Source organism: Vigna angularis, chromosome 9 (assembly GCF_016808095.1).
Source record: "Vigna angularis cultivar LongXiaoDou No.4 chromosome 9, ASM1680809v1, whole genome shotgun sequence".
NCBI lineage: Eukaryota > Viridiplantae > Streptophyta > Magnoliopsida > Fabales > Fabaceae > Vigna > Vigna angularis.
In genome coordinates, this window is record NC_068978.1 from 25,349,089 (window position 1) to 25,415,531 (window position 66,443).

A 66,443-nucleotide genomic window follows, 5' to 3' on the forward strand; every position below is an offset into this window, starting at 1 on the left:
GAGCAGAAATTAGAATTTACAAAAGTTAATAACTTGTAACTTACGTAATAAATATTTTGCCTAATAATATTGTATAAATTACCAGGAATTTAGATGAGCCCAAAGTTTTACATTGGATAGGTAAAAAATGAAGGCTACTTTTCTTTTGTTTTAAGTTTTGTTCGAATTATATAACGTGATTTTTTTATTAATTAAGTTTTATTTTTTTTAACACAATTCAATTATATATTTTTGTTAAATTTATACAAATGGTATTAAAAAGATATCACGTTTATAATATTTTTATTTTTTTACTTACTTTTATATGTTTTAGACTTTTTTAGTTTTTCGTTCATATAATGTTCTAAGTGGCACTTCGGTGCTTAGGACCAAATATTAGTGGCCGTACTAAATATTATTATATTATATTTAATTCAATTCTTATATTTATTTATTTTAATTTGATTTAACATTTAAAAAAATAAGAAAAATATTAGTTTTTTAAAATCAAATTTATTTTATATAAATGTTATTATATTTTTATGTTTTAAAATGAATGACGTGTGTTTTGACGTTATAGTTATAAAAGATAAAGGTTTAATACCTATTTTGGTCCCTCTTTTCGTAGGGTCGGTTCAAAGTGGTCTTCTTTTTTTTAAAAAGTTCATTAACATCCTACTTTTCGCAAAAATGATGCACGTTAGTCCTTTTTGGTTACGGCGTTAAAAAGACTAACGGCACAGGTGCCCAGCTGGCACAAAACTGCTGAGTTGTACAGTTTTGGTTGAGGTGGCACTGTGAATTGCTGATTCATCCTGAAAGCAAAGGGATTCATGGTTGGTTGTTCCCAAATTATAAAGCAAAGTTAGGGTTGTTGGTGATTGGTGCTACATTTGTTCTCAAATCTAAAAGCAAAGGTTAAGGTTGTTGGAGATTCGTGCTACTGTTCTGAAATTTAAAAGCAAAGGGTTAGGGTTAGGGATGACTTCATCACAAAGTTGTTCTTCCTGTTCATTAGCCGGTTTTGGTCTGATTTATTCAAGTTCAGTGGAACGCTCCTTCGGATGAGTTCCTCATATCATCCTCAAACGGATGGGCAAACGGAGGTTATGAATCGTACTATTGAGCAATATCTGCGTGCCTTTGTTCATCAAAAGCCAAGTCTTTGGTTCAAGTATCTTCCATGGGCAGAGTACCATTACAACACTTCTTGGCATTTTGGGTCAGGAGTGACTCCGTTTGAAGTGGTCTATGGAAAGCCACCCCCATCCTTGCCATCATATGTGACATCCGGGCACTGACGAGGGCGGGGAGTGACGCTGGTGCAAGAGGCATGGTGCAAGGGGCACAGACAAGGAGCGGCTCCTGGAAGCTTCGGGTGGAAGGGGTACATGGACGAATCGAACATACACCGGAATGAGAGGGATCTGGAGACTGTGTAGGTATGGGACTATACAGTTGAAGGATAGCTTAAAGGAATTGATTTGACTACTCATATCACCAAATGCATTTGCTTTTCGGTAGCCTGACTCATAAGAACTCCATGGTTAAGCGTGCTTAGCCTGGAGTAATTCTGGGATGGGTGACCTTCTGGGAAGTTTTCCCGGAAAGTGTGCGAGTGAGGACAAAGCACACTGGAAAGCCATCGTGGTGATCTGTGGGGGCAGTCGATGGTCCCTGTGAGTTGCCGGGGCGTTACATCATACAGAAGAGATTTTGTCATGAAGGGCCAATTCCTACTCAGTTTGACCTCCTTCCGCCTGACTCAGTGGATAACAGTCCCTTGATCACCCCTCTAGTAGTTCTGGATTTGAAAATAGTGCCCATAGATGGCACCCCTACGCGTATGGCCTTGGTTCAATGGCACGGGCTGTCTCCGGATGATACTTCGTGGGAGAAGTGGGACGAACTCAAACTGATTTATGACCTTGAGGACAAGGTCCTTGTCGAAGGGGAAGGTATTGATACACAAGTTGGTAAGGGAGCTAATTCTAGGCCCAAGAGGGTGTCTAAGAAACCGTTGGGTTGGGATGATTTCATTCATCATTAGTGGATTACGTCTGTTTGACGTTTTTGTCCAATATTGTTGGTTTTCCATTGTTCTAGAAAGAGTTGGTTAGGATTTGTTATTATGTTATTTGGCCTGCGTGCCACCTGTCCGAGAGAATATTTTGAGTCATCAGCTTATATGTTTGTACTGTGCATTGGAGAAAGGAAACGAAAAAGTATTTCATTTCTTACCTTGCCTTTTCTGAGGAGGCAGCTTGACCTCGAATTAAGTGCTTTATATTTTTAAGTATCAGATGAACATTGAAGGTAACAAAAATAATGGAGGTTTATGGTGAAAGGTGTGGTATGAAGTGCTTAAAGGAGTATGACTCTAGCTCAGGCGGCTATCTGTCATTGGAGCGAAGCTAGATGAACATTGAAGGTAACAAAAATAATGGAGGTTTATGGTGAAAGGTGTGGTATGAAGTGCTTAAAGGAGTATGACTCTAGCTCAGGCGGCTATCTGTCATTGGAACGAAGCTAGATGGGGTATAAGGGAGAAGAAGCAAGGCAGAAGACTCTCAGGTTTAGAGGTTGGAAGAAGTTCAACAACAATTTCTTTAATGTCCAAAAGTGATGATCATCCAAAGAATGTACAGTTTTCATAATAATGAATTAAGCAAATGCAATGTACACGCATTTAATTATACATTTAATCAATTATGCGCTATCAAGAATTAAACTTGTGATTCTAATCAACTAAGCGAAAACTAAACACAATTTAGAAAACTAAACATATCCTAACTGCAAGCACATATGATGATCAATAATCTCATGGAAAGTTTGCAACATCACTAATCACCAACCCAGCATAATTAAGCTGCCATTAAAATGAAAATTGTCACACCAAAACATAATATAAACATTAAAATGAAACTGCAATCAACTCAAGAACGAAACAAAATAGTAAAACGCTTTAGGAAACCAAATTCAAATATGCAAATAAAACAAATTTAGGAGACCATATTGTAGAACGAAATCATCAAACTGAAATGGAAATAGGGAACAAAACAGAAATGAAATTCTAGTAGCACAGAGAATAACAAAAGAGAAAAATGAAAATGAACAACAATATCAAAACATAAACCAATTTCAGTGCAGACTTCATTGAAAACAAAATTCAATACACAAAAAGGGAGAAGTTAAAACGAAAAATGAAACCTCAATGAGAGCTCTGGTCTAGAAGCTAAAAACGAAAATAAGTTAGAATGAGAGTGTGCTAAAGGTGGCAAAGGTGGCTGCTGCATAGGCACCAAAACCTAGGTCAGTCCCTCTTTTGGACCTTTTCTAAATTGATCAAAATTGGGCCCAACATGCAAAAGTCTGCCCAAAATTACAAAAAAAAATTAAAAATCAAAAGTACAAACTAAATAAACATAAAATCTGAGGTGGAAAATGCTTCTTGACATGGCAACCCTCTTAGAGTCCCAAAATATAATCATAAAATTGCCTTTAAAATAATAACATGAATAATTAAGATCAGATAATTCAAATTAATTAAAATAAAAATTACTAGTCAAATTAAGGCAAAATAGCAAAACTGATGAAATATTGGACAAGTAAGCATAATTCGCTAATTAAATTTGGTGTGAAAAACTAACTGAATATGATAAAATAATGATTCATGAACAGGGTCTCTCAAGAACGGTTCTTGGAGGAATTCAAGCATCATTGGTGATGAAACATTCAAGATTCCATTGAAGACCAAGTGAACTCTATTGTAACTGATATATTTGCACTTGAAGAGTGTATTTTTATTAGTGTATAATTGTTATAATTTGGTTTATTGAGCATGAGATACAAACACATGATAAAAATAACTTTTTAATTGTATAAATGTTTTTTTGGATATTTTAGGGTGTGCTAGTATAGTTATCACTAGTACAAAAATCGCGTATAACGTCAAATATTTTGGGCTTTTAACGGTGAATTCGTGAACGACGTCATATCAGGAGACATTAAATTGACGCCGAATTTTGTGAATATACAACGTTAATCAACTTTTTTTGTTTGTTTTAATTAATTGTGATCTTTTTTACAACTCTACAAGACCTAAAACGCAGAAAAATAACAAATTTTTGTTTTTGGTATTTTATAAAGCAAGAACTATAAACATGTAGTGTAGTATCAACAACAAACAACAATAACTAATAACAAACAAGTTCAATCAAAACAACAACAACAACAAATAAGTTCAACCAAACAACAACAAACAAGTTCAATACAAAAACATCAAACAAGTTCAACAAATAATTTTTTCAAAAGAAAAACGAAAATTAACCTTCAAAAGGTGCGTTCGTCAGAATAAAGTGTCGTCACCAATGACAGACAAAGCAAAATGCGCCTATGAAGGACACGAGCACGAAAATAATCGGTCAAAATAAACGAAAATCATACATAAAGTAGTTAATTAACATGCATTTGTATCAAATGAAAGAAAGATTACATGTGATGGTCATCAAACTTCGTTTGAGAAAAGTTTGAGAAGAGAAGAAGGTCTCGCGTACTAAGATAAAGTAAATGAATTTTCAATCTCCCACTTAATTTTTTATTTAATTCACTAACTTTTGATGTCTAATGTTGGGGCATTCGACGTTTTATATCCTTTTAGATCGAACTACATTTCTAAACGACGTTTAATAATTGCATTTATTTACAAAAATGCCACAAATCATTTTTAATGTTGGTTATTCTGTGGTTGGACATTGAACGTGTAACGTTATACACTATTTTTGTATTAATGTGTACTTAAGTTAAGCTCATGTAAAAATAAATGGGTTAAAATATCTTATTATATATTAGAGTAGAGGAACCATTTATATATAAAAAAACCTTATAAAAATACATTAGTAGAATTAGTAGAGTAGAGGAACCAGTGATCTCCTATCCCACGTCCAAAACAATTTATAATGTCATTAAAAAGTATTGAATTTGACTTTTTTTTGAGTAATTATTTAAGGTCTTTCCCTTAAATTTAAAACTGAAAACTCTATTAAAATGTTTTGGGTTCATATATTATTATGTTTTATTACATATAAGTTATAAAATGTGTCTTTTACGGAAACTATCAAATTAAGTATTAATTTATTTGATTAGTTTATACACGTTATAGTTTGACCAAAATATAAATATTTGATAAAAAGAATTAAAATAATTGTATGCATACAATTAATTAAATAAAAATTACACGCAATACAAATTGGAAAAAAATCCATTATAACAATATTTTAAATTGAAAATAAAATTTTACCTTTCAAAAACATAGTTATAATATATAAACTCATTTAAATAAAATAACTTCTTAAAATAAAAACTAAAAGTATACACAGCTTTTAAAAAATAAATAAAAATATTAAAAATTTTAATAAAAATTTAATTATTTTAAAAAACGTGAAATTATTATTGTAACATCCCAAAATACAGTAATACCATAATTGAGAATTAATTACAATTAACAGTATAATTAACAGTCTTTAATATTAACAGCACACAAGGGTTCAAAGCCGAACGGCGTCAGTACAAAATAACGAGCGTATCAAAGTAACAGGGAATAAAGCGGAACGAACGGTTTTACAAAAGGATTAACCGAACATCCAAAACGAGCTAACATTTACAGTCTAACATCTACTAGCGCTCTAAGGCTCGGCCTTTACTTCAACTTCGACCAGATTTGCATCTTCCAAATTTTCTTCTTCCAGCATTTCTTCAAGAGATGCACCACCATCTGCTCACATCCACACGGATGATCATTGTAAGACAAGACGAACGTACATAGACAGGAGACAACACAATGGAAACGCAAGGGTAAGCTTATAATATTTAATTCATACAATTAACACATACATTTTAACAATTCAATTCACACATACAATATGTAACTTAACATAGAATAACATAGAAATATGTATATATAAGACAGACCGTCCGGACTGTATGAACCATGTAGTTACAAGCATCCTTGCACCCGAGTGGTGTAGTAGCCGGGATATACCTAAACAGCTGCCACTCGAGGTTAGTCCGTCGCCCATACTAAGCGATGAACGAAGAACCTCCTACCATTCCCACACATGACTACCCCCTTCTACGTGAAGATGAGTATCACGGAATATCAGGATGGACAGCGATTCCTAACTTATCCATGTTCATACTTTACCAAATTTAATAGTTAGCACATCTGAAACGTTCCTCCTTAGAACGCTCGTTCAAATTCCATAATCGTAAAATCACTTAATATAGTGTTCGCGCTGTAATTCCTTATAATTTATCATCATTCTCGTCTTTAACTTTAAGAGTACAAAAGGACGAACGTTCAGTCCTTTGAAGAATTAGGACGAACGTCCAAATAAAGTACTGGATTTGGACGAACGTGACACTCTGTTTGGTCAATTAAATGAACGGACTCTTATTGAAGGTGTAAGGATACTTAGAAAAATTTCAGAATATAGATCTTGGACCAGATTTAATGTACAAAGGATGGTCAATAATACTTTGAATTTTCTTTGAAGAATTTTACATATGAAAGACTGATGCCAGTATTTGAACGAACGTAAGAGGATGAATATTGAAAGGTTGGAACGAACGCTATTTTATCCAAGTGGTTATTCAATATAACGAGCGCTTGGTATGTGACCGAGCACTCTTTGGACGAACGCTTGGTATAAGACCGAGCGCTATTTAGAACGAACGTTCGGTATAAGACCGAATGCTACTTAGGATGAACGTCCGGTATAAGACCGAACGATATTCAGGACGAACGTTCGGTACAAGACCGAGCGCTCTTTAGGACGAACACTTGGTATAAGACCGAGCGCTACGTATTTTAAAGTTCAAGGTATTTATATACAGCTGAGCTGAACCGAACGCTCAGACATTCAAATGGGGACGCTCGTTCTCGAGCGGAGTTCTTTCCAATTGAAAGAATTCTATTCTAAGTTATTTCTAGGAAAACCGAACGGTATAAGACCGTACGGTGACGAGCGTCATTTATCAAAAGGGGAATGATTTAAGTTTTCAGATTCTTCAACCAGAACAGATCTCAGATTTCAACCTTTAAACTTATACTTTATAATTCATAGGATTTTCAATTTATAAACTTTATAACATTCATTCCAGTAAATTCATGTTCAACATTATCACATTAATAACTCATATATTACAATCTTCATCCATCATTCATACATATCAAACCAACATGCAGTTCAAACAAACCAGAAATCATATCTGATATCAGTGAACGTTCATAATAACTCAAACATCATACTTTTCATACAGGCAACTCAGATCATACAACATACAGGTATAAATTAAACATATAAGCTTCCCTTACCCGGATTGGCAACCAAACTTGTCCTAGATGCAAAAGTGGCTTCGTCCAACTACGTTTTTCTTATGTTCCTGACTCTTCCAAAACAAACTCTAACCAAGGAATACAAAAACACTTAGAATACATGCTTGCATGCAACTACAAATCCTAGTTTTCCAGAAACCTAAGGACGAACTACGGAAAGGGACTTACCAGTTTCAGTCCTTGAAGCTGTTCGGTCCAGTGGATAGCTCTCAGTGCAACGGACGTTCCTACGGTGCTGGAAATGGGATCGGAGGAGAAACGTGAGGATTACAGTAGAGAGAAGTTTAGGGTTTCTAGAGAGAAGTTGGAGAATACGAAAGGTTGGGTTCTGAGGAAGAAGATGAATGGTGCAGGTGAGTGGAAGGGTTTTTCAAAAAAATCACTTTTGTTCCTTCCAATTCCAGACGAACGAGCGTCTCGTTTTCGGACACCTGCACTCCCATTCTGACCTCAGAACCTTCCAACGTGACAAGTGGCATGCGTGCATGCAGAGTTTAGTGCGCTTTTAATTCCTGCGTGTGTGAGGTGATGCTTTTTCAGTGCACAGCAGAGATCAAATCAGAGTTGGGAGTGGGTTTTAATGGAATTAACATTGATTGTGGTGCGTGCTAAGTGGTGAGGTGTCAGAATTTTCTTTGCTTAATTATCCAGGGTTTCACATTCTCCCAAACTACAAAAATTTTCGACCTCGAAAATTAAAACTTACCCGTAAACAAGTGTGGATACAAGTCCCTCATTGCACTCTCTACCTCCCACGTTGAGTCACCAGTCTTAGCGTCCCACACTACCTTCACTAAGCGAACGTCCTTCCTTTTGTGTAGCTTAGTGCGAACGTCTTCAAGACGGACTGGTTGCAACTCCAGCGTTCGGTCTGGGCGCAATTGGATGTCCTCCAACTCCAAAACATGAGAAGGATTGGCTATGTACTTCCGGAGTTGAGAGACGTGGAATACCGGATGAAGATTTGATAACTGAGGAGGCAACGCAAGTTCATAGGCTACTGGTCCAATCTTCTTCAAAATCTGGTACGGTCCTATGAACTTGGGAGATAGCTTCTTTGGACGAACGACTCTGCCTACTCCAGTGATTGGATTCAGTCTCAAGAATACATGGTCTCCTGCAGCAAACTCCAAGGGTCTTCTTCTCCTATCCGCATATGATTTCTGTCTGCTCAGGGACGTCTTCAATCTCTCCTGGATCAACTTAACTTTGTCAGTCGTTTGCTGGATGAGCTCAGGTCCAGTTAGCACGTTCTCTCCTTCCTAGAACCAGCAAAGTGGCGTTCGACACTTCCTTCCATAGAGAGCTTCAAACGGCGCCATTCCAATGCTAGTTTGAAAGCTGTTGTTGTACGTGAATTCCACTAGCGGCAGTACTTCATCCCATGCTCCTAAGTGATCTAGGACGCACGTCCTCAGTAAATCTTCCAGCGTCTGGATGGTGCGTTCAGACTGGCCGTCCGTTTGTGGATGATATGCTGAACTCATCTGCAGTCTGCTTCCTAATTCACCTTGTAACGATTGCCAAAACCGAGATGTGAATCTCGTGTCTCGATCAGAAATGATACTTGAAGGCACTCCATGAAGACGAACGATCTCATTAATGTACAACTTAGCCAAATTTGTCATTGACATCTTCAAATTTACCGCTAGGAAGTGGGCGCTCTTCGTTAGTCTATCCACGATCAACCAGATAGAGTCATGATTCCTAACCGTTCGTGGTAGATGAGTCACAAAGTCCATAGAGATGCTGTCCCACTTCCATTCGGGAATCTCCAACTGTTGAAGTAATCCACCTGGTCTCTGGTGTTCGGCCTTCGCCCGTTGGCACGTCAAGCAGGATGCCACAAAACGAGCGACATCACTCTTCATTCCAGGCCACCAGAACGAACGTCTAAGATCTTGATACATCTTAGTCATACCAGGATGTATGCTAAGACGACTATGATGTGCTTCCTCCAATATGATCCGCTTTAGCTCGCCGTCATTAGGAACGCACGTCCTATCCATGTACCGTAATAGGCCGTCCGTCCCCGTATTGAATTCTTTGGCTTGATCCGAACCGAGCGTACTTAAAATCTTCACCAGGTCCTCGTCCTCGCGTTGCTTCATCCTGATACGATCGAATACATTGCTGGATATTCTAAGGTTACAGAACTTGATGCTATTCGGTTCTAATTCGAACTGTAACCTTAGATCTCTGAAACTCTCCACTAAACTTAACTCTTTCACCATCATAACCGAGACATGCACTGCCTTCCTGCTTAGAGCGTCCGCCACTACATTGGCTTTTCCAGGGTGATAAAGCAACTCAAATTCATAGTCTTTCAAAAATTCTAACCAACGTCTTTTCCTCATATTCAGCTCCTTCTGATCAAACAAATATTTGAGGCTCTTGTGGTCACTGAAAACTTGGAATGTAGATCCGTACAAATAATGCCTCCAAATCTTCAGTGCAAAGACGACCGCTGCCAATTCCAGGTCGTGCGTTGGATAGTTGCGTTCGTGAATCTTCAACTGACGAGACGCGTACGCTACCGCTCGTCTCTCTTGCATAAGCACACAACCCAGCCCTTGATGAGACGCGTCACAGTATACTTCAAAGGGCTTGGACGTGTTTGGGATGATCAACACTGGAGCGCTCGTCAACTTATCCTTCAACTCTTGAAAGCGCTCCTCACACAAGTCAGTCCACGCGAACGGTTGATCTTTCCTTGTAAGCTGCGTCAGTGGTGCTACTATCTTAGAAAACCCTTCAATGAAACGCCTATAGTAGCCCGCGAGACCAACGAAACTCCTTACTTCAGTGACCGAACGCGGACGTTCCCATTCCATAATCGCTCGCACCTTTGCTGGATCTACCGAGATTCCTCCAGCGGACACAATATGACCCAAGAATTGCACCTCTTTCATCCAGAATTCACACTTGGACAGTTTTGCATATAACTCCTTTTCCCTCAACACGGTTAGTACTGTCCTCAAGTGTTCTTCATGTTCTTCCTTGGTCTTAGAGTAGATGAGAATATCATCTATAAAAACGACCACGAACTTGTCCAGGTACGGCCTGAAGATGCGATTCATATAATCCATGAATACTGCAGGAGCGTTCGTCACTCCAAAAGGCATCACTACATACTCGTAGTGTCCATAACGAGACCTGAACGCTGTCTTCTGGATGTCGTCCTCCTTTACCCTGATTTGGTGATATCCCGAACGCAAATCAATCTTAGAAAACACCGTCGCCCCATGCAGTTGATCCAACAAGTCATCAATCCTTGGCAACGGGTATTTGTTCTTGATGGTCAGCTTGTTCAATTGCTTGTAGTCTATACATAACCGAGAGCTGCCATCCTTCTTCTTCACTAAGAGCACAGGCGCTCCCCAAGGTGATACGCTCGGTCTAATAAATTTCTTCTCCATTAGTTCTTCAATCTGCTTTTTGAGTTCAACCAACTCTGCAGGCGCCATCCGATATGGCTAAACTGAGATAGGGGCTGCCGTAGTCACCAAGTCTATAGTGAACTCAATTTCACGAACAGGAGGCAGTCCAGGCACTTCATCCGGAAAAACGTCAGGAAATTCGTCCACGACCGTTCGTCCTTCAGTGTAATTATTTGACGAACGTTCAACATTCTTATCCGTAACCTCCCTGTCCTCATGTGTCATGATCAAGAAGCAAGCCGCGCCCTCCATAATGTCCTCTTTTAATTGACCGAGCGTCACACCCAAACATTTTTCATCTTCTTCAGGAAATACTAACTCTTTCTCACCACAATCTATGATAATATGGTTGGTGGCCAACCAATCCATTCCTAGAATCACTTCCAAGTCCTTCAAAGGTAAACAGATTAAGTTCACCTTGTAACTATGCCCCTCAACCACGATAGGACACCTAATGCATACGGTAGATGTCCTAAGCTCTCTAGCCGCTGGGGTTGATACCACCAAGTCGAACTGCATCTCTCTCTCCACTATTCCCAGTTTTTCAACACACGCCTTCGAGATGAAGGAGTGAGTCGCCCCCGAATCATATAGTACATTACATGGCATTCCATACAGCAAGAATTCACCAGTTATAAGATTACCTGCGCTTGCTGCCTCTGCTCCAGTGATAGCATACACTCGCCCTACTGCTTGTGCCCGTCCACCTCTTGGATGATTTCTTCCAGCATTTGGTGGTCTCGTCACTGCACGTCCGCTCATGTTGCACTCGTTATCAGAGTGCCCGTTCCTTCCACACAGATTGCAGTGCTTTCCTCCAGCTAGTTGAGGGCATGCATTCCTATAATGTGGCCCTCCACACTGGTAACAAGTAACGTTCCCTTGTCCAGACTGCCCGACAGGAATGATCGCTTGTGATCCGCTTGCATGAGATGGTTGACTAGGACGAGCGTAAGGAGTCCTCCTCTGAACCACACCTCCCCTGGACACTACCGGTCCCCTACTCACTTGTTGCTGTTTCTTGTGTCGTTCAGCTTCCGCCATGTTCTTCTCCAACACCTTGGCCCTCTCAACCATGGCAGGAAACATTCTTATGCATAAATTGGAGATCAAAACCTTCAAGTCACTCCGCAGTCCGTTCTCAAACTTACGGCACTGCCATTCTTCATTTGTGGCCGTTGTATTGAATCTGACAAGGTGTTTGAATTTGTTGGTGTATTCTGAAACCGACATACCCCCCTGAACCAGTTGTAGAAATTCAACCTCCTTTGCAAAACGGACGCTGTCAGGGAAGTACTCTTCATAAAATTTGTTTCTGAACACTTCCCAAGTGATAGGACGTCGAGCGTCGGCCAGAATAGCCCTTGCGCTCGCCCACCAGTGGCTCGCTTCTCCAGACAACAAGTATTCAGTGTACGCCAAGCGGTTCTCATCCGGACACCTCTTGGCATTGAAGATCCTCTCCATGTCCCTTAGCCACTGGTCCGCCTCATCAGGGAGGCCCTTACCATTGAATTTAGCCGGGTGATGCTGAAGGAAACTCTCCAAACTCCACTCAGCAGTAGGTTGGGCAGTGTTTGAAGAGTACGCTACAGGCGTACCTCTAGTGGCAGCAAGGATCTCCATCAACTGCCTCTGTGTGGTTTCAGAGTTGGCACGAGAGGCCTCCAAACTCTGCATAGCGGTCTGATTTTGCTGCATCAGAGTGGTGTTCTGTTCCATGAGGGTTGAATTTTGTTGTTGAAGTCTGTCGATTACCGTCTCCAGCAACCTAGCGTTGTTGGACGTGTCAGGCTCATTCGGTTGGGGAGGAGGAGGTAGTCTAGGTGCCATTTGTTCTCTGGACACAGAGAAAAACGAGCGTTAGTTATGTTCAAGAGTTAAAATAATAATAACTCATTAAACATACAACAAGCACACAGCAAAAACGCAATGTACTCATAACCGACAGCGTCCTTAAGAGAACAAAACTGCTCTGATACCACTAATGTAACATCCCAAAATACAGTAATACCATAATTGAGAATTAATTACAATTAACAGTATAATTAACAGTCTTTAATATTAACAGCACACAAGGGTTCAAAGCCGAACGGCGTCAGTACAAAATAACGAGCGTATCAAAGTAACAGGGAATAAAGCGGAACGAACGGTTTTACAAAAGGATTAACCGAACATCCAAAACGAGCTAACATTTACAGTCTAACATCTACTAGCGCTCTAAGGCTCGGCCTTTACTTCAACTTCGACCAGATTTGCATCTTCCAAATTTTCTTCTTCCAGCATTTCTTCAAGAGATGCACCACCATCTGCTCACATCCACACGGATGATCATTGCAAGACAAGACGAACGTACATAGACAGGAGACAACACAATGGAAACGCAAGGGTAAGCTTATAATATTTAATTCATACAATTAACACATACATTTTAACAATTCAATTCACACATACAATATGTAACTTAACATAGAATAACATAGAAATATGTATATATAAGACAGACCGTCCGGACTGTATGAACCATGTAGTTACAAGCATCCTTGCACCCGAGTGGTGTAGTAGCCGGGATATACCTAAACAGCTGCCACTCGAGGTTAGTCTGTCGCCCATACTAAGCGATGAACGAAGAACCTCCTGCCATTCCCACACATGACTACCCCCTTCTACGTGAAGATGAGTATCACGGAATATCAGGATGGACAGCGATTCCTAACTTATCCATGTTCATACTTTACCAAATTTAATAGTTAGCACATCTGAAACGTTCCTCCTTAGAACGCTAGTTCAAATTCCATAATCGTAAAATCACTTAATATAGTGTTCGCGCTGTAATTCCTTATAATTTATCATCATTCTCGTCTTTAACTTTAAGAGTACAAAAGGACGAACGTTCAGTCCTTTGAAGAATTAGGACGAACGTCCAAATAAAGTACTGGATTTGGACAAACGTGACACTCTGTTTGGTCAATTAAATGAACGGACTCTTATTGAAGGTGTAAGGATACTTAGAAAAATTTCAGAATATAGATCTTGTACCAGATTTAATGTACAAAGGATGGTCAATAATACTTTGAATTTTCTTTGAAGAATTTTACATATGAAAGACTGATGCCAGTATTTGAACGAACGTAAGAGGATGAATATTGAAAGGTTGGAACGAACGCTATTTTATCCAAGTGGTTATTCAATATAACGAGCGCTTGGTATGTGACCGAGCACTCTTTGGACGAACGCTTGGTATAAGACCGAGCGCTATTTAGAACGAACGTTCGGTATAAGACCGAATGCTACTTAGGACGAACGTCCGGTATAAGACCGAACGATATTCAGGACGAACGTTCGGTACAAGACCGAGCGCTCTTTAGGACGAACGCTTGGTATAAGACCGAGCGCTACGTATTTTAAAGTTCAAGGTATTTATATACAGCTGAGCTGAACCGAACGCTCAGACATTCAAATGGGGACACTCGTTCTCGAGCGGAGTTCTTTCCAATTGAAAGAATTCTATTCTAAGTTATTTCTAGGAAAACCGAACGGTATAAGACCGTACGGTGACGAGCGTCATTTATCAAAAGGGGAATGATTTAAGTTTTCAGATTCTTCAACCAGAACAGATCTCAGATTTCAACCTTTAAACTTATACTTTATAATTCATAGGATTTTCAATTTATAAACTTTATAACATTCATTCCAGTAAATTCATGTTCAACATTATCACATTAATAACTCATATATTACAATCTTCATCCATCATTCATACATATCAAACCAACATGCAGTTCAAACAAACCAGAAATCATATCTGATATCAGTGAACGTTCATAATAACTCAAACATCATACTTTTCATACAGGCAACTCAGATCATACAACATACAGGTATAAATTAAACATATAAGCTTCCCTTACCCGGATTGGCAACCAAACTTGTCCTAGATGCAAAAGTGGCTTCGTCCAACTACGTTTTTCTTATGTTCTTGACTCTTCCAAAACAAACTCTAACCAAGGAATACGAAAACACTTAGAATACATGCTTGCATGCAACTACAAATCCTAGTTTTCCAGAAACCTAAGGACGAACTACGGAAAGGGACTTACCAGTTTCAGTCCTTGAAGCTGTTCGGTCCAGTGGATAGCTCTCAGTGCAACGGACGTTCCTACGGTGCTGGAAATGGGATCGGAGGAGAAACGTGAGGATTACAGTAGAGAGAAGTTTAGGGTTTCTAGAGAGAAGTTGGAGAATACGAAAGGTTGGGTTCTGAGGAAGAAGATGAATGGTGCAGGTGAGTGGAAGGGTTTTTCAAAAAAATCACTTTTGTTCCTTCCAATTCCAGACGAACGAGCGTCTCGTTTTCGGACACCTGCACTCCCATTCTGACCTCAGAACCTTCCAACGTGACAAGTGGCATGCGTGCATGCAGAGTTTAGTGCGCTTTTAATTCCTGCGTGTGTGAGGTGGTGCTTTTTCAGTGCACAGCAGAGATCAAATCAGAGTTGGGAGTGGGTTTTAATGGAATTAACATTGATTGTGGTGCGTGCTAAGTGGTGAGGTGTCAAAATTTTCTTTGCTTAATTATCCAGGGTTTCACAATTATGGTATAATAATATATTGTTTCTTAAAAATACAAATTTTATTCATAGAATAAAATTTATATAAATACATTTTTTGTTCTTTATATTTATCAAATACTTTTTTAATTCATTAATATCAATTAATGAATTTATCAGTATTTAAAATATAAAAGTTAAGACAACAATAACGTATCTGATTACCTTAATTGGCAGATTTATTGCAACACATTCAATTAGTTTTACTATTCGTCTTTAAATACCCTTGCCCATGTTCTGATCCATCATCTCTCGATAAAAACAAAGACACAAGAAGATCTTTGCACAATGGCTTTTAAGATGATCAATCAAAACATTCTTTTGGGAATGATATGCATTCTTTTCGTTTTAGCTTCGGTTGCTTCAGGTAAAAAAATTAACAACAACCACATAAAATCAGTTCGAAAATTGTCTAATTCCTTGGTGTTTTTTCAAATTCCCAATATTTGCATTGCCACTTTCTCCGATAATTAGAAATTTCCTCACTGATCCGACATTTCATTTTGTGAAATTGTTTCACACAATTTACTTATTATGTTTTTGATTTAATATTAATTTTGATCCTTATATTTATAATAATTATTCAACGTTATTGTAAATACATTTTTAATTCAATGTGGTTTTGACACATTTTAAAAAATTCAATGGAATTTTTCCATTTAGAAACGGAAGAGAGAACGGTTATTCAGAAGTTCAACTTCATTTTCACAAACAATATTGTCTCCTTATACGAACAGAAATCACATTGAATTTCTTTTTTAAAAAGTGTAGCAATCATATTGAATTAAAAATAAATTGAGAAAACAACAAATAATTATTATAAATATACGAAAGAATCAAAAGGAATATTATAAACCTATTTACATATAATGTATTATTTAAAATTATTATAAATATATGGTTTTTTTTTTTTTTTTATTGTAGGGCGAGCAACAAGTGATGGAACTGGTTGGAAGTATTGCTTAATCCCTGGTGAGGGGAATTGTCCAGACAACGCTGCTTGTAACAAATATTGCTTAAGCCGTCCCTTCCCCGGCGGCGGTTCCTGTTTAGGATTCCAATGTTGCTGCAGAGCCTAAGAATTTATTTTTGTTTTTCTTCTTTAATAAGAGAAATATAATAAAATTCTTTTAAACAAACACCATTCAGTGCATTCTATACCATGTGCTGCACCAATTTAATGTATCCATAATTATTTAAAGAAAACGTAAAACCACAAAGAGCATTAAATTTTAAAACATTAACAGAACAGAACAGAGCAGAAATTAGAATTTACCAAAGTTAATAACCTGTAACTTACGTAATAAATATTTTGCCTAATAATATTGTATAAATTACCAGGAATTTAGATGAGCCCAAAGTTTTACATTGGATAGGTACAAAATGAAGGCTACTTTTCTTTTGTTTTAAGTTTTGGTCGAATTATATAACGTGATTTTTTTATTAATTAAGTTTTATTTTTTTTAACACAATTCAATTATATATTTTTGTTAAATTTATACAAACGGTATTAAAAAGATATCACATTTATAATGTTTTTATTTTTTTACTTACTTTTATATGTTTTAGACTTTTGTAGTTTTTCGTTCATATATTGTTCTAAGTGACACTTCGGTGCTTAGGACCAAATATTAGTGGCCGTACTAAATATTATTATATTATATTTAATTCAATTCTTATATTTATTTATTTTAATTTGATTTAACATTTAAAAAAATAAGAAAAATATTATTTTTTTAAAATCAAATTTATTTTATATAAATGTTATTATATTTTTATGTTTTAAAATGAATGACGGGTGTTTTGACGTTATAGTTATAAAAGATAAAATATCCGTGCTTTGTATGACGTAATGAAAAAATTTGTCATAGTATGTCAAGTCTACTATTGTGTATTTTGTGTTACCTGTTATAGTAGATCTAGTTTATTATGATATGATTTCTATTACTTATCATAATATATCAAGAATACTATGATGTATTTATGTTTATTTACCATATAATTAATCCTCTTTGACGTGTTTATCTCTATTTATCATAATATGTCACATTTTTTATCATAATATGTTACATTTTTTTATGACAGACATTCATTCACTTATCATAACACGTGTTATTTATAATTAACCTACTATAATAGACAATGTCGTGTACATTATAGAAAGCTATTTTTTTAATATTTTTTTTTGTTTTACCATTTATCGATTCAATTTACTTGGAAAGCAACAAATTTACAACAACAAATAATTTATTGAAATAATTTCATACACTAATTAAATTTTACAATAATATTTAAAATATGGCTTAATACCTCTTTTTGTCCTTCTTTATAAGGGAAATGTTCAATTCCGTCCTACCTTTTTCAAAAAGTTCAATATCGTCCCACGTTGTGAAAAAAGTGTCCAATTTAATCATTTTTGGTCACGCGTTAAATATTTAACGATCCTGCTGACAGCGTGGACTGTTGTGTGCAACGTGGCTTTTTACCTTCGTAACGTGGCAGTGACAATGTTTTTCATTAACTGAGAACGTGGCAGTGAGCAGTGATTAAAATTCTAAGTGTTAGGGTTTGGTTTGGGTATTTCGAAATCGCGATTTGGGGATAAGCATTTTGGAGGACCTGCAAATCCAAATTGGGTGATCTTGAAGGTGAAATCTGCAGAGGAAATCCAATTCCGCAAATCAAATCAGGTTAGAGGTTTTTCGAAAATGTTTTCATTGTTGTCACGTTTGAGGGGGTTTAACTATGGGTGAAATTGTTTTCTGTGAAAAGTTGTCTTCTTTTGATGCATGATAGTGGTCCCATAGGTCTTACTTTAACTGAAATTAGTGGTCCCCCGTTTGCATTTGCAGGGTTCGGGTAGGGATGTCTGATGACATGTTTCGGGTAGTGGTCCACCATGGTGGGACCTTGATCAAAGAAGTCCCCTTTAATTATATAGGCGGAGAGATAGTTAATTGGGACGTAGACCCCGATAAATGGTGTTATTTTGGAGTATTATGTTCACTTAACCATATGGGATACATGCAAGTAGAAGAATTATATTACAGTGTCCAACATGTTCTACATAAGGTTGATGATGATAAAGGAGCTATGAACATGATGAATGTGGCTAAGTATTTGGGGGAAGTGAACCTGTATGTTGTGCATGGGGTGGACGAAGCAACTATCTTAGAAAATGATGAGAATGAGATTATTTTGCTATGTGAAGGTCATACAGAGAGTGGTGAGGATAGTGGCGTAGGAGGAGAAGCACATGTTGAGGGTGGTGAAGAAGGAATGGAAGACGCAGTGGAGGGTGCAGTGGAGGTTGAGAATGAGTATGCAGTGGATGTTGAGAATGATGATGCACGGGATGTTGAGAATGTAAGTGAAGGATTGGAGGTTCACAATGAGGATTTACTGGATGTTGACAATGAGGATTGGTTGGATGTTGAGCATGACGATGCGTTGGAGGTTGAGAAGGAGGATTCAGTGTATAATGAGGATGTTCAACATGAGGATGTAGAAGATGATGAGGTTGCAGTGGAGGTTGAGAATGAGGATGAAGTTGAGGATGTAAGTGAAGAAGCATTAGAAGTGGATAATGAAGCTGAAATTGAGGTCGAAAGTGAAGAAGAAGTGGAAGTGAACAGTGATGATGCAGCAGGAATGGATGATCTGAGTGGTGATGAATACGTGGATGATGAAGACAGTGAAAAAGAAACCCAACAATGTAGGGGTTTGTCAGATGATGATTGGGAGTCTGATAAGCTTTTAACTCCTGAAAATAGTGCAAGTGAGGAGGATGACAATGATGATACAATAGATGTAGGTCCTTTCTCAAAATATGCAAAGCAGAAGTCCATGGCAGATTACAAGTGGGAAGTGGGCACTATTTTTACTAACAGGGAAGAGTTTAAGGATGCTATTAGAATGTATGCTGTTCATGCTGGGAGGGATCTAAAATTTATCAAAAATGATAACCGTAGGGTGAGGGTGACTTGCATGGGTGGCCAAGGTAAGTGCCCATGGCTAGCTTATTGTGGTTATTTGCCATCACGAAAAATTTGGCAATTGAGGAAGATAATTGATACTCATTCTTGTAGTAGACAACTTAATATTAAACTGATGAATGCTAAGTGGTTAAGTCAGGAAATAGATGGATCTTTAGTTGAGAATCCTAATTTAAAGGTGAATGATATTCGTACTAAAGCATTAAGAAAATGGAATACAAATGTTTCAATATCCAAGGCAAGAAGGGTAAAGTTAATTGCCACAAGACAGGTTGAAGGAGATTTCATAAAACAATATAAAAGGGTGTACGACTATGGACATGAGCTGTTGAGGTGTAATCCAGGGTCAACAGTGCAAATTAAAGTTGACTCTCATAATGGTGACCCAATCTTTCAAAGAATGTATGTTTGTTTCAAAGCTTGTAAAGATAGTTTCATAAGTTGTAGGCCCATTATATGTTTAGACGGATGTTTTTTGAAAGGTATTTACAAGGGGGAGCTGCTGACTGCTGTTGGTAGGGACCCAAACGACCAAATGCTACCCCTTGCCTATGCAGTAGTAGAAGTGGAGAACAAAGACAGTTGGACATGGTTTTTACAATTGCTAATTGAAGACCTCGGGGTCAATGAAGTATGTGGAGGGTGCACATGGATGTCAGACCAGCAGAAGGTATAATGTGCAGCTTATTTTCATTTTTAGTTAATGATTTTGTATAGGATATGGTTTTATTACTAAATTTAATTGTGCAGGGGTTAGTCTTAGCTATCCAAGAGCTTTTGCCTTGGGCAGAACAAAGATACTGTTTAAGGCACCTCTATGCAAACTTTAGGAAAAGGTTTGGTGGGCAGGTATTAAAAAATCTGATGTGGAGTGCTGCAACCACCACATATCCCCAGGCTTGGGAGAGAGAAATGCTGAAAATTAAAGAAGTCAATGTTGAAGCATATAAATACCTCATAGCCATTCCCCCAAGGTAACCCATTAGCCATTATATACACATTACTGTCACAGATGCATTGTAACCCATTTGAGAATTCTTTTTTTCAACAGGTTTTGGTCAAGGTCTCGCTTCACAACTCAACCAATGTGTGATACCCTTGATAACAACATCACTGAAGCTTTCAACAGTGTCCTCATTCATGCAAGAGGAAAACCAATCATCACAATGATGGAGGATATCAGAGTGTATCTCATGAAAAGGTGGGCCACCAACAGAAGCAAGGTGGCATCTATGGACTTCACAATATGCCCAAAGATAAAGACGAGGCTTCAAAAAGAATGTAATTTGTCTAGATTTTGGCTGCCAAGGTAATGTTATCACCACAATTTATATACATTTTGTTATTTACGTTCATTGATGTACTTTATTTCTTTCAGCTGGGCTGCACGAAAGATTTTTGAGGTTAGGCACACTTCATTTATTGGGAACAAGTTCACAGTGGATCTGGACACTAAAGAGTGTAGCTGCAGAAAGTGGATGATCAGTGGCATCCCATGCTGTCATGCAATTGCAGCAATGAATTACTGTAATGTTCATCCAGAAAATTTTATACCCACTTGCTTCAGAAGATCCACATATGAAGAGGTGTATGCGTCCATAATTTTTCCACTCAATGGTCCCCAACTATGGCAAACCACAAATTTCAATGATGTACTACCACCATTGATAAGGAAGTTGCCTGGGAGGCCAAAGAAAAAACGCAAGTTGGAGGCATGAGAGTTAACTAAGGACGACACTCAAATGCGTGTTGGAGGGCATAGGAAAAAATGTACCATTTGCCGTCATACAAAGCACAACAGGAATAACTGCCCTTTACGGCCCCAACTAGTAGAAGCAAACCACCCACCAGAAGCAACCCAGCCACCAGAACCAACCCAGCCAACACAAACAACCCAGTCACCAGAAACAACACAACCAACCCAGCCACCTCCAACTTCCCAATCATCCCGTCCACCAAAATTCAGAGTCAGAAGAAAAGATAGATAGATAGATGAATTGGTTTATTATGTATTGTACTGTCTTTATTTTGGTAACAGACATGTATTGTCTTTTTAGATGAACTGGAGGTTATATGTATTCAATATCATGTACTTTGGTGACAAACCTGTACTGCCTTTATTTAATGAATCAAAGTGCTTTCATCATGTTTTGGTCAAAGCTTGTATTTAGATTTGTAATATGTGCCATTAGTCCTCAGTCATATGCATTATTGGGTTGACCTGTTTCAACATTTTTAAACCAAATGGGGGACTGATTCGAACATTTTCTACATTGCATTGCATAACTGATGTTACACCAACCAAAACACCTTCGCATTGTCAACGTACTTTTTTCAAGCATCCAAATACATAACAGGTATTAAGCCAACTTATAACAAACACCCAAATTCACGATCTAACTAAATCAACCTAACCACAACTTCAAAATTACAAGGTCAACCACAATACACACACACAAAGCTACAACTAACAACTTCATCATTTTCTGGATTTTCTGCAAATCCTTCACTGCATTTTCCAGCTCACTTATTCTCTTCAGAATTGTGCAATCTTTTTTATCCACATTGTCTTCACAACACCACTTGAAAAAGTTACAGCAGCTCCCAATTGAAGATCCGCCCTGTTATTCACCATGTTAGGGAATCTATGAACAAATGCATCAAATCAACTTAAGAAAACATTAACTGAGAAGGGTATACTTCAAACCTTGTAATGAGGACAACCCCAAAAATTTCTCCCAGCATTCTTCGTAGTTCTGGCCACTTTCATTACTGCAATATCACCACAGTAACAAGTAGGGATTAACCCACCTCCCCTACAACCACCACCATGGGACGAACGAGAAGATCCTTTGGCCCAGCTTTTCGAAAACGAAGAACACCCTTGGGAACCCATTCTCAATCCTCAAAGACCAATTCGAATACCCAAACCAAACCCTAACACTCAGAATTTTAATCACTGCCCACTGCCACGTTCTCAGTTAATGAAAAACACTGTCATTGCCATGTTACGAAGGTAAAAAGCCACGTTGCACACAGCAGTCCACGCTGTTAGCAGGATCGTTAAATATTTAACACCGTGACCAAAAAGGATTAAATTGGACACTTTTTTCACAACATGGGACCACATTGAACTTTTTGAAAAAGGTAGGACGAAATTGAATATTTCTCTTATAAAGAGGGACAAAAGGAGGTATTAAGCCTTAAAATATTAATTGTAAATAAACCTACATATGTACAATACAAATATTGTCCAAAAGATTGTAAAATGACATTACATTGTAGACAAACCTATATATATACTACTAAATTGTCGTCAAGTTTCTATAAGTCATTAACACTTAAAAGAAAAGAAGTTCACTTGGTTTTAATTTCTTTCATGTTTGTACCTTCCAATGGGGATGAATCACTAAATATCTATAAATAAAATAATATTGTAATTCACAATTAAATAAGTATTTAGTCAGTTTTTTTATTACCTTATTCCATGAATCAATAATGTTTGTATATATAATCATGTGCAAGTGTTTCATGACGTAATATCCACACTCATAGTTCCTTAATTGACGTTGCCACTGCAAATTAAATACAAAGAATTACAACATGTTTATATTAAAACTTAAATTGTAAAAAGACATATAAATTACGTTAGGTGTCATTATTTGCATCTTCTTCCTAGATACTAGAACCTTGAATGAGCTTCCAAAGACCTCATTCAACTTAAGATCAACATAACTAAAGTGATTCTTAAGTAAATGTGGAGAGAAGACAAATATAACAAAAACATATAATCTGGCATACATCTAAGTTCGTTTGGGTCTCCGCATTAGCTTTTTGGACGCTGGAGATAGTGAGGGAGGTGAGGTTCTGGAGCACAAATTCCTTGGTTTGATTACGAATAAATTTTTCTACGTCAAAAACTCTTAATTTTAAAAAAAAATCCACATAATAAAATATTTTTACATCAGCGTGCACCATGTCAACAACTGTAAACGGCTTTAGTGAAAACTTAACGGACAGAACTTAATTGACTCAATTTTATGGATCCAATTGAGACCGAAAAAAAAAGCAATGACTCACTTGAGATTGACCAACAAATATGAAGATCAAATGAAGATTTAAACCTTATTATTATTATTATTATAAAAAATAAAAGAATAAATTAAATTGCAAAAATTTATAAATAAAATAAAGAAGCTTAACAGATTTTTTTCAATTTTTTTATTTTAATTTACTTTTTTATTTTTTATTTAATAATAATTATTATTATATTGTTATTATTAATATTATTCTAGGGACAAATCGACCTATCCTACTTAATCCTCGTAAACACATTATATTAGTAAAAATAATAATAAATTAATTACTTATTCACATTTTAAAGTATTGAAATTCAAAAAGAATACTTTGACACGGCCAAAGTTTTTGACATTCATATGACACGCGGTGGGGCCCAAATTTTGTGAATGTACAGAAGGGTGATATTGTCATTTACCCTCTAAATTAAACGTTGCGTTTTATTTAGGGTGCTCTCTGTATTCAGTTTTCCAGTTTGTCTGATTTCACATTTTGGAAGAGCTCTTCGTGCTTTGCTAGGGTTGGGGGTGATAGAGAAGCGGAGAAGTGGAAGAGCGTGCTGTGGTAGGGTTCGGTTGATAGAGAAGGCGAGAACTCCACGAGTGCCACTTAATCAGAGGGTGTATGGTTCTTCTTTAGCGTGCTGTGGTAGGGTTCGGTTGATAGAGAAGGTGAGAACTCCATGGGTGCCACTTAATCGGAGGGTGTATGGTTCTTCTTTCTTTCTTCTTTTGTCATGATTTTTGTATTTTTCCATTTGTATTTGCTTCATTTTGGTGAACCGTAGACTAAAGGGGGCAAGGTGGTCTGAGGGAGAGTTGCGGTAGGGATAACACTAAATTCTCAATCCGTGACGAGCATTGAGAGAAGACGGTTTGGGGAGTTATCTCTGTCTAATTTGAAAACTGTGTTTGAATGTCTAATTTGGCATATTATTTTGGTTAGTTTCCCTGTTTGACAAATTTGATTGTCCTGTATTGTAAACTAATATTGATTTATGACAAATCTGGTTTGCTTGATTTGTAACTTGTGTCGTGCCTGATGCGTGCGAAATGCAATGCTGGTTTTCGGAGGGATGCATTTTATTAGAGGTGGTTGTCAATGTCTGAAAAAGGGATACCTATTAAGGATTGTAACCAACGAGGGAGTTGATTGAAGTGGAATATTTACATTTGGTTTCTCCCCTGAATAGGTAGCTGTTGAGAGTGAATTTCTGTAGTGCTTGAGTATTTCTCACATTGAATCATCCAATATTTATAAGCTTTTGAGTAAAATTAGTTTGAATTTTTGGATTTTATCATCTGAAAACCCTTATTTGTATACCTGTTTAGTTTGGTTTTCAGATGGTAACAATGAAAGCAATTTTAGTGTTCCTCTTTGAACATTGTATGCATTTCTCCCTTTTGTTTTATTTTTTCTTCTGTATGGTTTATACAATGTCATCAACATCTTCTTGAATTAGTTCAAATGCACGTCCACTGGCAACTAACTTTTTGCATTCTCTTCATGATAGGTGGCTGCACTTGTTCCTAAAGGTGATGTTGATGGTGAAATGGGTGATGCTCACATGAATTGATGAGTCAGGCACTTAGAAAATTGAGGCATGCCTTATCATAGACATAACATATCTCTTTTCCATCCTTTTTTTCAAGGTAGTAACTATCATAATTATTGAGCCTCGTTAGATAGAATGTGCAGACTTGGATTTTTTGCTATGTAGAAAAAGAATATGGGAATTATTTCCATTAATTGAAATTTGTAATTATGCATTGGCCATGCGTTTGTAATTATTTGTATAAAATTTGTTGTAATCAAGTTTTCTCTCATTTAATATAAACAAACGAAATTTATTGTTTGATAATGCTTTAAAATATGTATATTTGTAATATAAAAAAACACTCTGTAATATTGTGAAATTTATTTAATTAATTTTAATAATGTTGGATGTATTTTCTATGCACAACCACCATGGTTCTTATAAGTTGGATGTATTTTTGGTATATGAGTGGCAGATGAAATTGAGTAGGTTGAAAATATAATTATTATATAAGGTTTACGAATGTGATTTTGTTGTGAGAGATGTGTCTATATATGTCTTCCAGTTAAATATTTTATGGCTTGAAGTCTAAGTTTTTTATTTTATGGACATGCAGTCAAAGCATAGAGATAGTTGGAACAGTCATTATGGAAGAACAGGTTTGAATGCACATGATGATTTTTTGTGTTTAAAATTGATTTCCTGAAGTGGTCTATTTGACTTTTTGAATTGTTTACTTTGATATATAGGTTTATGCACGACATTCATGCAGGACAAAATACTTGGCACATGTGAATACATTATTAACGGATGTGCAGAAGACGTTTATACAAAGAACTCCTTTTGGATGGCTACTGTCCATTGATGTGGAAGCCAAAATGAGTAGGACACTACTTATAGAATTGTGTAGTAGATGGTCAGAGAGGAGGGGTGGGTTTGAAGTTAGGTCTGTCTTTATTCCATTCACCAAGTTAGACGTTTGCTTAGGTTTAGGTGTTAGGGTTAATGGAGACATGTTTAAGTTGTTTAAAGAGGAAGTTGATTGTTATAGTAGAAGATTGTTTGATACAAATGATGTAACTATACATCATGTTTATGAAGAGCTTCAAAAGCATATAAAAGGGGATGAAGTGGCTGATGTTTGTAGATTGTATTTGTTGCTAGGGTTGACTGAGTTTTTGTTTCCAAATAGAGGTGGAAAAGTTCATTTTGGTTGATTTGAATTATTAGATGATTTTTCATGTATGGGAAAGTATAACGGGGGGGGGGGGTGTTATTTATGAGTATTTGGTTTCTAGTTTGTGTGATGCTGCATTGTGTGTAAGGAAGAGACAAAAAAGATCACACTTTCATGTGGTTGGTTGTGTATTTGCATTACAGGTATATTTTGGTTGTAGTAAGAAAATTTTTTGTGTTACAATTTATAATTGTTAGTTAATGGAAATTGAATTTTGTATGTAACAGATGTGGGCAATGGAACATGTTTTATTCGGTCAGAAGAAGTTGGCTAAAAGAAAAAGTTGTTTACCTAGAATTCTTCATTGGATTCATGTTAAGGTTGGTGAAGCAGAAGTTGAAAAAGCCTTTTTGTGTAATGAAGTGAGTTGAAAATAGCTTCTAGTAATTACTTGTTATGTAATTTGTATTCATTTTAATATGATTTGTTTGTTTTTTTTTTATAGATGATTATTGAGGTATATGTAACCAAGGAAGAGATGGCTACTGAAATTGTTAAAGAAACCTTAGATGGTCATCATAATGCTAGAGTGAAGCAGAACTACGGAAGGAAATCTTTAGCTGATATTGTTGCTGAAAATGAAGCTCTGCGTGCTATCATTGGTGACCAAGAGGCATCCATTGCCGAGCTTGAGAAATTAGTAGAGAAGCTACAAATGTTTGCTGCACAAAAGAGGCAACAGTCTGCTGATGTTGGGAACTGTTATTCAAATAAAGATTATGACATGGTAGTTGATGGTTTTGGGACCACTAATTCAGAGGAAGATTATGAGGTATTACTTTCATCTGTTGGGAAGTCAAATTCTAAGAAAGAATTACAAATGCAAGGTGATGATGTTGAGAAGTCGAATTTTGAGAAGGTTTTTGACATTACACCTGATGCTGATGGAAAAAGTGTCCATGAAGAGAGTGGTGATGTTTTAGGTAATGAATAGATGGATATTGAAAAATCTAACATGTACACGCGTTTAAAAGCTCAACCTAGGAAGCGTGTGAAAAGTCTAGCTTTGAAAACCCCTTGGACAAGGTTAGATAGGAAAAATGCCAGGCACTAATCAAATAAAGGGTAAGGATTCATTCTTTAAATAATTTGAAGTATTTAGTGGTTATGTCATTCCTGCAATAGTATCGCTTATCAGCCTTGTATGTCAGTTGTACATTCTATTGTTGATACATGTTCTTTTATGTCCTTCTTCTTTAGGTAGGTGCGTTTCATGGTTAAGCACTCACATCTATCCATGGTTTCAGATGAAGTCAGTAGTACATCCTTACTTTTACTCTTTAAATTTTTGTTCAATCGTACAAGAACATATGTTTAAGAAAGGGATTGCATTTGTTTGTCTTTCTAATTATTTTCTTTTACTTGGTTGGGCGGATGGGTTTTCAAATAGATTATATCAGTGACTTTAGATAATTAGTATAAAAGATATCGTTGAAGATTGGATATTGTCTTTTTAGGTACAATATCTGTCACTTTAATTTTCTTGTATGTGCCAAAATGAGTTCATACTTGATGGCTATTTCGGATTTAGGTGAGCAGGAGTGAGGCTTAACAGTGGGAGGAAAACAGGGAGGGGGGAGGTGTCATTCCATTTCTTATGTCTAGGTTTTGTTTTCTCAAACTCAAATCATTCATCCAGTGGATCTGCTTTTGAATTTGGAATATTGTTCCAGTATGATGTCAAGTTTATTCGTTATATGGACAAGATGCCTCAGTTAAAATCACTTAAAAATGTATTAATCTGTGAAAGGAAATACTGCCATGCATTTGAGCTGTTGATTGATTCTAGGTGTTGGCGTACATGTTTGACGTGAACATGTCTCCTCTGTTGATTTGTTGCTGCTTGTTTCATAAGCCATTCATATTGACTTATATTTTCTTTGATACTTTGCTATCAGGGGATTTAAACATTCTGATTTTATTTTTGCTATGAGTTCTCACTTTAGCTGATATACAGGTATGCCTTAGGATGGAGGGGTGGAAGCTGGTATGCAACTAAGAAGTTCAGAAAGGAGCAAATGAAAATGCTAGGACAGATTACACCTAGAAGATGGCAATTTCTTGGGAAGATAAAACCTAAAGGGTTGCAATTCCAATTCCTTAGAAGGAACCTTACAAAACTCAAATTATCTGATAGTGCCATGAAAACATCTAAGTCAAGTATAAAGGATGCAGCTACTACACATGTTACTGGAAAATCCAATTAGTATACTACTATAAAATGGTTCTTAAAGCAACAATATTTATTCAGATGGCTGGAAAATCCAATTAGTATACTACTATAAAACAATTTCTGAAGTACTAATGTTAGTTCAATCAATGTGTTGCTGCATTAAGTGTTGATGTAATATATGCAATGTTCGAAGATTGATATCATGTTCCTTTATTATGCATCCTGACAATGTAGAAATGATGGAAGTGTAATGTGATATAATTATGTTCAATTGTTTTAAGACATGTCCTTTAATTAAATAAGTTTCAAGTCTTGGTACACACCTTACAATTTCAAAACAAATATTGAATAATCCGTGTTGTTCTTTGAGAGACTGACGTGTTATACAGTTCCACTATTCCCTTCTATTCCCTTGTTGCAGTAAGTGGTTGCTCACTAAGTCCTATGTGGTGGTTTGTGAAATAGTTTTTGTACAAGAATAAAAGTTGTTTAATTCATTATGAATAATCACATTTCTTAGGTGCAGTAAGCGTTATCTACTAAGTTCTCTGTGCTTATTTATGAAGGAGGTTTTGTAGAACAATAGAAGTGGTTTAATTGGATATGAATCATTCATTTGTTAGGTGCAGTAAGTGGTTATATACTAAGTCGTATGTGGTTATTTATGAACGACGTTATGAACAAGAATATAATTCGTTTAATTGAATATCAATCATTAATTTCTTATGTGCAGTAAGTGGATATGTACTATATTATATGTGCTTATTTGTGAAAGAGGTTTAGAACAAGAATAGAAGTGGTCTATTTCAATATGAATAATCCCTTTTTTTAGGTACAGTAGGTGGTTATTTAGTAAGTTGTATGTGGTTATATTTGAAAGATGTTCTGAACACGAATACAATTGATTTAATTGGATATCAATCATTCATTTCTTAGGTGCAGTAAGTGGTTATATGCTGAGTTGTATGTGGTTATTTATGAAAGAGCTTCTAAACAAGCATATAATTGGTTTAATTGAATATCAATCATTCATTTCTTAGGTGCAGTAAGTGGTTATGTACTATGTTATATGTGGATATTTGTGAAAGAGGTTCTGAACAAAATAAGAAGTGGTTCAATTGGATATCAATCATTCATTTCTTAGCTGCAGTAAGTGGTTATCTACTAAGTTGTGTGTGGTTATTTATGAAAGAGCTTACGAACCAGAATATAATTGGTTTAATTGAATATCAATCAATCATTTCTTAGGTGCAGTAAGTGGTTATGTACTATGTTATATGTGGATATTTCTAAGAGATGTTCTGAACACGAATACAATTGATTTAATTGGATATCAATCATTCATTTCTTACGTGCAGTAAGTGGTTATATACTAAGTTCTATGTGGTTATTTATGAAAGAGCTTCTGAACAAGAATATAATTGGTTTAATTGAATATCAATCATTCATTTCTTAGGTGCAGTAAGTGGTTATGTAGTATGTTATATGTGATTATTTGTGAAAGAGGTTATGAACAAGAATACAAGTGGTTTAATTGGATATCAATCATTCATTTCTTAGTTGCAGTAAGTGGTTATCTACTAAGTTGTGTGTGGTTATTTATGAAAGAGGTTACGAACCAGAATATAATTGGTTTAATTGAATATCAATCATTCATTTCTTAGGTGTAGTAAGTGGTTATGTACTATGTTATATGTGGATATTTGTGAAAGAGGTTTTGAACAAGAAAAGAAGTGGTTCAATTGGATATCAATCATTCATTTCTTAGTTGTAGTAAGTGGTTATCTACTAAGTTGTGTGTGGTTATTTATGAAAGAGGTTACGAACCAGAATATAATTGGTTTAATTGAATATCAATCATTCATTTCTTAGGTGCAGTAAGTGGTTATGTACTATGTTATATGTTGATATTTCTAAGAGATGTTCTGAACACGAATACAATTGATTTAATTGGATATCAATCATTCATTTCTTACGTGCAGTAAGTGGTTATATGCTAAGTTCTTTGTGGTTATTTATGAAAGAGCTTCTGAACAAGAATATAATTGGTTTAATTGAATATCAATCATTCATTTCTTAGGTGCAGTAAGTGGTTATGTAGTATGTTATATGTGGTTATTTGTGAAAGAGGTTCTGAACAAGAGTACAAGTGGTTTAATTGGATATCAATCATTCATTTCTTAGTTGCAGTAAGTGGTTATCTACTAAGTTGTATGTGGTTATTTATGAAAGAGGTTACGAACCAGATATAATTGGTTTAATTGAATATCAATAATTGATTTCTTAGGTCCAATAAGTGCTTATGTACTATGTTGTATATGGTTATTTTTTAAAGAGTTTCTCAACACCAATAAAAGTGGTTTATTTTAATATCAATCATCACATTTCTTAGGACAAATTTCATTAATATGGTTGGTAGCCAAACTTGTATGAATAAACAAACTTAATTTTCATCAAAATACCATTTTATAAGCAATAATAAAATTCATCAACATTAAATAGTACAACATATTCTTCATTACATAAACTAAACAACTTTAAAACTAGTAACGTTAATTGAATCCTAATCAATCATATTTTGTGGACATTCTATTGAAAATGTACATTAATTGTTCCCCTACTTCAATGTATTGAAGTTGCTGATGTTGTCCTACTTCATGCCTTAATCAATGCCTAAAGGATCCCATCCCACATTTCTGCAATACCCTTGTACGATGAACATTATCTTCGTGTAATACCCACTGACAAACCATTTGTTCTCGCAGAACTTGTAATTGTTCCTACAATAACAATACTCTTGTTAAATTTTACACTAAAAAACGTTTTATCATAAATCATATTTAAACATATACATAAATCATACTAACCATTGTGTAATCGGACATTTTTTTCCCATCAAATTTAGGTCTATGATCCCATAACTCAATATACCTTATGACCAATATACCACAATCATACCTACAAATTAAACAAATATTATAAAGTGATCATATGACACAACTTAATAAATTGTCAACACCAGCAAGTTCACTAACGTATTTGGTTGCACAAGCAAATCTTCTTCGATCACTTTCAATTCCTGCTCCTTACAGTTTGAGTCTATGTCAATCATATTGAATAATTCTTGCAAAGTGGCAACCTTACAAATTGATATTGAACACATTCAATACTCTTGTAAATCTTCTATTGTAACAGTAAAGTGCACTTAAAACAATAACAATACAACAAAATATGTCTTACCATAACCTTGTCAATACTTTTTCTACGCCGCCTTTTGTGATCAAGAGAATCCAAAATAAACATTTCTCTTGATTGACAGTTTACAGCATAGCACCACCAATGGTCATCACCAACAGTGGGCACAAATAACTAAAGAACCACAACCACAAACATCAATACATTGAAGAACACATGGTATGATAAACCTATAACAAAACACATATACTTATAAATTCAGATGTTAACAACACATTTAATGGAAATGATTGAGGTTGGAAGAAATGATGATAATCTGTTGCTGGCAATGCTTCTCGCTTTTTTTTGGGAATCTTCATTCTCTCCATAACCATTGTCTAAAAAATTTCATCCATAAAATTGGTTCAAACAATTCAATCCTTAAATACGCCAATAAGTAATATCAACAACTACAAAGCTTTATCATTCAACAATTTAATCCTTACATATCGCAAAAAATGGATTTAAACAACACCGTTTAATCGTTCCAGATATTTGCAATTGATTATACACAATCATCCCAGCGGCAGACAACATAACCTACACCAAAAGTTCATCAAAGTTATACACTCACATAATTGGTTGTTATACAACAAGTTTTGGTTCATTACACAACTTACCATGTTATCAATTTTTCCACGTGGTCGTAAGCATTTGAAGTCTGCTATGGTCAACATGTTGTTTGACACCTCCAAAAGTACTCTACATACAACACAATTTCATGATAATGTTCATTTCAAACACAATTATAAATCATAAAATATATATATATATATATATATATATATATATAAACATTGTTTTGTGTATAACTTACTCAGCACCATCATTACAAAGCCCTGAAGTGCAAGTTCTGTAAACATTTGAAAAAACAATGTTCTCATTTATGGAGGGTCCCTCCACACCCCCATCCACAAAATTGACAACAGCCAAATCTCTTGCTTTGTCATCTGTCGAAGGCCCTTCCATACCATCATTAAAAGATGGCATCTCATTCAAAACCTCTTCTTCCAACCGTCTTATACTTCTTTGTAACTCCAGAAGGCGTTCTGCATGCTTATCAACCCTTGTCCTCAAGAGCCTTTGCTCTTCGACAACTCTAGCAAAGTCAAAGTTGTCATTGTAGGACTTACTATTAGTCTCCCCAATAGAACCAAGTGATTCCTTGATTTCCTCATTCTGAAATTGTTCTTCACTCAAATGGAAATCCCATAATATCTTCAAAAACAAATACAATTTTACATAAAGAACAAATAATATCAAGGCAATAACACGACAAATGTAACCAAAATATCAAACAAATGGAATTACCTCAGTGCGTTCAGAAGTTGATATTATTTTTCTCCTTTTATCTTTAATTACAATCCAATGAAGAATTCGAGGATAAATACTCCTACCTCTAATATCATACAAACTTATGTGTTCCACAACCCATAACTACAAAGTTCATCAAAATAGTTCAAATTTTTTCGACAAAAAATACACATTTATTTTGTAACAATTAAATAAATAATTGTTAAAACACACCTGTAATACTGTTGCACAACCAGTTATGTGTATAGCATCATGGTATGTTTTGCGATTGTATTTATCCGCTGCCCGATTCAAACTACTTTTTATCAAACTATATACAGCATCACCCCAGTTGTATATATTTAGTTCATCAATGTTATCTAATTTACTAAAAGGGACACTGTTTATCACATTACTATTCCTAGGAAAATAAAATATTCCAAATGTTAACAATATATACAACCTACAATAATTGTCAACATTTTTTTTTGTTTTAAATTTCTTATCCCTCAACTTTTCCATTATAGTCAAACTTGTTATGTCCTCATCCCTAAAAAAGTTATTAACAATGCCACCGACATCATTTTCTAGATTAAAAGTTTGACCAGAATTTGACAAACCTAAAAAAACACACACATCCTCAACTGTAAAAGGGACTAAATTCTCCCTAATCCTAAAAGCCTTATGTACGACATCCCACCTACTAATTAATTCTACAAGAATGGGGCTAGAAATAACGATATTGTCCACCAAATCGACTAAAAATTTAAAAGGTGTCGACTTTATTCTTTCCTTATGAAAGGATGACAGGGAAGCATTTAATTCAACTATAGGTTGGGTTTGCACTCGGTGCCTAACTCTAACTGTACCCTGCAAGTATAAACCAAACCATATCTTAGTATAATAAATGCAACAATCTACCTAATAAATATTAAATTGAAACAATTACAGCATACTTACAGGTTCATTAACTTCTCTGTCCATATCACTATATCCTGCACATTTTACCAAACACAATCAACATCATTGTATAATGAGAGTGACAAGTTCAATTTAATATATTGGTAAAATAATATGTATTTAACTCATTCATATCATCAGATTTTTCACTCAATTATCCAAAACAACACATTATTCACATTGCAATCACCTAAGGACAACATTACACACCAAACAATATAAAGGCAGTACCAATGCATAAAACATATCCCTTTCATTTTCATACATCTGTGCATGTTCAAACATATTTTACAGACATCCCCAATTCAACCTTTCATCCCATGCACCATAACATAGAGTCATATAATGTACAAAGCATATTTTATCATGCACTCTACTTTATACAATATCTAATATGTCTTAACAAAACATAATCATGGAATCAGGTTCATGTATAAGTCTACTTATCTCATTTAAGCAGTCATTTTATTAAAACATGTTTTTGTATAAGGGTACAACAAAGCATAATTAAGGTCAACACAATCACTCCATCCAACATTAGAGTCTTAAAGTTAGATTAACAACACCCAACCCTTTAACACCCATCATAATAACACAAGTAATATTAGCATTACTATACATCTTTAAAACACCATTTCGAAGTAATATTAAAATTTGAACATTGACCACTTACTGTACCAAAAAATACAATGTATCTAACTAATGCATGCATAACTAACCATATCACCACTTACTGCACCAAAAAATGTGAACATTGATATTGAATATAAAAACTTCTACAGTTGTACAAAACCTGATTTACAAATAACCACATCCGACTAACAAGATAACCAGTTAATGCAGCTCACTACTCAACTAATGCATGCATATAGTGGAACTGTAATATTAAAATACTACCAACTACATACGCGACTTATGGTACAGATCAAACTACCATACCACGAACAATACGGAACGTGTAATAATAAAGTGGTTGGTCAGACTAGAGAGGTTTCTTAATGAAGAGGGAAGTGGTAAGAGCCCGTTAGATGTGAGGGGAGAATATTTTCATCTGATTCTGTTTGGGAGTGGAAGAAGAGGTTGTCCTAGAACCTCACTGGCTTAGCAAGTTGTACAGACCAACCATGCTCCTATGATTCAGTGCTTTGAATGAAAGGTTAAAGGACAAAATGAGACTGTTGACATGGAAGACAAACCTGGGTTAACTCAATCAAGGGCTCATCCATTGCTTTCTGTTCCCTTGCCTAGGCTTAATCCTTTTCCTCCCCTGTCATATACTCTTCACCATAAATTTCACATATCCCATCTATGCTTTTCAAAATGAAAAGGTTTATTCCAAAGTTAACTTTGTTATTCAATTAGAACTAAGATTCCGTTCTTGTTATACAAACCTTTTTTATGTATTGAAGGGTCTCATTGTTTCTAAGGGTCACATTGTCTCATTGAGTATAAAAAACTTCTACTGTTGTACAAAACCCGATTTCCAAATAACCACATAGGACTAACAACATAACCACTTACTGTAGCTCATTACTCAACTAATGCATGCATAAAGTTTGTTTTAGGAAAATGCTTCGTGGACATGCATTGGGCTATACACATGATTTTGATATGTTAATGTCTCTTTTTTGCAAAGTTAACACATGATTCTGTTCTTAAAATTTTGACTGTAAACCATATGTTGTTGTCTTTTTACTGGGGGACAACAAAGGCAAGAGGATGGGCAATTTATCTGAGAATGAGGCACAATTAAGAGGGAAACACACCAACACAAATTACATTCAACTTCTCTAAACTTCACACTACCACTGAAATATAATCCAATGGAATCATGGTTGCTCATAATGTTCATCAATAATACCTAAACATAAATTATGAAATTAACTTCTCTAAATGAAATTTAAAATTTTAACTATATATATTATAACTATTTCCAATTTATTTTGGGTGAATCTAAATTTTGCATCACCCAAGGTTCCATTGTAAAGCAACCCAAACCCACCTCAGTCAATGAAGTTCTTAGATGAAAAAATATCACTCACTTTATGAAGCTCCCCAATTTTTAACCAAATGGACCCCGTATTACACCTACACCCTTATTCCTTAGGGTCAAAATCAAACTCAAAAGTCTCAACCTTTTTACTAGTGTGCTTCCTGTCACACTACACATAAAGCTCCTACAAAAAAGTCTCAAAGAGTACTAATAAAACACGTTACCAGCAAAGCAACGCCACCTCCAACATAGAACACATCACCAACAAAGCAACCCCACCTCCCGTCAACCCAAAAATAAGAGCTTGGTCCCCCACAACCCCACATCAATAAACCGAGATAGCAAAAAATGACATAGCGACAAAAACTACACAGGCTAAGACAGAAAAAAAAAATCAAAAACCCGTACCTCAAACCCGAAGACGACAGACGCGACACAAATCGATACACCAAGCGGAAGCCTCCACAATAAACCACTGAAGCGCCTGAATAACGTTCACAACAAACCACTAAAGTGCCTCAAACATGAAAATGGGAAGCATATAAGAGTGATGGAAATCAAGTTTTGAAAGAAAACTTAAATGGGGATTTCGATTCTGAACCCAAACAAGAAACAAACCCCAATAGGTGTTTTTCCACTTTTACCCTCTATTACTTTGCAATTTTTTTTAAGAAAAGCTGACCTGGACCGTGTCAAATGAGTGTAACTGACACATAAGCGTGTCATTGTATTACTACTCATTGAAATTATGTTAAAATGATGAGAGATAATTTTTTAATTGCTTACTATCCTAAGTGATGAAATAAATTTTTATTTTTCATTTTTGAAAGTGAAAACATTAGAAAAGACAGAAAATGAGGCATGGAATCCGTTGACCGTTTCTTTGCCCCCAAAAATCCATAACGGTAATCAACCTGTCTTTCTTTCCTTCTTTTTCTCTCTTCACTTCCTCTGCCCCCAAACACCGACACTCAACCACAAACAAAAAATTCAACACCAAACCAAAAAAAACAAAAAGATTTCACTCCAGAGATACCACATCCATCCCCAACCCCTGTTTTCGCGCCAATGCACCGCCATGGGACGCCGGAAAACGATGACGATGGACTGGGACGGCCTTGGCGATGTTGACGACGATGATGCCTTCTTCGAGTCATACAGCCGCCTCTCCACCGCCGCCCCCCTCGACCTGGCCTCCTCCGACGACGATGACGACGACGATTTCGACGACCCCCGCCTTTCCTTCGCCTCAGCCATCTCCTCCGCTCCCTCGCGTCGAAACAGCCTTTCTCCCACGATGGATGCTGCTCAAGATTACGGCGTATGGATGGCGGCCCCCGTCTCAATTGACGAGCGCCGAAAGCGTTTGCTCCACGGCATGGGTCTGGACGACGACAAAGAATTCTCGAAAACCACGCCCGTGGAACTCGGTCAATCAGTTTCAAAGCCCACCAACTCCATTTCCTCCGAAAAATCAACACTTCCGTCTACTTGCGCTAATCCCGTTACCGTTACACCTGTCGTGTCAACGACGCCGATTACTGATTCAACGACGCCGGTTTCTGAGACAACGACAGCCGTTGCCGTTTCGACAGAGAAGATGTTTTCAGAGAACTCCTCTCATCAATTAGTTCTTGTTCGTTCGCGATCCGAGGGAGACATCGAGTTGTTCTCGTTGGAGAGGTCGAGAAGAGAACATTTCATCGGAAAGTGTTCGAAGCAGAGGTTGACGAGAACCGCGACGGAGGTGTTCGTCCACCGCACTCCGCCGGGAACGAGAAACAGAGCGGTGTTGAGGGATTCCGACGAAGCACCGCAGTCCAAGCCGAAAAGCGCGAAAGTTGAGGATTCGGGAGTGCGAGCGTTTTTCCTGATAAAGAACTTGGACACGGGGAAGGAGTTTATTGTGAACGAATGCACCGAAACCGGTGCGTGGAACAGGCTGAGTGATTTACAGACGGGGAGGCAGTTAACTATGGATGAGTTTGAAAAGACGGTGGGGAAATCGCGCGTGGTTAACGAGCTTATGCGACGCAGTACGAGGAACGAGAATTTGTCGCGGAAGCTGACTTCGAGTTCGTACATTTCGAGAAGTTTGAGGATGAGCAAGAGAAGAGGGGTTGCATTTCTGAAGAACATAAAGGGCGTGGCGAGTGGGTTCATTGGGGAGAGAGAGGCTGTTGGTAACGCAGCCGCCGCAACGGCGGCGGCGGAGAAGAGTCAGTGGGTGCGAGTGCGGCAGAGCGGGAAGTCGCACAAGGAGGTTTCGGCGTTGCATCTGTGTCAGGAGCTTCAGGGGCACGACGGGTCGATTTGGACGATTAGGTTTAGTTTGGATGGGAGGTTTCTGGCGAGTGCAGGTGAGGACAAGGTGATACACGTGTGGGAAGTGCAGGAGTGTGAGGTTATGTCGTTGAGGATCGACGAGGGGAGTTTCACACCTATTCACCCTTCCTTGCTTGCCTCCAACGACGGTTCGCCTTTCTCTCCGGCGGCGGCTGACAAGAAGAAGAAGGGCAAATTCGGAACCAAAAAGGGCCCCGCCATTCCTGACTATGTTCATGTTCCTGAAACTGTCTTCTCACTCTCCGACAAACCCTTCTGCACTTTCCAAGGACATTTGGATGATGTTTTAGATTTGTCATGGTCGCGATCTAAGGTACTCCTTGCACCTTCATGCTTCCTGCTAGACAGATGACCAAAACAACAAAATGGGTACAGTTTTCTAAAATTAATTAAAAAATAACTAACAAAACAACTGTTTAGTTTTAAAATAATCAGAAACTTACTTTTTTCAAAAAAATAATAAACCTTAGCCAACCCTACAGAATTAAAAAAAAATCCGTTTACTTTATTATAAATAATATTGAACAACGTTGAAAAATAATCAAATACGAATAAATTCATTTTGAAAATAACTTAAAAAACTAAATAAATAAAAGAAAATGATATGTTACAACATTTTTGCAACACACATTTGTAATTTTTGTCATTGAGTTTACAACAAATAAATAATAAACTAGTAAAACAATTACAAAATTTTGACATAAATCTTTTTATAACATTTTGATGTAATAATATGTCCTTTTTTTTCACTAGTTTATTATTTATTTATTATTATAATAACATACTCTAATGACAAAGTATATATGTATTATGTCAAAATGTTATATAAAAAATATATCATTACCCTTCTATTTATCCTATCCTATATGTTTATTATAAGGATGGTAAATATTACATCCATTTAATAAAATACTTCTATTTGATAATTTAAAATGTTAAATAATTTAGAAATAAAACATAAAATAATAAATTTGATAACTTTATTATTATTAATAGAAAGAATATTTTACTAACCTAGTTTTTATTTCTTTTGAAAGGTCTTACAAGTGGTAAAAAAATAGTAAAAAGAATTTATCATCATCATCGTCTAAAATTCATGTGAAATATCTTTTAGGATACAAAATTCATGGTGTATTATTGCATGCAAGAAGATAATTAGAACCTCAAATTTTGATGGGTTATAATCTTGAACTGTAGCTACTTCTCTCATCTTCAATGGATAAAACGGTCAGATTATGGAACTTGGAGACTAGGACTTGCTTGTACAGGTTTCCCCACAGTGACTATGGTGAGAGTGAGATGTTTGAGCCTCTGGAGCACGATTTTAATATTCTTTATGATTTTTATGCATATTTAGTTATATATGGATATTGCAGTAACCTGCATACAATTCAATCCTCTCAAAGATGATGTTTTCATAAGTGGTTCGCTGGACGCTAGGGTCAGAATATGGAGCATTCCTGAACGCCATGTTGTGGATTGGATTGATATCAATGACATGGTTACTGCATTGTCGTTTACACCTGATGGTCAGGTATTGTTTTCTTCTTAGAATTTCTTATTGGTTGTAATCAGATTTATCTAAATATAGTAATAGCTTTTCCATAATTTCTTAAAGAATGATAACAGATATACCGTTCAGTTCGGTTATACTACTGCTCGACAGCACCGTTCGGTATAATACTGTCGAACAATAGTATAACCGAACGGTATATCAGAGAATTCTCAGTTAACATATCTTAAATACTTGGAACGGGATAAAATTCTCTTGTATAAAAATAAAGCAAGGATATATGTAAAAGAGGGTATCAAAATTAGATTGAGACAGGAAGAACACAATAGATAAAAGCAGAATTCATTCAGGTTTTCTCAAGTTTAACTCATCAGCTTTAGCTTAAATTATTTTATCGTTGTTTTAATAGCTAGTTCCATTAACTTGATGATAACAATGAACAAAAGAAATCTACTCTGTTGATTTTAATGTTCCAGAAGATTTCATTAAAAAAATAAAAAGAACAGAAAAAAAAACATTGGAGAATTGTTGGGAAATTGAACAAAATATGTGAAAAGATTTCTCTGTATAATTTAAAATAAGCTTAAGAAAAAAATAAATAAAAGAAGATAATAACTGATAATATTTTTAATATGAAAAACTCATTTAAAATGTGAGAAGGAAAAACAACATGATCAAGTAATAATAAGACCTCAACTATATGAAAATAGGATTACAAAAAGATCTCTCTTATCAAGAAGATAACATACAAACTCATTCTTTAGATGACTTACAACAATCATACTAATAAATTATAGAAACTCTCTTTTCTTTCTCAATTAATTCTTAACTTACTATCATTCTTCAACTTATTAGTTAGACTACTCAACTACTTCCAAATCTCTCAAAACCACAATTTATAGTGAAAGTTTGAAGTTCTAGATAAAGAATGATAGTGAATATTATATGTGCTTCACCTTTACAAAAATGAATATACATCCCTTAAGAGTAAAAAAATAATAATTTCAAGACCTTAGAATAAACCATTTATTAGTTTCAATGGAATTGTATCCGTTAATCAAGAAGAGATGTATTTCCAACAAGGATCTAACCAAACCTATCATAAAAATATATCTATATTGCACGTATAGGTAAAAATACCTATTATAAGAAAAACTATGTAAGTAGTGATAGGAGAAAAAAATTAAACCAATGCACCACTAAGAAATTAAAGCTCAATAATCAAATTCTTCAACATATTAAGAGATATAATTTGCAAAAGGTTTTAAAATTCATTAGTGCTTTTTACAAAGTTTGGAAGATTTAGTATTAGTTTTTTTTAGTCTATTCTGACCAAGTTTTCTTAAACTTGAACGGATTTATCGTCAGAATTACAATCTTTCCTCTTATAAAACATATTAAACCATTTAAAGACTATTTTTAATTCTTCTGCAGAACAAACTTCTTTAGACGTCAAAAAATTAGAAACTGTATCATAATTATAATAAGGTGAATCTAAATTATAAACCCTATAAACTGGTGAAATCCTCATAACTATTGATTTAGAATGTTAACATCTCAGCAATTTTCAAAATATTAACATTAAAAGCTCCAAAATAAATAAAAAACAGACAGTTTTTTAAATATTAAAGATTAGCTACGCATATGCAAAAGATGAGAAAGGAATCCATAAAACAAGATGAAACTAACTCTTTTTGGGTGCACATAATAATCATATTTAAACCTAGATAATAACGTGATAAACCAAATCAAATACTAATAATGCATTAATTTGATCTTTGTTGATATTTTCTCATTATTTCAGGGTGCTATTGTTGGTACCCACAAGGGCGGTTGTCGTACATATAGCACAAAAGGTATTAACTACTTGACTTCTATTCTTTATATCTTTATCTCTATTGAAACTATCTTGTAATCTAAATAAAAATTTAACACATCTTATAAATCATTTAAACTGAATATATCAAGCTGTTAATTCCCATTTCCTTATGGTAAACCAGATTGCAAACTAACTCAAACAGGAACAATTGAGATTTCACAAAAGAAATCCCAACTAAGAAAAGTCACTGGTTTTCAGGTAATTCTTATTTTCATGTGCCACAAGCCAGAATGGATTTGATGTAGGGAAAACAAATTTACTGGCCTTTTGTCTGTACAATTGTTTTCTTTTTTATTTTTTTAATAAATTTTCATCTTTGAGAGTCTTGCTCAAGAGATGGTTAGATATAATAAAAGAGAGAAAACAAGTACATTATGGGAAGATTAAGTTAAGGCTCGTATAGTTACAAAGTAAACAATATTCTAAACAAATATAAATTTTAGCATTTTTCTTTAAAAAAGTTAAATATGCTTTTAATTTTTAAATTTAAATACAAAATTAATTTTCGTCAATCATAAAAAAAAATTATACGTAAAATTACATTTGAAGTTACGCCTGAACTGTTTATACTTGTTAGTATTTTGAGGTTGTGAAAGGAATAGTTGATGATAGAGAAAATGTAGAGATAGTTGAATGTAGAGAAAATGTGGAGATAGTGGAATGTGGAAGTAGTAGTTGGAAGAAGTGTTGCAGTTGTCTTTAGTTGTAGTAGATGTTAGCTTCTTACAAATGGTAATGTTGGCTACATCTTGCATCAAATGGTAGAATTCATGGGTATTTATAGACCCATAGATTATTCTAGAACATACTAATCACAACTTATGTGGAATGTTCTAGATTTTTACCTATGTAGAATATTCTTGATTTTTCTTCCTATCTTAGGCTTTTCTACAATATTCTAGAACTTGTATTACATTTCAATTCTTCTATCTAAGGAGCTTCTACATTCTTCTAGAATTTGCATTACACTTTAATACTCCTCCTTAATGCAAATTCGATAACTCCAAGCATTATGCACAGTAGTTCAAATCTTGGCTTTGGTAACATATCTTCAATTTGATCTTCTTCCTCCATTGCCTTGACCATAGTTCTTGCTTTAAGGCTTCTTCATAACAGTTAGGCTCAATCATGGCCATATTGCAAGTTTCATATATGTCTACCAAAGATCTTACTCTTCTTAGACTAGATTCAGGTGAAGAATCTTGTTGTGGAGGTGGAGAAAGTGTACCTGAATTTTCTGCCTCTTCTTGAGTTTCTTCTTGAGATTGTTGCACTGGAAGTAGAATGTTGCTTTTAACAACTTTTTCTTCTTCCCAATTCCAAGAAGCATTTTCATCAACTTCAACATCTCGACTGATGATGAGCTTTTTTGTTTGTAGGCTGTAAACTCGATAGCCTTTTGACTGTGTGCTATATCCCAAAAATATTCCTTGTATAGTCTTGTCTTCAAGCTTGTGCCTCTTTTGATCAGGAACATGTATGTAGCAGATAGATCCAAATACTTGTAGGTGTTTAGCTGATGGCTTCTTCCACTCCAAACTTCAATAGGAGTCTTGTCTTGGACTGCCTTAATTGGACATCTGTTTAGAATACAAACTGCAGTGTAGACTACTTCAGCCCAAAAAATGTTAGCATACTTTTCTCTTTCAGCATTGATCTTGTCATCTCCATAACTGTGCGATTCTTTCTCTCTGACACGCTATTTTGTTGTGGAGTATATCCAACTGTAAGTTGTTGCTCTATGCCTTCATCTTCACAGAATTTGTCAAACTCGCGATATGTGTACTCCTTGCCATGATCACTTCTAAGTACTTTTATCTGTTTTCCACTTTGCTTCTCGACAAGGGCCTTGAATTTCTTGAATACTCCAAAAACTTCTGACTTTGCCTTTAAGAAATAGACCCATGTCATTCTAAAGAAGTCATTAATGAAGAGGATGAAATACCTGTTGTTATGATGTGAAGGTATTCTCATCGGTCTGCAAACATCGGTATGAATCAACTCCAATAAGTCTTTTGCTCTCCATGCTTTGTCTATCGAGAATGGTAATCGGTGTTTTTTTCGAGGAGACATCCTTCGCATGATTCATTATTCTCTTTCAAGCATGGAAGATCTCTCATCATGTTTTTCTGATATAAAAGCTTTAAGGCATGTGTGTTGAAGTGGCCAAATCTCCTATGCCAAAGCCATGAGTCATCAACTTCTACCTTCATGGCAATATTAGTTCCAGGTTTGAAGCTTATAGAAAAGCTTCTATTTCTATTCTCCATTTTTACTTGGCCAATTTCTATCATTTTACCATCATAAATTTTACATGTATCTTTCTCAAAATGAAGAGAATATCCATTCTCCATCATTTGACCAATACTTAAAAGATTCTCTTTAAGATTGGGAACTAGTAAAACATCCTTGATGAATTTCGTACCTTTCTTTGTCTCCACCGTTCCTTTGCCTTGAGACTCCACTGTGGTTCCATTTCCTAGTTGAACTTTGACATTGACAGATTTATCAATGTCTTTGAAGATACTTTGATCTTTTGCCATGTGATTACTGCATTAACTATCCAAGTACCAACTCCCTTTTCCACTAGGAGATTCTTGATTGGCATAGAATAAGAGTTTCTCCTGATTATCTTCTTCTGCAATGTTTGCTTGATGTCTATTTTTATTACGACAATACTTCTCCATGTGACCAAACTTCTTGCAATACTTGCATTGAGGTTTTCCATGATGCCAACAATCTTTTTCCAAGTGACTTGTCTTTTTACAGATGCCACATGGAGGATATTTTCCTTGATGAGTAATAGAGAAGTTTCTAGAATTTTCTTTATTTCTAGAAATTTCTCCTGTACTTTTATTTCCTTCATATTCTTTTTTCTGAGACCGTAATTTTCGTTTTGATTGAAAGACATTTTCAACCGAGTCTTCTTCATGCCTTTTCAATCTTTGTTCATAAGCTTCAAGAGAGCCCATTAGTTGTGTTACTGACAATGTAGTCAAATCTTTTGTTTGTTCAATCGCAATTGCGATTACATCATATTTTTGGGGAATAGAAATTAAAATTTTCTCAACGATATTTTTGTCAAGAATATTTTCCCCATAGGCTCTCATCTGACTAACTATTTCTTTTATTCTAGAATAGTAGTCTTTAATGGTCTCAGATTCTTTCATTCTTAATAATTCAAACCCTCGTCTTAGAGAATGAAGTTTAACATTGTGTACCTCGTCACTTCCTTGAAACTCCTCTTGTATTGTGTTCCAAGCTTGTTTTGCACTTGTGGCACCAATTATCCTTGGAAAAATTGTATCATCAACTGCTTATTGAAGAACAAATAAAGCCCTTGAATCTTTCTGCTTGTTTTCTTTCAACTCCTTCTTTTGAGCTGCAGTAAGAGTAGAGGTGTCTTCTAGAATAGTGAATCCCTCTTCTATCATATCCCATAAATCTTGAGAGCGGAAGAATGTCTTAATTTTGACACTCCAAAAATCATAATTTTCTCCTTTGAAAATAGGTACTGGAATTGATGATGTTTGATTAGTAGTAGCTATGTGTTGAGAATATATTTGGAAGTCGTAGAATGAGTTATAGTTTTGTTTGAGGTAGTTGAAAATTTTATCTACGCCCAATAGATGATCGAACGTAGCTCTGATACCACTGTTAGTATTTTGAGGTTGTGAAAGGAATAGTTGATGATAGAGAAAATGTAGAGATAGTTGAATGTAGAGAAAATGTGGAGATAGTGGAATGTGGAAGTAGTAGTTGAAAGAAGTGTTGTAGTTGTCTTTACTTGTAATAGATGTTAGCTTCTTACAAATGGTAGATGTTGGCTACATCTTGCATCAAATGGTAGAGTTCATGGGTATTTATAGACCCATAGATTATTCTAGAACATACTAGCCACAACTTACATGGAATGTTCTAGATTTTTACCTATGTAGAATATTCTTGATTTTTCTTCCTATCTTAGGCTTTTCTACAATATTCTAGAACTTATATTACATTTCAATTCTTTTATCTAAGGAGTTTCTAGATTCTTCTAGAATTTGCATTATACTTTCATAACACTATTTCATATATTACATCTCACATGTTAGTTTAGAATATTATTTAATATGTAAAAACATTAATGTTGTTTTATTAAAAAAATTATATTAATTTATTTTTAAAGTTTAATGACCAAAATATATTAAAATTTGGAATAAAAATAAATTTTAATTTTAATTCTAATTTTTAAAAACTAAAAACATATTTAACTTTTGAAAAATTAATACACCAGACTCGAATGTAAAAATAACTCCTCCTGTGAGTTAATATCCATATATTGGTCATACTTGTTTCGTTCTGAGTTATCCTAAAAGTATATGTATCTAATTATTGGCGTTTTGTCATTTCAGTTTGTTCCAGGCAAACCATCAGAAATTCTTGTAACTTCGGCAGATTCAAGAATAAGAATATTGGAAGGTTCAGAAGTAGTTCAAAAGTACAAAGGTGCTGCAAAACATTATCCGAAGTTACCTTTTCACTGATATGATCAATTCTTGCATGAGAACTATTTCCACAGCCCCAGCAACATAAAAAGGTTGATTTAAAATATTGGTGTTGAACATGAACAGGTTTTCGTAATGCAAACAGTCAAATTGCAGCTTCATTTAGTCCAGATGGAAGATATATTATAAGTGCTAGCGAAGATTCTGAAGTATATGTGTGGAAGCGTGAAGATCATAGAAGTGCAGGCAGTGGAAAATTCAAAAGTATGCTAGTTACTCGTGCTCACGAGCACTTCAACTGCAAAGATGTTTCAGTAGCAATACCATGGAATTGTACCGTCAAAGGTGATCCTCCGCTAGTACCAGTGCCTTTTAAAAAGCATTCAAAACGTTCTCTGGGAGGTTCTATTGGTGGGGAAGAAACACCATCGCCATCTTCTGCAAATGGTAGTAAGAAAACTCTTCCACCACTTCCCAGGAAAAGTATTAGCCTTAACTCAGAAGGAGCTTCAAATTCCCCTAGGGAAGAACTTGCGGCAAATTTCCATGCAGAATCAGGACTTGGAGATTCATTTGGTAACAGTAAAAGAACGATACCTCAGTCTCCAATGAAAGATAATTGCCACACCGCAGAGGAAGATGACCTTGAAGCATTTTCTCGCACAGATTCAGGATTTAGTGCTTCTTTTAGAACTGCATCATCCTCATCTAGGTTTAGTGATGCACTTTCTTCAAGTGGATCATTTTCTTCATCTTATTCATTATTGGACAGTGGCCACATTTCCTCCACGGTTGTTCCTACGGCATGGGGTTTGGTAATTGTGACAGCTGGGTTAGGAGGTGAGATCAGATGCTATCAAAATTTTGGGCTGCCAAGAAGGATTAGACAACCTCATCTTTTTGGAAGCTATAATAGTTTTACTAACACTTAGATGATTTTCCTTTTTCTTTATTCAACATAACTCCTATTTTACAGCAACCATTAGACATCAACATAAAGAGACAGATGGGTGTCCAACACCAGTACACTGTGAAGCATTTAAATGTAGGTTAACAAATTATGTAAATCTTAAAATTTCTCGAAATTGTTGTATTTAGTGACAATTTTAATACATACATAATTACATCATTAGGGATAACAAAAGATTAGGAATAACAAAACAATTCATATGTGATATTTGTTGGGAAACAGCGGTATTTGTTCCCTCCTCTATGAACCTCAAAATGGGCACTATGCGGAAGCGTAAAAATGAAAGCGTAGAGAAAAATAACACCTAAAATTTTAACGTGGAAAATCCTCTCGGAAAAAACCACGGGACCTAGTCCAGAAAAATATCTCCACTATGAAAAGTAGGATTACAGTGTTTTCTCTCTCTCTTTGAGGATCACTCAATATCACTCAATTAATCTCACCCTCTCGGATGGTATACAATACTCTCTCTCTGTATTACACACTCACAAAATAGACTCTCTCTATTTTTTTCTCTCCTTCACCGTGGCTCTCTTACTCACAGTGAGTTTTTCACTTCTATGGTTGTGCCTCTTCACTCTAAAATTGGGTGGCTCTTCTTTTCTCCCTCTGTGTGTGCATTTGCACGTTTCTGGCTTCTCAATTTATGAAGTAAGAAAGCACAAAAAACCAAAATAGTTGTTGAGGTGGTGTGCTGAATTTACGGAAAAAGCAAATGAGTGAGTTGTGCTTTTTTGGTTGGTGGCAGACAAAGCTTTCCACCATTTTTGTTTTATTCAACAAAACTCCCCCATAAAACAAAAAATGGGGCTTCCATTCTGTCTTCGTATCTTGACTTAGTTGGAAGGTACCACGACACCAGCACCTTGACAACAATCTTCAACCTTCTTGATTGGTATTGACTTAGTCATCATGTCAGACCAATTCAAGTCTGTATGGACTTTCTCTATCTTCAATTTCTTCTCATCCAGCGCTTCTCGTATCCAATGATACCGCACGTCGATATGCTTCGAGCGTGAATGGAACATGGGGTTCTTGGTTAGATGGATGGTACTTTGATTATCACAATTCACCACATAATCATCTTGATCATGTCCTAATTCACTTAGGAAATTCTTCATCCATAGCATCTCTTTAGAGGCTTCAGTCACCGCTACATACTCTGCTTCAGCAGTAGACAATGTCACACATTTCTGTAGTTTTGACTGCCAAGAAACAGCTCCCCCTGCAAAAGTAATCAGATAACCTGATGTTGACTTCCTTGAATCGACATCTCCAGCCATGTCTGAGTCTGAATATCCGATTAGCTTTAGATTTCCATTGCCAAAACACAAGCTTCTTTTGGCAGATCCTCTTAGATACCTCAGTATCCACTTAACAGCTTCCCAATGCTCTTTTCCTGGATTTGACAGGAATCTGCTCACAACTCCTACAGCATAGCCAATATCTGGTCTTGTACAAACCATTGCATACATAAGGCTACCCACGGCAGAAGAGTATGGTACCTTGTTCATTTCTTCCTTTTCTTCTTCATTCTTTGGACATTGAGACTTACTGAGTTTGAAATGTCCAGCAATTGGAACACGAGCAGATTTGGCATTGTGCATGTTGAACCTTTTGAGAATCTTCTCAATGTAATCTTCTTGAGATACCCATAGCATTCTTCTAGAACGATCTCTGGAGATTTTCATTCCAAGTATCTTCTTTACTGCACCCAGGTCTTTCATGGCAAAAGACTTACTCAATGCCTTCTTGAGAGCAGCTATTTTAATTTTGTCCTTCCCTACAATCAACATATCATCAACATACAAGAGAAGTATGATGGACTCACCATTTTCATAATTCTTCACAAACACGCAATGGTCTGCGGAGGTCTTCTTGAAATTATGCTGGATCATGAAGGAATCGAATTTCTTGTACCATTGTCTTGGAGCTTGCTTCAGACCATAGAGGCTTTTCTTCAGACGACACACTAAGTGTTCTTTGCCTGGTTCTTCAAAACCCTCTGGTTGCTTCATGTAAATTTCTTCCTCTAGGTCTCCATGTAAGAATGCTGTTTTGACGTCCAGTTGTTCAATCTCCAGGTCTAGTGTTGCTGCCAGACCGAGAATTGCTCTAATGGATGTCATCTTCACCACTGGTGAAAATATTTCGTCAAAATCTATTCCTTTCTTCTGGTTGCACCCCTTCACGACAATTCGTGCTTTGTACCTTGGGCTTGGGTTGTTCTCTTCATTCTTGAGCTTGAACACCCATTTGTTCTGCAATGCTCTCCTTTCTTTTGGTAGTTCTACCAAATCATAAGTCTCATTTTCCTTTAAGGATTGCATCTCTTCTTCCATGGCTTGCAACCATTTGCCTTTGTCTTCTGTCTCCATTGCTTCTACAAAACTTTGAGGTTCACCTTCATCAGTAAAATTAACATATTCATCTGAAAAATACCTTCTTGACGGTTGCTTCTGTCTTGTTGATCGTCTCAATTGGGATTCTTGTGGAGCATCCTCAATTGCTTGATCTTCCACCGTCAGATTAGGTTGATCTGCTTCTTCAGTCATCTCATCAAGTTGTAAGTCCTGATTTGGCTCAGCTTGATGAGTCTCTCCCCCTGAGTTGTTCATTACAATAGGGCTTTGATCACTTATCAGCTTAAGTGTTGGTTTCTCCACTTTCTTGATGTCTTGGATTGTCTGATCTTCAAAGAACACCACATCTCTGCTTCGAACAATCTTTCTGTTTGCAGGATCCCATAATCTGAAACCAAATTCATCTCTTGGAGAACCAAGGTATATGCACTCTTTCGCTTTAGCATCGAGCTTTGCTCTTTCATCTTTCGGAATGTGAACTGATGCCTTACATCCGAAGACTCTCAAGTTGCGATATGAGGCCTTTTTACCGGACCATACTTCTTCTGGTATCTTACCGTTTAATGGTCTGGACGGTGATAAGTTGATCAAATCAGCTGCTGTCACCACTGCCTCCCCCCAGAATGACTTGGGAAGTTTTGCGTGAGACAACATGCTCCTGACCTTCTCGGCAATCGTTCTGTTGAATCTTTCAGCTACACCATTCATCTGAGGTGTCTTGGGAGGTACTTTCTCATGTTTGATCCCATGAGTCTTGCAATAGTGCTCGAATGGACCTCTATACTCTCCACCATTATCACTTCTCAGACATTTCAACTTTCTACCAGTTTCACGTTCAACTGATGCGTGAAACTTCTTGAAGATTCGTAGAACTTCATCTTTTCTCTTCAATGGATAGACCCACAATTTTCTGGAGTGGTCATCAATGAAGGTAACAAAATATTGAGCACCACCAAGGGACTTTTCAGATGTTGAGCAAACATCTGAGTGTACAAGATCCAAAATATGCTCTTTTCTTCTTCCACTTTCAGATCTACGGAAGGACACTCTATGCTGTTTACCTGCTAGGTAGTCTTCACATAATTCAAGTGGTTGTCCTTTTATACTTTGGAGATGATCTTTTGCGAGGATCTCTAATCCCTTCTCGCTCATGTGGCCTAGTCTTTTGTGCCACAACTCCTTACTTTCTTCTTGAGCAACATTCGTCTCTCCTTTGTATATTTTTCCTTGCATGCAGTACAAGGAGCCTTCCTTCTTGCCTCGAGCAACAATCATGCTTCCTCGGCTAAGTTTCCATTTTCCATCTCCAAACTGGTTGTTCATTCCAGCATCATCTAGCTTACCAACTGAGATAAGGTTTAGACGCATTTCTGGTACATGTCTTACCTCTTTCAGCACAAGTTTGTTTCCATTTTCTGTTGTCAAAGTCACTTCTCCTATGCCCACAATTTTGCTTGTGACATGATTACCCATCTTCACTGTTCCAAAATCTCCTTTTTGATAGGATGAGAAGAATCCCTCATGAGGAGTAACATGGAAAGATGCTTCGGTATCTACTATCCAAGTACAATCATCGAAAGCAATATTTAGATAGTTTACCTCAGTGATAAGGAACACATTCTCATCATTTGATACAACCGCTGTTGTGGTCTTTTCTTCCAACTTCTTTTTGGGATCTATCACATCAAGGTGTACAGTTCCATTCTTCTGATCTCTTTTCAGGAATCTACATTCTTGCTTCTTGTGACCATCTTTTCCACAATAGAAGCATGTCAAACCTTTGGAACGAGACTTGAATCTTCCTCGTGACTTTTCACGTTTTCCTTTGTTTCTGTGTTCACTCCTTCCTCTATTCTCAACAATGTTGGCTTCTGAGTGACTATTCAGTCCTCTTTCTTTCCTTCTGGACTCTTCATTCAGCAAACTGTCTGTAATGTTATCCAGCTTGAGTTTTCCATCTGGTGTTGAGTTACTGAGAGTGACCACCAATGTGTCCCAACTCTCCGGTAGGGAACTAAGGAGTAGAAGAGCTTGTAACTCGTCATCAATCTTCATATCCGCCTTCATTAATTGATTCACAATACCTTTGAAGGTGTTGAGATGCTCGATCATATTCTGGTCGTCAGTGTACTCCAACTTTACGAGTCGTCTGACAAGGTGAGCTTTATTTCTGGGAGTCTTCTTTTGAATCAAAGATTCAAGCTTTGTCCATAACTCATACGCATCGGTATAAGTCGATACATGCTCAAACAAGCTTTTGTCGATGTATTTCCGAATCATAGCCACTGTTTTACGATTCAGAATCTCCCAGTCTTTTTCGGTCTTCCCTTCCGGAATTTCCAGATTTGTGATCGGCTCATACAAATCCTTGCAGTATAGATGATCTTCCATCATCGGCTTCCAGTAGGAGTAATTATCCGCAGTTAGCTTGAACATGTCTCCTTCCATCTTGAGTTTCACAGGACCGTGACTTTTTCGAACCGGTAGCTCTGATACCACTGTTGGGAAACAGCGGTATTTGTTCCCTCCTCTATGAACCCCAAAATGGGCACTATGCGGAAGCGTAAAAATGAAAGCGTAGAGAAAAATAACACCTGAAATTTTAACGTGGAAAATCCTCTCGGAAAAAACCACGGGACCTAGTCCAGAAAAATATCTTCACTATGAAAAGTAGGATTACAGTGTTTTCTCTCTCTCTCTGAGGATCACTCAATATCACTCAATTAATCTCACCCTCTCGGATGGTATACAATAATCTCTCTCTGTATTACACACTCACAAAATAGACTCTCTCTATTTTTTTCTCTCCTTCACCGTGGCTCTCTTACTCACAGTGAGTTTTTCACTTCTATGGTTGTGCCTCTTCACTCTAAAATTGGGTGGCTCTTCTTTTCTCCCTCTGTGTGTGCATTTGCACGTTTCTGGCTTCTCAATTTATGAAGTAAGAAAGCACAAAAAACCAAAATAGTTGTTGAGGTGGTGTGCTGAATTTACGGAAAAAGCAAATGAGTGAGTTGTGCTTTTTTGGTTGGTGGCAGACAAAGCTTTCCATCATTTTCTTCATCTTATTCATTATTGGACAGTGGCCACATTTCCTCCACGGTTGTTCCTACGGCATGGGGTTTGGTAATTGTGACAGCTGGGTTAGGAGGTGAGATCAGATGCTATCAAAATTTTGGGCTGCCAAGAAGGATTAGACAACCTCATCTTTTTGGAAGCTATAATAGTTTTACTAACACTTAGATGATTTTCCTTTTTCTTTATTCAACATAACTCCTATTTTACAGCAACCATTAGACATCAACATAAAGAGACAGATGGGTGTCCAACACCAGTACACTGTGAAGCATTTAAATGTAGGTTAACAAATTATGTAAATCTTAAAATTTCTCGAAATTGTTGTATTTAGTGACAATTTTAATACATACATAATTACATCATTAGGGATAACAAAAGATTAGGAATAACAAAACAATTCATATGTGATATTTGCATATAAATTTTTTTATGATAGATATTAAATAAATATTCTTAATTGATATACTTATAGATATTGAGTACTGGTATTTTATTAGTGACTTAATAATTGATTGGGTAAAAGTATTCCAACATCCAACCGCACTTACCATTATCCATTAATAATTATTAGTGAATTTTATTTAAATTTTTTTAAATCAATATTCATAATAAAATTATTAGTAAAAAAATATTATTTATTAAAAAATAATTTAAAATTTGACTTCACATATATTTTATATTGTATATTTATTATTATTATACTAATATTAGTAAATAATTAAAGTTTTGATCTAACAGTGGGATGGGCTTATGGGTCATGGGACTAAAACTATAGACAGGTTATAATTCCACATAGGATAAGGAGGGTTATAAGCAGAATAAGAATTTAAAATAGGTTCTTTAGGAGCAGTGGATTATTTGAACTTGATATGATGCAGTGTTTTATGCTTGTTTGAGAACCACACCAGTATTTGAGATTTTAGTACAGGAACTAGGATTTAGTAATTAACATGGATAGTGATGGAAGCCACTTCCAGCTGGAAACAAGCAAGCAGCAGCTTCACTATAGAGAGACTTCCAGTGCAGCGGAAATTGTAGAGAATGGATGAGTTTGACGTGTTTAGATGGGTGGAAGGAAGTCAGAGAAAAGAGTAGAGAAATCAAAATCAGAAAAGGACTAAAGAGCAATAGGGTTGGAAAACAAATTCAACAATATTTCACTAAGCTCAAAAATGATTTTTACAATACAGAAGCCCTCTTATTTATAGGTGAAGAAGAGTCTTCAATCTGACATATTTCGAGCCAAGAAGGTTAACTGACTGGTTCATGCGTGCCATGCCTCAAACAGGTCAGCAAAGACCCATGGAAAACATGTCACTCACGCGTCTGGACTTCATTATCATATGCATGATGAGTTGGTTAAGCAACAAACTAGGATTCCTTTGTTGGCCAAGGTAGGGATGTGACATTCTTACAATGACCATTGAAAAGCCAGAACACCCAGGACGTATGCGTGGTGTTGGAGGTGTGATTGGTCTTTGGAACTACTTTAGCGCTACACAACGAAGTAGTGAATCAATGAGTCAAGAGGCACTAAGGAAGATGGAGCTCTAAGTGGAGGAAAGGCTCAACCAACGCATGCAATCTCTGGAGCAACGATTCATGGAGTAGCTCAAGAACAAAAAGAAATCCAAAGAGCACTTAAAGAAAAGTTGTAGTCCATGACCCAAGCAACTATGGGGTTGCCCACTAGAGCTCCAACAGGACGTCGTGTGAGCACAAAAGGATCATGCTCTGTTGTAGATCCTATTGACTATAGTGGTCAGTATGAGTTGTTAGTTGATGGGATCCCCCACGCGTAGTGGCTATTAGATGAGTACTTGAAGGACTGCAAACTATTCATGGTGCTCCTTTATTATCTCCCCACGTGCGTGTGACGATTGATGAAGTTCATGATCCCCAAGCTCAAGTGCCTTTACCAACTTCAGAAATTCAATTTGTGGGACAAGTCATAGACACATTTATAGTCTGGTCTAAAGCATTGATCATACCACACATTGCCACACCACAGGTATTATATTTCTATTATTAGTATTTTTATGTTAAATTTATATATATTGATTGATTACTTTGAAAATATTTATTTCAGTATTACATCTTGAGAAGCAGGTCATGCATCCACATGTAATACATGAAGATGATGACATGGCAGAAGCAAAGAATGATCCTCTAACAAAGCTCATGACAAAATTATCCAGGTTGTCAAAAGGACCAGTAGAATTGTACTGGGATCTCTTAAGAGTATTTGTCCTCCAATGTTATGTGCCAGTATATTTCAATTTAAATGATGCACTAGAGGTCATTGGGAGAGACAAGATGTTGAATATTTCAATCCTTCAACTATGGTGCATGTAAGATATTTCATTGTCTTCCATACTAATTAAATTTAGATTGTTAGTTTTTAACAACTTAAATTTCTTGTTATAAGTAAGTGGACACAGTCATTGTGGACCAAGGTCGGTCTTTGATAGGTGTGAACTTTGCTTATATTTGTTGCTTAAATTGTCGTGCTTTTGAGTAAGTTTTAGTGTTAATTCTCATGAAAAGTATATATTTGTGGTGTAAAAATAGTTTTGATTGTTTAATTATGTTTTTGAGTGTTTTTGCGTGTTATTTCGTAGTAGAATAAGGATTGGATACTATAACAGACTTGGAGAGCGTCAATTGTCGAAGCCAGAAGGATCAAACTGCCAGAACGAATGCTCGCCCAGCGGACGGACGCTTGTCGCCCAGCGAGAACGTTCGTCCAACGTGCAGAGAGGCTCGTCCAGCGCTCGTCCAAGGACGCTCGTCCAGCTCGCGGCCGCTCGTCCAGAATTTGGACGTTCGTCCAGCGAGTGCACGCCTGTGATCCAAAAGTAGACGCTCGCCTTGCGAGAGAGCGAACGCTCGCCCAGCGAGAACGCTCGTCCAGCGAGAACGCTTGTCCAACGAGCTTTGGACGTTCGTCCAGCGAGGTCGAAAAGTGGACGCTCGCCCAACGATCAGAGGACGCTCGTCCAGCGACGGACGCTCGCCCAGCGAGCGTACGTTCGTCGCCCTGCGAAAAATCACTTAAGGTCCTTTCTTTAAAAACGCGATCCAGAGGCAGAAACCAGTCAGTTCTGGAGGGGAGAAGCCGGGAGGGACTCTGCAGCTCGCGTCCATTCTCGTTTTGGGTGCTCCGGAGTGGAATTTCACCACTTTCTACCATCCAATCCATCCTTTATCACTTCTATGATGTATATGTGTAGCTAGAACTCCATTTCACTGGGGTTGAGAGTAATTTTTTGAACTTCTATGTAATTTCACTATTAATGCATGAACTTGTTTGAATTATATGTTCTATCCTTATTATTAATGCTTTTGATGGGAATCTGAGCCATTTGAACGGTTAAATCATTGGGAAATGTATGAGATCGCGGACCTAGGGTAGAACTGCTAAAGGATTTCGAATCCTAGACATAGGAGGGAATTTTTAGTCATCTGTGACATTGTGTTTAAGGCAAATCTGATAATTGAATTAGCTAAGGGATTAGCAATTTAGTTTGAATGATTAAGAACTGTCTCTGAGGGATCAGGACTGCATGCGCCTAGAATGTCGATGTTTAATTATGAGGAATTGTGTTAGTAGAAGATTACCAGAGTGATGAACTTGAATTTCAACCCCAGTGAACTTTAAATCATCTGTTTTTACCACTTTAAATTTCATTTGTATGCAAATCTTACTTGTGTTGTAAAATTAATTGCTAAATTAGTAAACTTTAATCAATCTGTGAATCAAAACAAATCTCTTGGGAAAACGATTTCCGGACTTACCGGTTTATTACTTGTACGATTCGGTACGCTTGCCGAGGTCTCAACAAGTTTTTGGCGCCGTTGCCGGGGATTTGTTTTTGTTTTCGTTGATTGTTTGTTGTTTATCTGGTTTAGTTGATTTTAGCTATCTGCTGTTTAAGTTTTTATTGTGATCATTTTTGAATTTTTGTGCATATTTGTTATCATCTGTAGAAATTGTGTCTTTTTGGATTGTTTCTTTTTAGTTTGTGTTTTGTATGAGAAGCAGAGAACAGGTTGAAAATCTACTTTTTGATCCGGAAATTGAAAGAACTGCTCGAAGGAACAACAGTAGAAGAAGGAGACAAAGTAGAGAATCCAGAGAATCCTCTGCTATTTCTGAAGAAATTCTGGACTTTTCATCTGGTCAAGACAAAGAAGAAATGGAAGATAATCGCACTGGAGAAGGTTCTGGGCAAGGAAGACGTACTCTTGCAGATTATAATACTTTCTCAGGACCTTTGCACTTCAACAGTATTGCAAGACCAGTGGTGAATGCTGCTAACATGGAGATGAAGCCAGCTCTTATTCATCTGGTGCAGAACAATCAATTTCATGGATTATCCCACGAGAATCCATACACTCACTTGGCTACCTTCATGGAGATTTGTAATACAGTGAGGATTCATCAGGTTCCAGATGAAGCAATTCGACTCAGCTTATTTCCATTCTCATTGGCTGGTAATGCAAAAATGTGGCTAAATTCCTTTCCAGAGAATAGTTTGACAGTCTGGGATGATGTAGTTGCAAAATTTCTGAATAAGTTCTTCCCTCAGTCCAAAATCAATAAGGGAAAGCAGGAGATCTCGTCTTTTCAACAGGATGCTGATGAAACTCTAGGTCAAGCATGTGATAGATTCAAAGGCCTATTAAGAAAAACCCCTACTCATGGATTTGATGAGCCTACAATGTTAAATCTGTTTCTTGGAGGGTTGAAATCCCAAACAAAGTTAATGTTAGATGCATCAGCTGGAGGTAGTATCAGATGGAAGACGCCTGAAGAAGCACATGATCTGATTGAAAATATGGTTGCAAATGATAATGAAGTTCAGAGTGAGAGAGCTCAATTTCAACAAAAAGGTGTTCTTCAGCTTCAATCTCAAGATGTTTTACTAGCTCAGAACAAGATTATGACTCAGCAACTTGAGACATTAATGAAGAAGTTATCTCAGCTACCTAAAGAACTGCAGAATGTTTCTCAAACTCAACATCAGATGGTTCAAAGTTGTGAATTATGCGGAGGAAATCATAATAATGGTCAATGTGTAGTGCAAAGAATGTCTCATGAAGAAGTAAATTATATGGGAAATCAAGGTCTTCAGACGAATTATAATCAAGGTCAAAGTTTTAATCAAGGATGGAGACCTCATCCGAGTATGGGACAAGTTGTTCCTTTCAACAGACCACCTCCACAGAACTTTCAGCAACAACCTTCTCTGACAGAAAGAACTTCAAAACTGGAAGAAACTCTTCAGCAGTTTATGCAGGTATCAATTTCCAACCATAAAAGTACAGAAGCCTCACTTAGGAATTTGGAGATTCAGGTGGGTCAATTAGCTAAGAAGTTGGAAGAAAAACCAGTGAAGGACTTTGGGGCAAACACTAAAGTAAATCCAAAGGAAGACTGCAATGTTATTACTACAAGATCTGGAAGAATGCTGGAAGAAAGAGAGAATGAGAAAAAAATGAGTGAAGAAAAAGATGAGATGAGTAAATAGGGAGATGAAGAAGAAGAGAAAGAGGATAGAGAAAGTGAAAAAGAGAGAGAGGGAGAGAAAAAGAAAGAACAGATGTATGAGAAACCTCTTCCTTATCCAAAGGTTTTCTCTAGAAACGAGAAGGAAAAACAGTTCAAGAGTTTCATTGATATTTTCAAGAAGTTGGAAATCAAGATGCCCTTCTCAGAAGCACTGAAACAAATACCTGCTTACTCAAAATTCATGAAAGATTTGCTCACAAAGAAGAGAAAGTATATTGAGGAAGAAACTATAGAAGTACAGGGCCAGTGCAGTGCTATCATTCAGAAGTTGCTTCCACCAAAGTTTAAAGATCCAGGCAGTTTTACAATTCCATGCACCATTGGTAAACTGGCTATTGGGAAGGCGTGAATTGATCTTGGAGCCAGCATCAATCTTATGCCTCTATCAATGTTTAAGAAGATTGGAGAATTAGAGTTGAAGCCCACACGCATGACTCTACAATTGGCAGACAGATCGATCAAATATCCGCAAGGAGTAGTAGAAGATGTTCTGGTAAAGGTCGACAAATTCTTATTTCCAGTGGATTTTGTTGTCATGGAAATGGAAGAAGATACAGAAATCCCTTTGATTCTGGGAAGGCCATTCATGAAGACTGCTCGAGTATTGATTGATGTTGATGATGGAAAGCTTAAAGTGAGAGTTGAGAATGAAGAAGTAAATTTCAATGTTTTTGAAGCAATGTCTCACCCAAATGATGAAGATACATGCTTTCAAACTGATGAACTTGAGGAAGTCTGCATGATTACACAGAAGACGATGCATATATCATCACCTCTTGAAAGAATCCTTGTTGATGCTTGTGAATTTTTACTTGCAGATGAAGAGAAATTAATTGATGAATGTATGCAGAATCTAGATGCTTTGAAGGAAATTCCATCTGATGAAAAAGAGATAAAAGAAAAGAAGCTGGACTTGAAGTTGCTACGTTCACATTTGAAGTATGCTTTTCTTGACAAAGATGACAATAAACCTGTGATCATCAGCAATGCTTTATCCACTCTGGAGGGAGAAAAGTTGATTGAATTCTTGAAAGTGGACAAAGGAGCTGTAGGTTGTTCAAATTCTGATCTAAAAGGAATAAGTCCTTCTTCTTATTCCATGCATATAATATTCATGAAGGATGATTTCAAACCATTGGCTCAACCACAGAGAACTTCTTAGTGTCAAGCTAAAGACGTTAAACAAGCACTTACTGGGAGGCAACCCAACTTTCTAACTCTATCTATTTATGTTTTCAGTTCTTTTGGTTGTGTGGTTTGAATCTGAATCTGTTGGTTGTGTGGATTGATTTATGTTTCTGCAATGATTTGTTTGAGAAATGTGTGTTTGAAGTTTGAATTTGAATTTTGAATTCTGTCCATGATAACTGGCATGATTGTGAGATTGTTATTGCAAAATCTGAGTTTTAGAACTTGTGTTATGATTATATATGATTTATTCTTGAATCTGATTGATTGTGACCCAGAAGTTGAATATCTGAGTGTACTGAGACAGTTTTGAAAGCAAGTGAGAAGTTGTTATTGCTATGAATTTGGTTTTTGCATAATTCTTATTAACACAGATACATTCTGGTTTAGAAATGAGAAAGGCAGTTTTGTTTGATGAAATTAACTACTTGGCCAGATGACTATCCATATGTGAATATTCATCCATTGTTATCCTGTTTGAGCCTTATATATATTTGTTGTGAACCCTGAGCTTCTTACAGAATAATCTACCTTATCCAACACTCTTGGAGAAGAGAACAAGAAACATATTTGTCAAGATGATAGGTAGAAATTAAGTTTGGGGGAAATCATAATCAGTTGAGTCTTAAACTGTTTGAAAAAAAAAAAAAGTAGCAAAGTTAGAGAAAAATTCAGAAAATATGTTATGTGATGAATGAAGAGGTAGTTGATGAATAAAGTTTCAATGTTGTTATGTTCTTGTTCTCCTCTTCTTTAGTGTTGTTTTGTTTCCTTGTAAAACCATGTTTCTTCTAGCCAAGCCAAGTTATAACCTGAGAAAGTCCTTTTGATTTAAATCAGAATGTTTGAAGTGTATATGAGATGACTTGCAAAAGTTGATGAAGTAGTTGATGACAATTTGAGTATGAATTGGAGTTGTAAACACTTGCAGGTTGAGATAAACACAGATTGAGCATTATGGTTTTATTCTTTTTCTGGTTGTCTTATCATTTTGGATTCAAGAACTTGTCAATATAGAAGTATAACATTTGATTTGAATATTTGGAGAAGTAAGTACAATCCTTACTTTTGTGACAGATATTATGTGATGGAATATTAACTGCTTTGTTGGGTTCGTTTTTCTTTTGTTTTTGTGTATTTTCATGAGGACACGAAAATATATAAGTTTGGGGGAGTTTGATAGGTGTGAACTTTGCTTATATTTGTTGCTTAAATTGTCGTGCTTTTGAGTAAGTTTTAGTGTTAATTCTCATGAAAAGTATATATTTGTTGTGTAAAAATAGTTTTGATTGTTTAATTATGTTTTTGAGTGTTTTTGCGTGTTATTTCGCAGTAGAATAAGGATTGGATACTATCACAGACTTGGAGAGCGTCAATTGTCGAAGCCAGAAGGATCAAACTGCCAGAACGAACGCTCGCCTAGCGGACGGACGCTCGTCGCCCAGCGAGAACGTTCGTCCAGCGTGCAGAGAGGCTCGTCCAGCGCGCAGAGGACGTTCGTCAGAGGACGCTCGTCACATAGCGAGCGCGACGCTCGTCCATGGCGCTCGTCCGGACGCTCGTCCAGAGCGGCAGAGGACGCTCGCCCAGCAACCAGAGGACGCTCGTCCAGAGCGGCAGATGACGCTCGCCCAGCTGGCAGAGGACGCTCGTCCAGAGTGAGGACGCTCGTCCAGCGCTGTTCAAGGACGCTCGTCCAGCTCGCGGCCGCTCGTCCAGAATTTGGACGTTCGTCCAGCGAGTGCACGCCTGTGATCCAAAAGTAGACGCTCGCCTTACAAGAGAGCGAACGCTCGTCCAGCGAGAACGCTCGTCCAGCGAGAACGCTCGTCCAGCGAGCTTTGGACGTTCGTCCAACGAGGTCGAAAAGTGAACGCTCGCCCAATGATCAGAGGACGCTCGTCCAGCGACGGACGCTCGCCTAGCGAGCGTACGTTCGTCGCCCAGCGAAAAATCACTTAAGGTCCTTTCTTTAAAAACGCGATCCAGAGGCAGAAACCAGTCAGTTCTTGAGGGGAGAAGCCAGGGGGGACTCTGCAGCTCGCATCCATGCTCGTTTTGGGTGCTCCGGAGTGGAATTTCACCACTTTCTACCATCCAATCCATCCTTTATCACTTCTATGATGTATATGTGTAGCTAGAACTCCATTTCACTGGGGTTGAGAGTAATTTTCTGAACTTCTATGTAATTTCACTATTAATGCATGAACTTGTTTGAATTATATGTTCTATCCTTATTATTAATGCTTTTGATGGGAATCTGAGCCATTTGAACGGTTAAATCATTGGGAAATGTATGAGACCGCGGACCTAGGGTAGAACTGCTAAAGGATTTCGAATCCTAGACATAGGAGGGAATTTTTAGTCATCTATGACATTGTGTTTAAGGCAAATCTGATAATTGAATTAGCTAAGGGATTAGCAATTTAGTTTGAATGATTAAGAACTGTCTCTGAGGGATCAGGACTGCATGCGCCTACAATGTCGATGTTTAATTATGAGGAATTGTGTTAGTAGAAGATTACCAGAGTGATGAACTCGAATTTCAACCCTAGTGAACTTTAAATCATTTGTTTTTACCACTTTAAATTTCATCTGTATGCAAATCTTACTTGTGTTGTAAAATTAATTGCTAAATTAGTAAACTTTAATCAATCTGTGAATCAAAACAAATCTCTTGGGAAAACGATTTCCGGACTTACCAGTTTATTACTTGTACGATTCGGTACGCTTGCCGAGGTCTCAACAGTCTTTCATGTACAAATTTATTGAACCTTAGACTATTCAACTTCTGGTAACACACTTGAGAGCAAACAAAATTATTTGCGAACATAGATGGCTGAGTCAAAAAGAGACATATACCTTACACCATACATTGATGGGTATGTGTTAAAAAATATAAAATTTGATTAAAGTTTACTTAACTAGTCCACTAACTATTTGTAATTCATCATAGGTCTTATTGGCAACTGATGGTCATCATTCCAAGACAATACACAATTTTATGATTTTATTCCCTGCACAAGAGGATGAAAAATGACTTGCTACAAGCGTAAGTGTCTCTCTTTTTATGTTTCAAATATTACGAGGATACAACAAGAGTGAACAACGTATCTTCTGCAGAGATGGACTTAGGACTAATGGTCATCCCTTTAGGAAAATTTTTATTACGGTTAAATACATTAATTAGCTTACTTTTTGATAGTTTAAGTTTTGGATTGTTTTTTATATTGCTTTAGTATTATAATCACTTGAAACACATAGTATATATAATTTTGTAATGTGTTGGGATGATTTTTTGTATTTCAGGTGTGATAATATTGTAAAAAAATTTATTTAAAAAAAAACAAATTAGATGTTGGTTAGTGTCGAAACCGACGTTTTACTATGTTTTTTAATGCAAATCCAACGTCTTATTGCTTCTAATGGTTTACCTAGGAATTTCTCATTGAGTGAGGCAGATGCGCGCTTAACGCAAGTCAACGTCAGTTCACGTGGTAACCAACGTTAATTTCGACGCCTGTCTATGTGATAGCTAACGACAATTGACATCTCATAGGAATTCGATATCAAATTAACGTCTTTCAATAAAACATTAGGACAGGATTAAACGTTGAATGTCCAAAATAACAAAGACATTTTAGTGTACTGATATAATTTAAACTTGTATTCTCGAGTCACTTGTTTTAAAGCCTGAGAATATCCTCCAATTAACACATTTTAGCACCCAACTTAATAAATGTCTCGAGACTCAGTATTAACGCTTCATACTCCAATTTCATTAATAATGTTCCGATATCTAATTCAATATCGATAATTTTTGACATAAAGTAATTGTTCAGCTCAACCATAAAATTAGCCACCGCTTGACTTTTAAATGTTTTTAAACTTTCAAAAGTGAAATGAAAATTTAGTTAATGTCAACATGCATTTACCAACACAATTATGCTTATTAGGCTTAGATAAAAAATAAAAAAAACTCAATAATTTTTCTTTGAGAAGACAATCAGTTCATGAAGTCCTTTAGTAATACTTTAACTTACAACAGGAGTATAAAATAAACATAAGCATAATTTCTCAATATCACTATATATCAAGTTTCAACATCAACTAAAATTCTACTCATATAATAAATTGCACACTCCACTCCATTTGACTTTTCCTTGTTATTGTTTTTGTGGAAGCTAATATGTATATTTGGTTCTCACAGTTAAATCAAAATAAAATAAAAGAAAAACTTACATAAATGATAATAACTCACTAGTACAGAGAATAGAAATGGCATCGGTTAGATTTGTTTATACGCACCGGTTTTACAACCGGTGCATATAGAGGCGAGGTAGAAAAGTTTCGTTTAATGTTTCGGTTTTAAACCAGGTCAAAAAGAGATTGATTTTTGTCTCGGTTATCTTTTGAACCGAGTTAGTATCTTAAAAAATTCAACAAAAAAAAATTTCAGAATCCATGTCTCAATCCTTTTCGGTCCTGAATCATTTTCTGGTCTTTCCTCAATCCTTTAACACAGAAGCCATGTCTCAATGCAGAATTCGAACTCAAGCAGCTATAATTCCAAAACAGAAACCAACTCCAAAAATCAGAATAAGATACATCACAGCATCACAGAGCAGATAAAACCATAAATCTAAGAACAGATAAAACCAGTATAACAAAAATGAAAGAAAATCTTCATTTGACGCTGCCATCGGCCCCCATTTCCCAGCTCCTTCCTTCTCCCCCATTTCCAGTACAAAGAAATCACCTTTTCAATTGGTAGAACCCAGCCTTCGAAGCGAAGCCGGACGGTCACAACGGCTTCATCCACGGTGATTGAGGGCTCGGAAGGGGGCTGAACGGGTGCTAGGCCAGCGGCTCCACCACTGGCACGGGCCGCACCAGGCGATCCACGAAAAACACTAGATCTGAGATCGCGTCAGCTGGTGGAGTGAGATCGCGTCCGGTTGGGTGGCGATTGGTGGTGGGGTTGAGGTTGCGGGGTGGGAGGCACGACGGAGCGAGGGCCAGGGAGCGACGGAGCGAGGGCCAGGGAGCGGCGGAGCGAGAGCGAGGGAGCGGCGGAGCGAGAGCGAGGGAGTGGCGGAGTGAGAGCGAGGGAGTGGCGGAGCGAGAGCGAGGGCGTGAGAGATTGACGGAGCGAGAGAGCAAGGGAGGAGGGAGAGGGAGGGAGAGTGAGGGAGAACGAGTGAGAGGGAGGGAGAGTGAGGGAGCGAGGCAGGGAGAGCGAGGCACTGTTAAAGAGATCTGGAAAATGAATAGGTCTCGGTCTCTGCTCGCCCGAAACCATAAACGCGTATAGGTCTCGGTTCTACACCTGACCGAGGCCTATAGTTCTTTAAAAAAAAAAAAAAAATTTCAGAGACTGTCAGGGGGCAGGTGGGCTTTTAGGCTTCGGTCATTACTTTTTCTAATTGACTATATGGCACCGGTTGCTGGCCACCCGAGGCAGTAAAGCCTTCTAATTGACTAGATGGCACCGGTTGCTGGCCACCCGAGGCAGTAAAGCCTTCTAAGCAAGAGTATACGCTTCGGTTCTTGTGTGACCCGAGGCAGTATCACCCTTCCACCACGGGTTACAATTTAACAGATGCGTATAATTTTTTAAGCTTCGATTTTAACATAACCGAAGCATATACGGCGCTTTCGTAACTGCTTTTTTTACTAGTGACTACTTCAAGACCACCCACATTCTGTCAATTGTCATCCCATGTTTTGGAATAGTTATCATAAGTTAACTTCGCTTTTAATTCTTGTTCCTTTTTTGTTATTGTCTAATAAACGTCTTTCTCAATGTTGTCCAGTAAAACCCTAATGTAGTTAGAGAAACCACCACAAAACACTTACAACTACCACAAAAATCCATCACCAATAGAGCAAGACATTATTAAGTTTTTTAAAAATAATCACGATTTCAATATGAATAAATTAATTAAAGGTTTCGATACAAAGCTTAAATGTAAGGATGATGATACTTTGACAATATTTTTTTGACAACATTTTAACACTGTTTATGTGTCATTCTGTGATTGGTCTATATTGGTGTTTATGATTATTATTATTGATTGTGAAATAATTTTGGACCAATCACAGAATGACACGTAGACAGTATTAAAATGTTGTCAAAAAGTTGTTGTCAAAGTATCATTGTCCTAAATGTAACTAGACATAACCATTTTCCACGAGAAGTCATCCACAAAAAAGTGAAAAAAAAATTGTTCTGTAGTCTCTACTTCACCTAAGGTCGTCATTGCGCATCTTGATTTTCGAGAAAGAAAAGAAGTGAGAAAGAAAAAAATATACGCAACATTTTAAAATCCTATTTTTGTCGGACCCATAATAGTCATTTAAAAAAAGGTTAATTTATTTTGAACTTCCATAAACGAGAGTTTTTACGCCTTACATCAATTATAAAAAGTTGTTCTTTACCAAAAATATCATACTTTTTTAAAAGCCTAATTTTTTTATAGTCGGAAATGCAATGTAATTGATCATTCTAACTTTCATAAAGCACTATTTAAGTATGCGATAGAAATTATATAAAATATTATTTATCACTTCATTAATATTATTATTTCGTTATTTAATCTCATAACTCAAACAATATTTTATAAAATTGAAAAGGTAGAAAATAAAAATTTTAATGGAAGGATAAAAATATAGTATTCTAATTAAAGCACATATAAATTTATTTTTATTTATCAAATATATACAATTCAATAAACTATGTTCCTTGGAGAGCCTTTAAGCTCCTTCGTTTTGTCCCCACCACGTAATCCTTACAAAGAGTGAGAATTATTCTGACCCACAGAACTGCACTCTTTGTTCTTTAATAACTGGCAGAAATAATATTCCCACTAGCACACTGCTGCTACCATCTGTGGCATCTCCCAAACCAGAGCTCAGATTGTTGCAGAAAAAGGCTGGTAAGAAGTCACTCTCATGTCACCCTCTACTTTGTCTCATTTTTTTGACTTTCAGAGACGATTATCATTCACTTAATAGAAAAGCTCTTACGTCCATATCCATTCTACCACGCTCACAGTTTTATAGCCATACGGCCATGCCACTATCTCATCAATGCTGATTCCTTTGTTTGTTCTCTGTG

At 36.4% G+C, this 66,443-nt stretch overlaps 4 protein-coding genes across 10 annotated transcripts; all 4 read left to right on the forward strand.

The window, feature by feature from the left end:
• Positions 1–18,440: 18,440 nt before the first annotated feature.
• On the forward strand, positions 18,441–21,138 carry LOC128193947 (uncharacterized). Its single transcript, XM_052868148.1, has 5 exons — positions 18,441–19,800; positions 19,903–20,090; positions 20,171–20,394; positions 20,472–20,729; positions 20,799–21,138. The coding sequence occupies exons 1-5, from the start codon at positions 18,441–18,443 to the stop codon at positions 21,136–21,138; spliced, it is 2,370 nt and encodes a 789-aa protein (XP_052724108.1).
• A 2,804-nt stretch (positions 21,139–23,942) lies between these two features.
• Positions 23,943–28,474, forward strand: LOC128193997 (uncharacterized). 7 transcript variants are annotated; one of them, XR_008245210.1, is made up of 4 exons: positions 26,723–27,043; positions 27,131–27,336; positions 27,472–27,530; positions 28,229–28,474. XR_008245210.1 is itself a non-coding variant. In XM_052868324.1 (2 exons), exons 1-2 carry the CDS (start codon positions 26,750–26,752, stop codon positions 28,268–28,270), a joined length of 336 nt encoding a protein of 111 aa, XP_052724284.1. In that variant the 5' UTR covers positions 26,723–26,749; the 3' UTR covers positions 28,271–28,474. The 7 variants fall into 7 exon arrangements, 1 of the variants encoding a protein (XP_052724284.1); XR_008245212.1 differs by lacking the exons at positions 26,723–27,043; positions 27,131–27,336; positions 27,472–27,530 and adding exons at positions 23,943–24,203; positions 25,011–25,149; XR_008245211.1 differs by lacking the exons at positions 26,723–27,043; positions 27,131–27,336; positions 27,472–27,530 and adding exons at positions 24,315–24,689; positions 25,011–25,149.
• Positions 25,594–26,262, forward strand: LOC128193996 (uncharacterized). The gene is made up of 2 exons (XM_052868323.1): positions 25,594–25,693; positions 25,784–26,262. Exons 1-2 carry the CDS (start codon positions 25,682–25,684, stop codon positions 26,249–26,251), a joined length of 480 nt encoding a protein of 159 aa, XP_052724283.1. The 5' UTR covers positions 25,594–25,681; the 3' UTR covers positions 26,252–26,262.
• Positions 28,475–36,783: 8,309 nt separating the features above from the next.
• Positions 36,784–47,081, forward strand: LOC108346679 (uncharacterized). The gene is made up of 7 exons (XM_017585741.2): positions 36,784–38,583; positions 39,468–39,558; positions 39,647–39,804; positions 41,588–41,639; positions 41,784–41,860; positions 46,057–46,150; positions 46,276–47,081. Exons 1-7 carry the CDS (start codon positions 37,003–37,005, stop codon positions 47,079–47,081), a joined length of 2,859 nt encoding a protein of 952 aa, XP_017441230.1. The 5' UTR covers positions 36,784–37,002.
• Positions 47,082–66,443: the final 19,362 nt, after the last annotated feature.

Excerpts from the sequence above, each read along its gene's own strand:
- LOC108346679 (XM_017585741.2), top strand. The coding sequence starts at position 37,003 with ATGGGACGCCGGAAAACGATGACGATGGACTGGGACGGCCTTGGCGAT. Across the intron at positions 39,559-39,646 it reads GTTTCCCCACAGTGACTATG|TAACCTGCATACAATTCAAT; the intron begins GTGAGAGTGAGA and ends TGGATATTGCAG. Across the intron at positions 41,861-46,056 it reads GAAAAGTCACTGGTTTTCAG|TTTGTTCCAGGCAAACCATC; the intron begins GTAATTCTTATT and ends TTGTCATTTCAG.
- LOC128193997 (XM_052868324.1), top strand. The coding sequence starts at position 26,750 with ATGGCTACTGAAATTGTTAAAGAAACCTTAGATGGTCATCATAATGCT. Across the intron at positions 27,044-28,228 it reads ATTCAGAGGAAGATTATGAG|GTATGCCTTAGGATGGAGGG; the intron begins GTATTACTTTCA and ends GCTGATATACAG.
- LOC128193947 (XM_052868148.1), top strand. The coding sequence starts at position 18,441 with ATGGGATACATGCAAGTAGAAGAATTATATTACAGTGTCCAACATGTT. Across the intron at positions 19,801-19,902 it reads TAAAGTTGACTCTCATAATG|GTATTTACAAGGGGGAGCTG; the intron begins GTGACCCAATCT and ends GTTTTTTGAAAG. Across the intron at positions 20,730-20,798 it reads TCTAGATTTTGGCTGCCAAG|CTGGGCTGCACGAAAGATTT; the intron begins GTAATGTTATCA and ends TATTTCTTTCAG.